General features: G+C 42.9%; 4 protein-coding genes across 6 annotated transcripts; 2 read left to right on the forward strand and 2 right to left on the reverse strand.

Moving 5' to 3' along the window:
• Positions 1-2,552: 2,552 nt before the first annotated feature.
• On the forward strand, positions 2,553-15,808 carry LOC308335766 (acidic leucine-rich nuclear phosphoprotein 32 family member D-like). Its single transcript, XM_080792950.1, has 7 exons — positions 2,553-2,690; positions 6,348-6,497; positions 7,090-7,212; positions 7,489-7,666; positions 10,341-10,441; positions 12,046-12,112; positions 13,219-15,808. Exons 1-7 carry the CDS (start codon positions 2,637-2,639, stop codon positions 13,317-13,319), a joined length of 774 nt encoding a protein of 257 aa, XP_080649076.1. The 5' UTR covers positions 2,553-2,636; the 3' UTR covers positions 13,320-15,808.
• Positions 15,809-17,260: 1,452 nt separating this feature from the next.
• Positions 17,261-33,037, reverse strand: LOC308335749 (coronin-2A-like). The gene is made up of 14 exons (XM_080792922.1): positions 32,946-33,037; positions 28,483-28,683; positions 27,598-27,714; positions 26,889-27,038; positions 25,465-25,668; positions 24,850-24,966; positions 23,833-23,937; positions 23,574-23,670; positions 23,333-23,448; positions 22,122-22,212; positions 21,738-21,868; positions 18,572-18,733; positions 17,772-17,840; positions 17,261-17,646 (listed from the first exon to the last, which is right to left on the reverse strand). The coding sequence occupies exons 2-14, from the start codon at positions 28,681-28,683 to the stop codon at positions 17,581-17,583; spliced, it is 1,626 nt and encodes a 541-aa protein (XP_080649048.1). The 5' UTR covers positions 32,946-33,037; the 3' UTR covers positions 17,261-17,580.
• Positions 33,038-38,670: 5,633 nt separating this feature from the next.
• tec (tec protein tyrosine kinase) lies at positions 38,671-49,995 on the reverse strand. Its single transcript, XM_080792917.1, has 17 exons — positions 49,879-49,995; positions 49,335-49,439; positions 49,080-49,161; positions 48,628-48,756; positions 48,159-48,199; positions 45,554-45,768; positions 45,302-45,367; positions 45,108-45,162; positions 44,710-44,792; positions 43,832-43,965; positions 43,553-43,627; positions 42,865-43,036; positions 41,481-41,697; positions 40,180-40,244; positions 39,547-39,668; positions 39,273-39,430; positions 38,671-39,065 (listed from the first exon to the last, which is right to left on the reverse strand). The coding sequence occupies exons 1-17, from the start codon at positions 49,945-49,947 to the stop codon at positions 38,979-38,981; spliced, it is 1,875 nt and encodes a 624-aa protein (XP_080649043.1). The 5' UTR covers positions 49,948-49,995; the 3' UTR covers positions 38,671-38,978.
• Positions 49,996-56,101: 6,106 nt separating this feature from the next.
• Positions 56,102-68,589, forward strand: txk (TXK tyrosine kinase). 3 transcript variants are annotated; one of them, XM_080792927.1, is made up of 16 exons: positions 56,102-56,258; positions 57,176-57,221; positions 57,391-57,487; positions 58,328-58,465; positions 58,684-58,748; positions 59,536-59,595; positions 59,771-59,825; positions 60,584-60,663; positions 61,333-61,457; positions 61,823-61,897; positions 62,138-62,309; positions 65,299-65,515; positions 66,284-66,348; positions 66,661-66,779; positions 67,602-67,759; positions 68,488-68,589. In XM_080792927.1, exons 1-16 carry the CDS (start codon positions 56,246-56,248, stop codon positions 68,557-68,559), a joined length of 1,557 nt encoding a protein of 518 aa, XP_080649053.1. In that variant the 5' UTR covers positions 56,102-56,245; the 3' UTR covers positions 68,560-68,589. The 3 variants fall into 3 exon arrangements, with proteins under 3 accessions (XP_080649053.1, XP_080649055.1, XP_080649054.1); XM_080792929.1 differs by having other exon boundaries at positions 57,391-57,475; XM_080792928.1 differs by having other exon boundaries at positions 57,179-57,221.
• The last annotated feature ends 3,245 nt before the right edge of the window (positions 68,590-71,834 follow it).

A 71,834-nucleotide genomic window follows, 5' to 3' on the forward strand; every position in this document is an offset into this window, starting at 1 on the left:
ACCGGGCCTGGCGGCGCAAGCCAACTTAAAGTCTCTTCAAGGGTGAAATAAACATAACACGGGCCTGTCTTCTTTCACAGGGTGTACGTGACACTTTATCTAGAGCCGGCTAGCTTCCATTAGTCTCTACGGGGGTATCTTCATTCAACCATCTTCAGTGTACAACACCACGGTGACACTCTTCATTCACAGTCTTCATTTAGCATCAACAGGGTGACTTCCTTCATTCACAATCTTCGTTATTATCCTTAGCTGCTCATTTGCCACTATGAGTGCCTCTTCTTAATAACACGGGTGATAGATAGTGAACGGTTTGTCTTACTGCGACCTTATGGAGCTGTGGGGCTGCCGTTTCCATACGGGGGTCCCGTCTTCCGCACTCGTCCCCGATACGAGCCAGGTGGGTCTCCAGTATGCATGCGGCTCTCCGTGTATACTTGTCTATGGGGGGCACACGCTCCTGCGTGTGCTTCCAGCCCCACTCCTACAAGCCTGGTGATGTGAGAATATAAGAGAGCAATTGAGTGGTGATACAAACGATCAAACAATAAACATAGTCCATACGTGAGAGTCCATAAGTGAGAGGAGTGTGGACTTACCATCCAACGCCGAGTGGACGGCATATGCTGCGCGAGCGTCTGTGTGTAGCAGGGATCTGATACTGCTAGGTGCGCAGGCTGTTTATAAAGGGCGCGGCTGACAGGCTGCGGCTGTCCTTAATTGCTAACCAGGGCGGCGGCCGGAATGAGGCGCAGCTGATTTAGAATTGCTCTGGGATAATACACTGAGTCTATGACACGGCCGTGGGCGTGCCTGGTTGTCATGGTAACTCGCCCCTCCCCCTGAGGTGAGACCTGACAGACTCCACAATGTGTACAGTAACCAACTCGGGTGGGGGCCTGGGTGATAAAAATAGGTATTACGCATAACAACATTTAAAAGTAGGAACCATGCATCACCGCATCATTCGCAATGATAGTATGTGTCTATTAGCCTGGAATCTCATCTGGAATACCTATATGAAACTTTCACTTTTTAAATTATATTACAGAAGAAAATTAACTTTTCCACAATGTTCTATATTTTTTTTTTGATTGATCTCAGGCTAACAAACATATAGATGGTTCATCTCAAGGGATTGTTCCTAATAAAGAATTTCAGACACACACACACACACACACACACACACACACACACACACATCCTGCAATGCTATAAAACGCCACTGGAGGGCGGGTTTGACCCTTTATTTCCATCTGCTGTTTCCCTCCGTTTACAACCAAACCACCCAACAGACGCGGTGTGACCTACTTTCCCACAATTTGCCACACGCGAGTGCACACACGCACACGCGCACACACGCACACGCGCACACACACACACACACACACACACACACACACACACACACACACACGGGGTGAAATTCTTGTAATAACCACATCTTCAACATGAACGTTGTTGATAAAAAAAATCACACCCGTGTGAAGTGAGTGGTGCAACTTCGTGTGGGGGTCCACGGGGGGTCCCTGGAACATCCAGACCGCCAGGAACGTGCCCAGGGGGCTGGCCCGGTTTCCGGCGAGCCGAAACGGTCGAGAAATGACAGTTACCGTGTGGGGGTCCCCGGGGGTCCCTGGAACATCCAGACCCCCAGGAATGCGGCCAGGGGGTCCGAAACGGTCGAGAAAGGACAGAGTAATACCGTGTGGTGGTCCCCAGAGTCCCTGGGGGGTCCCTGGAACATTCAGACCCCCAGGAATGCGCCCAGGGGGCCGGGCCATTTCCGCATCTTGCCGGTTGAGAAATGGTGAAAACCAACCAAGCTATTTCGTGCTTGGACAGACAGACCCAGGGACACACATAGCTGTGTAATGTAGTGGTTGCACCAGTAAAAAATACAATTCTCACAAAATAGTATAGCGGAGCGGTAATATATTGTATGCATCTATCAACTTCAAGTCAACAATGATGCACGTTCTAATATTTATCACTTTATTATTGATGAACAAAATTAATAAATAATTATTTATGTATATCGCTATTTTATAAATGGCCAACTTTAAAGAGTGTCAAATAGGTCGTCCAATCATGTCAAGGATGTCTATAATAATGAATGAATAATGATGAATATAATATACTAGGCCTGCTCTAGGCTTTTTGTATTCCAAAAAATAACTGATGCAGTTTTTGGCAGTGGTCATGGTGTACACTGTACATACATACCGGTAGTACATTTACTCAAGTACTGTACTTAAGTGCAATTTTGAGGTATTTGTACTTTTTACCAATTTCCAGACCTACAGGCTACACTTTATACATTTTGGCAATGATTTTTATCCATTTTATGCCAATACTGTTGTGCTTTTAATAAAGTTTATTTTTTATGAATGGCTGAATGGCTTCCGGCCATTTACTACTTTTACTTAAGAAAAGAAAAGTACTTTTCCCACCACTGCATGACGCTAGTGAGCGTTTTATTTTGAAGCGGACGACCGGAAGCGCCCACATATGGTATTTGTGGTGTGGATTGACGCACACGCGCAGTGCGAAGCAAGGCAAGCAGCAGATACAGAAACAAGTTGATAAGAAGAACGAGGCGGAGGAGAAGAAGAGAAAAAAGAAACAAAAACAAAATGGACATGAAGAAAAGAGTCTCCTTGGAGCTGCGACACCGCAGCCCCAGCGACGTGAGTTTAATTAAGCAATTAAATTCGTCGATACATTTGTTTTTTTACTTTGAATTGGCGGAAAGTTGTTGTGTTTCTTGTGGTGTTGTGGCCGGGCGGGCTGTTTGCCCTCCGTCGTACGGGCGGTGCCGCGCGCGCGCCTGGAAATAAAGCAGATCTGCAAGCCCACGGCGCGTTGCGTCCGCCGTGCGTTTAGGTCTTGTGGATCTGCTATTTCCCTGATTTATATTCTTAGTACGGCGAAGTATGTTGTTGGCGCTTCGAAGGCAAAACGACCACATGGACGCTGCCGAACGAACACACACACGCACGCCACACGCACGACACGCACACACTGTGTGGAGATGGCTAATAGCTGGCGCCAAATGGGTTTTATATGAGCATATATGCACGAATTGTGGCTTTATAGCTTAATTTGCCGCTGTTTGGACAGAACGTGTCGAGAATCGGACAGAAAACGTGTCGAGAATGAATTAACGTTTTGTTTTAAATGCTTATTATATTCCGTCTCCTATACCAGAAGATGATACAGAGCAGAACTGAAGTCTGTTATAAATAAATTATAAATTCAGTTCTGTGTCCTCTGCTGTAATCGGAGAGACTGAATCTAAAAGAGCAAGTCACTCGACTAAAGTGACGCGTTTTTCTGAGCACACATCACGCATATTCCGTGATAAAAGCTGTCAACACGACGCGTTACTACAATGTTCCGTTTTTAATTACGCAGTCAGTCCGTGTCACTTTTAAGACCGACTAAACGGATTATGAATCCATCGTTTTGCATCATTGCGGCCTAAGCAAATGACCAATAGGCCTATTTTGGTCGTAATAATATTGTAATTACGAGAAAAGTAACGTATCCACGTGGTAGTGACGGTTAATAACCGTATTATTCGTAGTAACGTTAGTTTGTCCAGACGTTAGACGGAGCCCGGCTGGCTCCATGTGAAGGGCGGGCAGGCGGCATGCTAACACGCTAGCATGCTAACCCAACAACAACACCATGTTAATGCATCCAGTTATTAATCCCGTATTGATTATAAATGCACAGCCCGTTAACAAACCAAGCGGTTTCATGGTACACTTGTGTGTGGGTTTTTGTACGTCCACCGTATGTGTCAATGCGTAATAATGGCGCGCTGCCTGCAACATGTGGAGGTTAGCTTTACGAGCTAACGACGTTAGCACTTAGCAGCAGAAAGAAGCGTGGTGTCACGTGCGTTCAGAGTTTACAAACACAAAGGACCAGTTCCAACATGATGAGACGGCATGACCTACTTTTTAGTACTTTATGCACTCTTTCAAGTCTGAATACGGTCCTCGTCTCCTCCCTCCACCTGAGCTGATGTCGAGGAATGATGATAATGGCCTGTGTAAAAAAAGCAAAACAACAATCTTATATGCAACGTGACTCCTTGAATTTTGATCACCCTAAATCAGTAGTTTGTTTTCAACACTTTTCATGCCAAGGTCTATTATTTATTCCCACGGACCACCATTTGACAAGATTATGCCCCTCAGACCCAAAACGTAGAATAATTTGTTGTTGGATAAGACTTTTCCCACAATTCCATGCTGTATTATTGATGTGGTACAGTCAGTGGTACCATAGGAGAGATAACAGGCAAACGTTGATCAAAATAACAATGCGTCTACATTCTGTAATTGTGTAGACTTCTTTCAAATTAAGTAATGCAGTATTTTTAACAATCTCTTGAAAGAGTTAATAATCTAATAGGTGGATGCTGGCAAATAAAAAAAAAAAAAGGCCCTCCGCTCCGACTTGGTAGAATTTGCACCTGGCTCGCTGATAACAAACTATCTTTACACCTGGGGAAAAACTGAATCCATTCTCTTTGGATCAAATGGTAATCAAGCAAGGCAGATGGCTTCTTGGTTAGAGTGGGACAGTGGGTGCCAATATTATGACACGAAAAGATGAAATGACCTACCTAGGTTCCATCCTGGAGGCAAATCTTTCCGGTGATAAAATGGCCACCAACGTAATCAAAAAAGTCAAAAACAAGAGTCCTATACAGGATCTCCTCACTGGTCGACAAAAACACCTTTAAGACTAGGGATGCTCCGATCAGGTTTCTTGGGACCGATACCGATCACTGATTGTTTTTATCATCGGATGATACAGATTGGTCTGATACTGATCTTGTGAAATGTTGCAAATTTTAATATTTCCAAAATGATTATGTCAAAACTGTTCCTGTGTGTGGGGGAGGAAGGGGAGAATGTTTTGGCCTGTCACAAAAATGGAAAATTATATTATTGACATTTATACCTAATACTTAAATGGTGTAAAATATCATTTCTCCAGATAATAGATATGGTAAATTGCCGATCACAGATAGGGTAAATGCCGGTTACCGATCAGAGTGAATATCAGTCGATATGGCCGATCGCTGGCCGATTATCCGAGCTCTATTGAAGACCCTATAACAGGAGCCCTCGTACAATGTTTCTTTGACTGTGCATGCACCTCTAGTCTTGGTAGTACCACAGCACCTCAAAGGCCCTTAAAACAAGGCTCCAGACCTCCCAAAACAAACTGGTCAGGCTCTTACTTGGTCTCAGTCCCCGAACCCATCTCACCCCGGCCCACTTTGACAGGCTAGAATGGGTTAGAGAAGTTGACGACAGAGTAGAGCATCTTGCAATGTGTCTGGTCCACAAGATTCGATACACCACCAAGATACCCATGTACCTGTCTAAATTCTTCCTTAATGTTGACTAAGTCCACACCCACAACACCAGAGGGAGTTTAACAAACCATGTGCAAACCCGATTTGGCACAAACGAGGGACTAAATGTTACCAATTTGAGTTTACAGATTGGGGCCTGGAATGCAATATGGGATCAGTTCCAATATGAAAAATGTTTAAACACTACATTTGAAGCTAATAAATGGTTCCTCTCATTTGGATGAAAGTACAGTAAACGGTTAAAAAAAAAACGTATTAAACTTGATTGTCAGTCTCCTCTCCTTCCCTCCGTATTTTTTTTATCTAAACTATTGTTTTCGCATGGTACTGGAATGCTGTGAGCTTGTAGATCGGCTATTTTCTGTGGTACAAAAGACTCCTCCGTCACTAGGCCCATTGCTTAATCGTAATTCTTGAGAGAATTTAATTTATTGAAAAAGGTTCATACATTTTGAATTGATCAAATTAAATATATGGACAGTTTTTTCCATGGTAGCCTACATTAGCAATTTCTTTGTATTTTTAACAGGTTTTTTACGGCCGTCTTTCAGGCTAGACTGCCTATGTTTAAAGTTACCTTTGAACAGCCACTGCAAAATCCACTTTAAAACTGTAATCGCTTTTCGTAGTGTTGAAAAATATTCCATACTGGTGATCATAACGGATCATAACGGATGAATTTATCAATGAAAACATAACTCGCGAACCGCAGGGAAAGTGTTCTACAATGAATTAACTTTAGCTTTAGAAGTCAAAGTGTTTACTAATTTGTCACACCTGTGCAATTTCTGTTTACAAAGCCCGAAAGTTATACGGAAATGTTATTTTAATGGTCGATGCCGAGAACTCACAATTATTTATACGACAATAAATCCTCGACTAGACAGACGTATCCTTTCCCCTCTCTCTTTACGTGAATAACCCCTTCCTTCTCCTCCTTCAGGTTCAAGAGTTGGTCCTTGACAACTGTCGTTCCAGTGAGGGAAAGATGGAGGGAATAACAGACGAGTTTAACAACCTGGAGCACCTCAGTCTCATAAACGTCGGCCTGGTCAGCGTCTCAAACATACCCAAGCTGGAAAAGCTCAAGAAGGTACAGGAAAACAAACGCACCCGGACTCACCCTGGTAGTCCGGCAGCCAACAGGCCTTTTTTTCTTTCAAAGTGTGAAATTTGCTCTATAGTTTTGTTTTATTGGCCTAAAATATTGACTATATACTACGGTACATACATTCATGAATCCACCTGCTGACCGGCTGTCAGTATTGAGCAATTTCTTTTATGTTGCTATAGGAGACACCTCTGTGTCTCATACAGTATGTCTCATATATACTATATACGAATTTGAAGGTTTTCAGAAAACCTTAGGTTAGGTTTTAGGAGGCGTTTTTAGACTCTGCCTCAAGTCAATAAAAAAAAAATCAAACAAATTAAGAAATTCAATGAATAAAAAAATAATGATTAAGAATGAGTGAAAATTGCTGATCTACATGATCGCAATGCGGTGCAAACCGATGCACCGTGCGCTTGTAGATCTGCTATTTTCAATAGTTTGGGTCCCGGGCAAACGACTACTTTTTTTATTTTATGTCGCAGGCTAAGACGTTTGGGAACCACCACTGTAGAATGTAGATGACACCCTCCCTTCTCTCTCTTGCTCTCCCCCAATCCGTTTGTCCCTCTAGTTGGAGTTGAGTGACAACAGGATATCAGGCGGTCTGGAGGTCCTGGCAGAGAGGCTGGTGAACCTAACGCACCTCAACCTCAGTGGGAACAAGTTCAAAGACATCAGCACCCTGGAGCCCCTGGTGGGTGGAGCTTAACACGTGACCTTGTTTGAGGTCCCATGCTATTATAGCCTTAGAGCAGCAGTTACCAAACTATTTTGGCCATGCACCCCCTGTTGCCTCCCGAACAAGCTGACGCACCCCCCCCAAAAAAAATTGTCCGCCTGCAAATGTCGCATATAGAGCATAATATATATATATATATATGTGTCTAGCTATATAGAGACTATGCAGACGTTCCGCTTTTAAAATGGTTCAAACTGAAGTTGTGACCTCCCTCCCCTCCCCCACCAACAGAAGAAACTCCCGCAGCTCAAATCTCTGGACCTGTTCAACTGCGAGGTGACCAACCTGACCGACTACAGAGAGTCAATCTTCAAGCTCCTCCCACAGCTCACCTACCTGGACGGCTACGACATAGACGACTGCGAGGCGTCCGACTCCGATGGAGAGGCTGACTTAGTTGACGATGAAGGTGAGAGTGGATGGAATTAGGACGGTCACCGGTACTTTTAAATTGACGATTAATTGTCACAAATAATTGCGATTATTATTATTTTTTCTTCATTGAACATTGGAACGTTACTAGTTGTATTTCAGTTCGTAATCACAAAATGCACAGGGCAGATATGACAAATAGTTTAAAGGACCACTTCACCACTTTTCAATCTATCTTCATGTATTTGGTCCTCACTATAATCATGATAAAATGCCACCATTTTCTTCTACTTGATCTGTGTCTCATAGGAGGGTTGTGGGCAGTTCAGGTCTTTTTTTAACGATATTTAAAAAATAATATTTAGAATTAGTATTATCGTGAGAATGGAATTGGGATTAGCGATCGAAGACACGCAGTAAAAATCTGTCGGGATTGGGACTCGAACCCACGACACACTGTCCAGCTGGATTACCAGCCAAAGTGCCTGGACCGTTAAGCCGCCCCCAGGCCGATTATGCTATTATGTAATACTACTGACAGGCCTAGAGAGGGAATGGAATGAGAGATGAAGCCTAATCCATATGTCATCATATTGTTATTGACCACTATTTGATGACTGTAGGCTTTAAAAAGAGTCTACCTGTAGAAACGTTTTTGTTTGACCTATGTTGTGAATATTCTTTCTGCATCCAGAATCACAGTTGGGACTACTCTATAACACAGGGGTGTCCAACCTTTTTTCAAAAGGGGACATATTAGAAAATGTTAAAACACCCAAAGGGCCAACTGCATAATTTAGCTTCGGATTTAAACGATTCTATTTAAAGGTGATATAGGCAGGTTTTCAGCCAAAAATCAAAATATTTATCTATCTATATTTGTGGCCTTATTCCCTCTATCTTCCCCTATATTTTGATGCTGAGCTGCTGCCCTGTAGACATACACTCTCCCTTTGTCTCCCTCTATGTGTTTGTATCTGTTTATAGCCACTGTTGTTTATGTGTCGGGACGGAATAAAGTGTGTTGGGAGGAGGGTCTGTGTGGGGGGTGACGCGGAGTCTTAGCCAATCACAGCGCGAGGGTGTGACTGTGTGTTCGACCCAGCAGTATTATAATGAAAACGCAATGCGATTTCATTGCAAGTATAATATTATCCCCATATCTTAGTTTCACCATTGTTCATGTGAAATAGTATGTTTATGATGTAATATGTAAGCCTGTTGAAATTATGAGAATCGCTATGTATAGCGCATGGTTGGGTGGTCCGGCCGGCTTGAAGCTTGCATTCAACCCGTGCTCGCCAACGGTGACAAGCCGTCGCTGATCATAGCGATTTTTCTTCATTGCAATGAATAACCGTGGACAAAGTAGTTCACATGAACGATGCTGTAGTGGCTGGGGCATTTGAGGGGCAATATGTTTTATATGCACGATTACAAATGAAAGATAATTGAATTGAGAGCCAGTGAGTCTGCTCCACTACTTCCTACTTCCTCATTTGCGGGACTCGTCGTGTCAGTCTTGTGATATTGTGATTACGCTACAGTTACCCTTAAAAAAACATGTCAACTCAATGTCATTGTTGTAACTATGATATCGATAGAAATTCATATTTTTTTAATGTCATATTTAGCCATACGAGCGCAATATCCATAGCGTCCCTCCCAGCAGCAACAACAACCCCATAGCCCGAAGTGACCTGGCTCAGCCAATAGAATGACGGGGGGAGGGGGGTGGAGCTAGATTTTAATTTGTTTGGAAACACTCGATCAATTCTGTGTACAAACACTGGAAACTTGTCTACAATACCTTTAACTATCATCAATATTTAATATCAATGGTCTTTTGTCAGGTGTGTGCTGTGAACAAAAAGTGTATCTCAGCCTTTTTTCAGCCTTAAGGTAAAAATAATAATTATTATTAAAAAGTACAAGGAGGTAAGTTCTATAAAAAGTGGGAAAAGTGGGATCTCTTCTTTAGTGATAATGTAGGAGGATTTCAATGAATGTATCTTGTAATCTGAAAAATGCAGCCTTGTTTTTGTTTTTTTCTTTCTTTTTTCGTATTGTCTTTTTTTTGTTGTCAAAAAAAAGAAGGAACACTGAAAAATTATACTCCTGGAAATGTCCAGGTTAAAAAAACGTAAATGTAAAAATGCCCCATACTGTTGAGCCGTTCATAATGCAACATGAATAAAAATCCGCCGCATTTGGCCCATGGGCTGCACTTTAACCCATTCTGACCTGAGATCAGATTCATACGAGGTTTCCACTGGACACACACTGGTCTGATGAACCCATTCTGACCTGAGATCAGATTCTAAAAAATGTCAGTCGTTCTTCGATTTTTCAAAAATAGCAGACCTACAAGCTCGTAGCGCGCCACTCGGTGGCGCGCTATGAGCTTGTAGATCTGCTATTTTTCAATAGCTAAAGCATGACATGATGCTGACACCAAAACGGGTTCCCGTTCAGAATGGGTTAAACACAGCTGCTTTAACGGGTGAAAGGTAAACCCTACTGGAGACTGTTTGCATTGCAATATCGGTATTGATCGATTGTTGCCATGCTCTGTTTATCGGCCAAATAATGTCAATATGGTGCATCCCTGGCTGAGTCCTCCACGGAGCTGGTTCTACTTTGTATTTTTTATTTATCTTTCTGTTGGATGTTCTGACGTTCCTTGTTGTTGGGCACCTTCTGTGTTCCAGAGGGAGAGGAGGGCGAGTCTGAGGACTTTGACGAGGAAGAGGAGGACGAGGAAGAGGTGGTGGCCGAGGAGGACGACGATGACGATAGTGATGTCGAAGAGGTGAGCTAGGAGACGTTAACACTTATTATTGTATTACTCTCAGTCATGCATTTCACATTTGCATTGATATGAATCCAATCCACATGGCCAGACCAATCTCTCCCCAGGGACTTTTTATTTATTTCCCTCTGGTTTCCACTTCCAGACTCTAATTTTGGAAATGGACCTTCTCGTATGACGGCGCATACATGAAGCATTAGTCTTGACGTTAACCCATTGATGCCTGGTGCAACCTATACGTTGTTCTACCCTCCATGCCGGCGCGCTCTCTGTCTCATCGGCTATTGCTATACATGTAGCAACATAACTATTTAACAAAAATAATGAGTCAAAATGTGAAGGTTTTCAGAAACCTCAGGTCAGGCCCTAGAAGGCGTTCCCAGATTCGGCCTTGGGCATCAATGGGTTAAAGTAGAACCAGACAGTCAGCACGGACGGTGCTGTCTTATTTGCCTTTTGGGGTGAGCATTTTCCCCCAACTGCCACTCAAAGTGGCTACTGGCCAATCACAGCGTGTCCTTGCACATCCGGTATAGGTTTTGAAATGACGCGTCAAGCCTACAGCAACCAGAGTTCAAACTAACTTAAATAAAGTATAACAGATTCCAAAAGTGGACAATAACGTGCCACAACCATGGTGGTTAATTTTGTTGAATGGGAGTGTGGGAGATTTAACATTCTGGGGGCCGTCTGTGGGATACATAGGTAATTACATTTACTGTAGTTTACACTGGAATGATCACGAACGCTACTTTATTAATTCACTGGCCAACATATGCTAATGGCATAATGTTATTAACTCTGACTGGTGTTTAGTTCACTGTATATGCTGCTAGGTTAGAACAGTTTTACCATGTTTTGAAATCGCTCTAATGGCACAGCTATATTGGAATATTTGTATCCATGTAATATATTATGTCACATGAAGTAATTTCGAAGGGAAACACGTTTTTTTTCCTCCATTAACTCTGGCATCTTGTAATTTTTTTTTTAAACATTAAACCTTTGATCATGGACGGTCGTATGGCCGACTTCTTTAGGATTAAACCGTGGCACACACTTTCTAGATCCGTTTTGGTCCAACTGGCCATTGGCTGGCCCAGACAACGAGGCCGGACTTCCCCCCCCTTCTTCTTCTCCGTTGGTTTTTATTTTCACTCGAGTGGGAGGGGAATCCCTATCATAGACTGTAACGGTAGCCACGCCCCTCAGAACATACGCGACTTTATGGTCATTTTTTTAATTAATGGGACAATCATTTTCCAAAAAGAATATTATGACATTAGAAATGAGAATTTAAACTAGTGACAGAAAGTATTCATGACCATGTTTATTAAGGTAATACAGTCTAGGTGAAGTTGGGCCCAAATACATGGACTTCTATGGGGCTATGGGTTTTTCTGAGCCCAGTGAGAGCGCCACAACAGGCCATTATATGAAATTTCCTTAGTGGCTTCACAAAATATCTGTCTGACTGCCCCCCTGGGCATGCACCTAGTTGAAAGTGCTGCTTGGTTAACTCTGGTGTGTTGTGTTGTGTCGTGAGCAGCCAGCTGGGGGAGCCAGAGGGACACTGTAATAAGTGGCCTTTTGTTTGTGTTCAGGGTGGAGAGGTGAACGGAGATGTGGACAGTGAGGACAGTGAGGAAGATGACGACGACGAAGATGATGGTAAGACAATTTATTTTTTACCTCTTCTGTATACAAAGTCTCAATGTTTTATTTTTATTTTAGAGTATTACATTTACATTACAATATTGATACTTTTTACTTTCAAGTAAAAGATGTGAGTGCTTTTTCCACTGCTGTACTGCTCCGTGCTGTTCTATTCTCTTCTCATGGATTAACCCATTTTCGACGGGAACCCCTTTTGGTGTCAGCATTATGTTGTGCTTTAGCTATTGAAAAATAGCAGATCTACAAGCTCGTAGCGCGCCACCGAGTGGCGCGCTACGAGCTTGTAGGTCTGCTATTTTTGCCAGCGTGTCTTCTGTGAATGCATGCTAGCGGCACCGGAAATAGCCGGTCTACAAACTCGCCACGTGTGAGCTTGTAGATTGGCTATTTTTGGGTCATTAGTTATTTTAAGATGAGTCGTATTTGAAGTGCTCAAACTAGCAATAGAAAAGTTTAAAAGCGTCTTCCAGAAACATGAATGCTCTCAGAAATGTCATAAAAAAGCAAAGCAGGTTAATGCCTCAAATCTGCGATTTCGTCAAATGGTTGTGCTGTTATGTGGAACAGCAGCAACAATGGGTTTAGATTAGAATGAGCATACCTAAAACAAATGTCATCATTACATTTTCAGTCTTGATATTTTATTTTTCCTTTATTCCATGTATTCCGCATGGTGCTGCTCTGTTGTTTTTAAATATATATATTTTTTATCCCACGATTTTGTAACCCATTTTTCACCCCTGTGTCAATCATCTAATGTGATCCTGGGCTCCACCAACCTAGTCCCCATATATGGGGGGACAAGGGGAGAGCAACGGACTTTAACTCATGCTTTCCTTCATGCCTGAGTGTCCAAGTTGCTCCTTTACACCTGACAGTGGGGGGAGTTTCCCTGGTTGGACGTATAGCGCGTGGAAGGAGCACGTTATTCCAACCAGTTCCTTTTCCCTCTCATCAGGCGCCCCGGCTGGCCAGGGCGCCGGGTCCAGTTTAGAGACCAGGATTACTGCATGTTTTTTGTGAGGGTACCTACCCTAGTACCCTAGGGTGCTGATCTGTTGCGATGTTGTCCTAACGAGGTGTTTTATCTCTTCATCCAGACGAGGACTCGTCCCCGGCCAAAGGAGAGAAGAGGAAGAGGGAACCGGAACCCGATGACGACGGGGAAGAAGACGACGACGACGACGAAGAAGATGAATGAGACGGACAAAAAGACTCCTGCAAAACCCCTACCCCCCCCACCTCCCCCCTGACCCTGTCACCTCTGACCCTACTCTGGACTGCCTACACATGCACCCCCAAACCTCCGGTCTGGGGCCACGTTCCATTTCTCTTAACCCGGGACCCTTTGTTCCTATCTTCCCCCCCCCGTCCTGGGACTCTGCTTTGACGGGTTGTGCTGTGGGGTCATTAACTCTTGATGATGATGGCCTAGCGTCTTCTATCCTATAGCGGCAAAATATGCACCCGCCGCCGCGTGTCCCCAAAAATGTATAGATTGTTTGACTTGAATCTCATTTTTTTAAAGCTGCAATCTGTAACTTATGTCCTAACCAAAAAAATTCTAAACCCTGCGCATGATTTGAGCACCCCCGTTGATGCTACAACTTGAAAGCCTGTTTGTTTGTTTGGGGGAGAGGATGATTTCACAAACTGGCGTTTTTTTTCCTTGTCCGATACAAATGTGGGTGTTGCTGCCCTGAGGACTACACAGATTCTTTACGGATGTAGATCTTTCTCGGTGGAGGCCGCACAGTTTGACTTCTCCCTAGTCGTTTGTTACTTCAACAGGTTTTCCTTTCACACAGAGTCCTGTTTCATGGCCGGGGGCCATGCAAAGCGCTGCAGCCGGCAGTATACTGACGGCGATCGCGGTTGGTGTCTGTTGATCACACACTCTCCTGAGCCTCCTGTACGTCGTGTACTACACCACAAGTTCTTACCGACGCTGCGCTTGGAAGAAGCCCCTCGCAGCTCTCACGGCTGGCTGCGCCGTAATGACGCGCCCCCGAGGCCTCGACGCCACACAATATTCCACAACAGACTGAGCCTTCCCATGATGATTTCAGTTTCAACGCAGTACCCGTCGGCAACCAATAGGTGTCCTACCCCGACCACGAGATCTTAATATAATATATATAGCAGGTGTGGGGGACCCAACTATAACCACCGCAGTGTTGCGGTAACGCGCAGAAATAACATTATTCGTTCGGGGCACACAAATGGATAAACAATAGACATGGGTTCAAATCAAAACGACTTATGGATTGCAGCTTTTAAAAACAAAGTTTAATTTTGTTATTGTAATTCCAAGTGGAACTGTCTGAAAGCTTCCCGAATCCCGTCTTTATAGGTTCTGTCTTAAAGGAAAACGGAACAAGGGCTCCTGGGAGGAAAAGCGGCATTAAGTAATGGAGCTTGTCCTTCTCCCTGAACACCCCCCCCCCCTCCCCTCCCCTCCCCCCAGTGCTCCGCTCTCTCCTCTCTTTGCTACGACCAATGTTGTCCTGAGTCAGGGTTGTGTGCGCCGTGTTACTATTTAGTTTGTTGTTGTTTTTTTTGTTTTTGTTTTTTTTTTCAAATGCAGACCCCCCCCCCCCCCCCCCAACCTTTCTATGACATCACCGTGGGGAGGGGGGGGTAACGGAACAGGTATGTGATGACATCGCCGCGTTTCAGTGTTCCTGAATATGGTTGACATGGATTTAAAAAGTTCTCAGTCTTCGCGATTGATTTCGGTAAATTGGGATTCCACGGCATTCGGTCTTCTATCTCTTGTACTGAAAAAAGACGGCTCGTCTATTTTCAGTACAAGTTATTAGTTGTTCCAAGATGAAAGAGTATTTGAAGTGGTCAAAGCTAAGAAAACGTGTTCCTAAAACCGTAATGCTCTCGGATATATATCTTAAAATTAAAGCCTCCGATCTGGAAAAATGGAATGATCTAAACGTGACAGTCCTACATACTATTAGTTAATTTCTTTAGGGAAAACATCAAATCACAGATTCGGCGCTGACACACAAATCCTAATCTGATTTCAGTCGTGGTATTTTATTAAGCTTTAATTCCATGAGTTCAAGCCCACAGTGCGTTGCTGTGTGACTTTGTCGATCAGCCGTGTTCGAACCCACAGGACGCGCGTGGCGATGTTATCCATGGCTGGGCTTTAAAAAAAACTCCCCTCCCAGGGCGCCGCGGTCGACAGTTCGTCTATTTTGCCAACAGAGCTTTTTAAAAGAATATTTTTTCAGGAGTATTTTTGTTTTTGTTGATTTTTGTTTTTTTCTTTTCTTTTGTATGATTTGTTAAAGGGACGGTGCTTCACTCTTTAAAATCTTACGTCTGATTTATACCGTTTGATTGATGCAGCGCGACACAGCTGCTACGTATACATCGGGCCTAATTTCTCACCCCCTTCTCGCTTTTGTCTCCTCGGTTCCTTCCCTTGACCCCCTACCTCTCCCCTCTATCTCTATCTCTCTCTCTCTCTCTCTCCCTTCCTCCCCCCTTTCCTCACTCTTTACTTTTCCTCGCCTCCTACCTCCTCTCTCTCCGTCCTTTTAACATTTACACTGATTAGTTGTGGGCTTTTTTGTTTTTTGTTTTTTACTTTTCTGTAAGTTAAAAGTAAAATTGAAAAAAAAGCACAGAAAAAAAATGTACTTTGTAAATAAAAATCTTAACATTTTCCTCCTGGCTTCTACTGTAGCATTGTTGTTGGTGGGTTTCACACGGTGACGGAAATCGACATGAAGTCACCGCATGGACTTTCTCCGTAGAATTCATGTGATATTTTTACCACACAGAACAGTGGTTCCCAAAGTGTGGTCTGGGGACCTCCAGGGGTCCTTGAGGGAGTTCCAGGGGGTCCCCAGCTAAATGATAGTTTGGAACCAAATGGACCCTTATGGGTCTGTAACTCTGATTTTGTCTGATTTTACGACATACATTGGGGTCCCAGAGATGGAAATGCCATTAAATGGGGGGTCCGTAGACTATTGCATGTCAAACTGGGGGTCCCTTGAAATGAAACGGGTGTGAGAAACGCTGCTAGAGCCGTAATCTTCTCTTATGGGGGGTCCCTGGCGTATATTCTCTAATGGGGGTCCGTGGGCTCAGTCAAGTGTCAATTTAGGGATCCTTGACATGAAAAAGTTTTGTTCTAAATTAAGCGTCTAAAAGAGTGTCTGTGTTTCAAAAGACTTTGAATGGTTGAAGGGCAGTGTTTTCCCATTGTCAATGATCACTTCCCAAGTTCCCATGCTCTGGTGGTCACAGAAGCTAATGAACAGTGGCCAGCCGCAGCCAATTCATATTGTGTGTGTGTGTATATATATATATATATATACAGCCACTTTGTTTTTGCTGTGTCCACTCGGCCAAGTATCCACACGCAAAATTACTTTCTTTTTTTTTTTAATTAAAAGATTTGATGAGGGATGTGGTTTTTTTCACAGATTTACAAATAAAAGAACATTATGTTGAGGTTACTCCCTCATTTTCCTGCTTTGTTTGATGCGACAGAGGCGAACTTGGAGCATATAGCACATACTGTCACTGATGACTTCGTCCAATTTGGCTACTGCAAATGGCAATTAAGCTGTGATGTGTCCCGCCCTGTTTTCAGACTGGTATCCCCAGTCACAATATGACATTTATATGCCAATTATTTCTGATTTATAATCTCAGATCCGACTGATCAGTCTTGCCCAATTATGGAGTTCCATGCTCGTGATAAATATGTCAGATCCACAGAGAAGCCACACATTTTTGCTGTCAGTTCCCCGTTTTTAACGGAAGCCTTTATATTTTTCCTCCTCTGCCACTCCCACACAACAAGCGTTTTTAACATTTCAACATTGTGTAACTTTTTCTAGCTGCTTGTGTGAACGCAGCATTAGAACAAATGGGAAACATTTAAAGACAAGACAACATTTTTCAGTTTCTCATTTATTTGGAATTGCTTGTATGGAGTTTAGCATTAACCCATTCTGAACGGGAACCCCTTTTGGTGTTATAGCATCATGTCGTGCTTTAGCTATTGAAAAATAGCAGATCTACAAGCTCATAGCGCGCCACCGAGTGGCGCGCTACGAGCTTGTAGGTCTGCTATTTTTGAAAAATCGAAGAACGACTGACATTTTTAGAATCTGATCTCGGGTCAGAATGGGTTAATCAGACCCATTGGACCCAGTGTCCAGTGGAAACCTCGTCGTATGAATCTGATCTCAGGTCAGAATGGGTTAACTTTGTCATGACTTGAACCCTGGCCAAACTATTGTTTTGCTGATGTAACCGTGGCTAACAGAAAATCATGCTGATTGGTGGAATCAGACAAAAGCCTTAAAATAATGGAAAATAACGATATGAATGACACCAGCTTAGTCTGTTTAACCAGGAGGTGTTTTCATTGGTCACTGGTCAGAGATGTGATTGGTTGGAGGAAGCGGATTGGTTGATTCTCAGAAGGTAGCTCTGAAGTTCTTCCTGGCGTTTTTAACTTCCAGCTCCAGCTGGTTGATTATGTCCTGGAGAAGATAAGAAACAGAGGCAGACACACAGCTGAGATAATTGCCTAGTCTAATACACAATTAAAAAGGATTTCTCAGGTGTGTGTGTGTGTGTGTGTGACTGTGTGTGTGTGTGCGCGCACCTCTTTCTGTTCCAGTTGCTCCTGTAGTTCTCTGATCTCCTCCTGCTGTCTGTAGAAGGCCTGCAGCAGCTGAAACACAGTGGTGGCAAAAAGTAGGCATGTTTTATACTTACCAAAATAACGAATTGTGCAGAATGTCTCGTTTCAAGTTTTCGAATGTATAAAAAAATATAATTTGAAAATGGTTGCTCTTTTCCAATGTCCTGAAATATATACAGGGCTGAAGTGGTTCACCCATTTTGACCTGAGATCAGATTAAAAAAATTCTAATTCTAAATCCTGACAATCCTGTCAGTCGTTCTCAAACATAGCAGACCTACAAGCTCGCTATGAGCTTGTAGATCTGCTATTTTTCAATAGCTAAAGTACAACATGACGCCAACGCCAAAAGGGGTTCCTGCCCAAAATGGGTTAATGTGGGGTAATAATTGTGCTAATAATCTACAAAGCAACTAGTAACTAAAGTTTTACAATATTTGTATCCGAGATGTAGTGGAGTTAAAGTACCAGTAGCCTATTGGAAATTGGAAATGCTCAAGTAAAGTACACATACCTCAAAATTGTACCGGAACTTAAGTACAGTACCAGATAGTAGCGGCAAGATTCCGCCTAGAGCAGGCGTGCGTCTCTTCCGGGTTTTTAAACGGCTGTTGGATGGAAATGACACTTGCTCGCGCGGCTTCAACTTGCCGACGCAATTGTAATTTCCATCCACCAAACCCGGAAGAGACTCCTGCTCTACGCAGCATCTTCTTGACGCTACTACTGTCTGGGTGGTACACTGGCTGAGTGTGTCTCACCTCGCTCTCTGTCCTGGGCGGGGGTCTCTCGGCAGGTTCACAGCAGTGGGGGGTGCAGTGGTATGTCAGAGCCTGGGTCTCGTCTGGCTGCCAGCCCGACAGGTCGCTCACCTCCCGGGGGTACTTGGCGTCCTGGTAGGACAGCTGCTCCTGCAGGAACGCCTGGCCGAGGTGACGGAGATGGAGTCACACAACCACCACGGTAAAACGCTACACCAATACCTCATCAATTCTATTCAGGTCTTGCGCCACAAGGGGGTGCCAGAGGGGGCCTGGCACCCTCAGTTTCAAATTCTGCACCCTCCGTTTTAAGTTTTATGTACATATTGTTTTACTATATAAAAATGAGATGTGCCCCTGAGATGTGCAGTCATTTCATCCTGGAGCCGAACTTGAATTCCATGCTAGAATGCTTTCTTATCTTTCTTACCTTTCTTTGTAGTCGTTACGTCCCCACTAGGCATGTGAATCTCGTCTCATCTCACGATTCGATACGCATCTCGATGCACTGCCAGCGATACGATACATTAGAGATACATGGAATCCCCTGGCGATACGATGCGATACGATTCTCCCTCTTCCCGATGCGATGCGATGCGATAACCATTTAGTTCAAATCAATGCGATACGATGCGATTCACCCCTCTACCGATACGATGCGATTTGATGGAGATTCATCACAATAGAAAGGATTTATATTAAAGCTCTATTAATTTCCCAAAACATGTAAAAATGCATTACATTTAAATTCAAAGCAATTTATTGTTTTACTGTAGGTTAGTATTATAGCTCTGCATCTCAAACAACCCAAATTATAGAATTATGTAAGTAAACAAAGGGTCTGCTCTCTGCTGGTTATTGTGGAATTGTTAGATTACTAATAATCATAGGCTATAGTATAATAATTATATCTCAAAGGTCAATTTGAGGTTTTGAGTATAGAGGGTTCAAGAGATTAAAATGTAATATCCTATGTAATAGCTCAATTAATGTTACCAACATATAAATAGAAAATAAACAAATAAACAAAACAAAAATGACAGGTCACACTCGTAGTGCTGTCAAACAAGTAGTTTAATCTGCAACACAGTTTAATAATATAATTGCCTATGTATAGTGGGGGTCCCTGCTTGATGTCTCACTCTCAGCTAAGTGGTCCTTGGCTTGACCTAAAAAACATTGAAGACCCTGGCCTGCATGTATTATTAACGTTATAAATACATAGCAGATGTACAAGCTCACAACGCGTCTCATCCACGCCCCGCTGTGAGCTTGTGGATCTGCAATTTTAGGCGTGCGACACCGTCTTGCTGCAGAATATAAATAAGGCTTCTATCCCAGAGAATAGCAGGGGAAAGCTGGACAGTGGAAAGTTGTGGAACGGTTGTAAACGACTTTAAACGCAAGCAGTACACTGACCCAGCTGTGGCGTTGTTGTTGTTGTACACATGTGCAGAAGCAGAAGCTTTCTTTAATTACAAATTGATGATCGCGAGTCGCGACGCAGATTCGCGTCGGAGAATCAGCTAGAACAGCTGTGGGGTGTGGATAATTTGCAGCACGCAGCGCTACAGTGAAAAGTCAACTGATCGACGGACAGCTATTTTATAAAGCTAAAGGTTGTGCTTCCTTTGTGCGTGGGGTTCACTTCTGTTCGTCGCGGGTGCTCTTTATAGTCTGTTGTCTCAACCAGACCCGAATAGTTCTGATGATCCTCATGGGGGCTATCCGCAAAAACAAACTCACAATTATAATAAGAACATAGGCCTACACTTATCTGCATTCTGCACTGTACGAATCCAACGTTGTTTAGTGTTGTTTAGTGAGTCAGTTCTCTGACTGTCGGTGTGTGTGTGTGTGTGTGTGTGGGGGGGGGGCGGACAGCAGCATGCGGCCGCTGAACCGAGTCCAATCTGGGTGAAATTTACATTGGAAAATTAATATAACGGCGTGTATACTCTGCACAGAGTAGCTGCGTGCTCGCAGCGCACAGCCGCACACTGTGCGGAGCTGGCTGCGAGAGACCTTTTTTTTCCTTCCTTTTCTGATGGTACGTTCAATGCGCCTCGGAAACACAGGATAGGGTGAAATTTACCATGAAAAAACAGTGCAACCACGGATTTTACCGGTGCAAGCACTCCGCGAACGATCCATCGAGATTTCACCCGTCAATTTTACCGACACACAGTGAATGAACCGATTCACTCGCATCGCGCACGTCATAATCGATGTATCGATACGTATCGATTATTTTCCACATGCCTAGTCCCCACCAAAGAGGTCCAGGTGTTTTTTTGTGCAAAAACTCCTTATTGGCTATTTTCCCTACCATAAGCCCTCAATGAATTGCATTGCATGGAATGGGAATTGAATGGGGCTATGGGGTGTTATGCTAATTTGCTTATTTCCATCGAAAGAAGTAGTAAAGTGTGCCGCTTGGGATATTATTTACATTATGAAGAGAGTATATAATATATACTTCTAATAATATAATTTCTTTGTATATTATACAAAGAAATTATAATTTTGAGCTATGGAAATAAGCGAATTAGCACAACACCCCATAGCCCCATTCAATTCCCATTCCATTCAATGCAATTAATTTAGGGCTTATGGTAGGGGAAATAGCCAATAAGGAGCTTTTGCACAAAATAACACCTGCACCTCTTTGGTGGGGATGTAACAACTACAAAGAAAAGTAAGAAAGCCTTTTAGTATGGAATTCTCCTTTAAACAGCTACTTGTGATTACTGTATCAAACAATCCTTGTAGGCGACACATTTCCAGCTTTCGTTGCAACATAAACGGAGGCTGCCTTCTGAGAAATGAATTGTAGAAGAATGCCGTTTGTCCAATCGGAATCGAGCATTCAACCAGCCTGTGTAAAAAGTAAAACTGAACGGGGTCCTTAGCTAAATGATTGATATGCACAAGTAAATAAATGCAACTAGAGAATGTACAATAATGCCTACAGTACTCTGTCATGTCTCATTTGGTTGAGAATTAATTTATTGTCAGACCGCAATGGACAAAATCATGACGATAACGATAAGAAATGTTGTTCGAAAATTCTATATCGAATTGGAGTTCCTTGAAGAAATGTAAAGAGGTTGAGAATCACTGATGCTGATAGATGTGTGTGTGTGTGTGTGTGTGTGTACGGCACCTCTTGCACTGATCCCAGACCTGTCCTAGCCGCTCCCGGGCCAAGTGAAGGGCTGATCCCCTTGAAGGGAGGTGTTTCTGGGTAGGGGTTGGTTACTGGAGCCCCAGGCTTCAGGGACATGAGCACGGGACCTGCATGGTGGCAGACGAAATGTGTGTCGAAAAGATACCCTATATGCTTCTGTGTATTTCTTCTATGACATTATTCTCATCCCAACTCGTCGGATATGTCCAAGGGTGTCCCTTAGGGTAGTGGTTCCCAAAGTGGGTTCCAGGGGGTCCCCAGCTAAATGATAGTTGTCAACTTGGGGGACCTTGACATGAAAAAGTTTGGGCATGACTAAAAATGTGTCTGTCTGTGTCTCCTCCTGACAGTGTGACTGACCTCTGTTGACTCCAGAGAGCCACTCCTGAGCCGTCATGGCCGCCTGGTTTCCGATCGTCATGGGATACAAGTCCTCCTGGAAACTGTCCGACTGAAAGCCGGAGAAAGAAGTGCAGGCGCGTGCAAAAGGTAAGAGGAGACAGCAACATTTCTATTTAGCTTAGTCATCTGAAATGTTTTAGTTTTAGTCTAGATTTTAGTTGACGAAATCAACTGTAGATTTAAGTCGACTAAAATCTCATATTTAGTCGACTTAAATCTACAGTTAATTTCGTCAACTAAAATCTATTTTGGCAGTCCTTGATGGCGTTGTAATGGCTGAAAACAGCCGATATACAAGCTCACGTACAACACATCGACGACGCCTTGTGAGCTTGTAGATCTGCTAAGGCCAAACGACCATACAACAATGACTTGCCTTTTAGTTCTACTGGGTCTATTCTCCACTAGTCTCTTCTAACATTTAGTCTTAGTTTTTATTTGTTGACGAAATTTTCATTAGGCTATTTTAGTATATTGGTCGTCATAGCTTTGTTTTCATTTAGTTTTCGTCAGTTAAAAAAGTAAGTCGACGAACATCTTTCGTCATAGTTTTAGTCTACGAAATCAACAGTGATTTACCCGTCGTCTTTCCCTCTCTCTCACCACCGTCACAATCTCTTTCCCTCAAGGTCAAGGTCAAGGTTTCTTTATTTTGTCTCCCAAGAGAGAAATTTGTCTCTCTATCTCCCTCTCTCTTAAAATTTGTCTCTCTATCTCCCTCTCTCTTAATGCTGTGGCTCCCAAACTTTTTAGCTTGTGACCCAAAGAGAAATTAAATGTGTGCCCGTGACCCAAAAACTAGCTTGTAGATCTGCTATTTTCACTACTTCTTACACATTTGTTTCCTAATTCATGTGATTTCTTAGACTTTTCTTTTATTTCGATCTTTCATGAAATCGCTGAAAAGAATCATTGTATTTGTTTTTAATTCGTGGACATTTTTTCATGCTTTTTGGTGTAATGTTTTGAAACTATATTAATTAAAAACAAAATGTAGGAAACAAAAAATAAAGGGACCCATAAAAAAGTGTCCATGAGTCACAACCCACAAATCGGTCCCGACCCACTGTTTGGGAAACAGTTTGCTTAATTTCTGTCCCTCTCTCCCCCTCCACACACACACACACACACACACACACACACACACACACACACACACGTATACATACCTCTTTTCTAGGTACTATCATGGACAGAGGCTCCACCAGGTCCTTATCGGTGATGAGTCTGTAGAACCTGAACACCTCGCAGGCCCTGACATCCAGACCTCGCTTTGGCATCACGCCTGCGCCGCTCCAACACAACACAAAGGTCAGGGGTCAACACAGATGTTGCTGTGATGATTATTTGCAATTTGTTTGTATGCGTGTGCGTGTGAGTGAGAGTGTGAGTGAGTGTTGTGAGTCTTACCCAGGCCTTTGTGGGGCAGCACTGAGCGGTATTCGGTCAGAAAGGTCACGTAAGGTTTCTCCGAACTCACTTCATAATACCTGATGTTTCCGTCTCCCTGAGACACACAAACACGGTAAGTCGGTACGATGATAGGTTCTCAAACGTTTTCATGTCAAGGCCATGGCTTGGCATTGGCCATGGCACGTACCCGCCCCCCCCCCCCCCCCCCATCTCAAATATATTTAGTGCCAGGGACCTGTGTGTGTGTGTGTGTTACCTTCCCAGCCAGGTAGAGCATGTGTGTGTCCGGGTCGTAGAAGGGGAACAGAACTCCGGCCAGTCCGTCCAAGTCTTCCTCATAGAGGGGTTCTGATAGGTCCTCCTGCAACGCACACACGCGAGAGAGAGAGGTTCTGATAGGTCCTCCTGCAACGCACACACGCGAGAGAGAGAGGTTCTGATAGGCCCTCCTGCAACGCACACACGAGAGAGAGAGGTTCTGATAGGCCCTCCTGCATCGCACACGCGAGAGAGAGAGGTTCTGATAGGCCCTCCTGCAACGCACACGCGAGAGAGAGAGGTTCTGATAGGCCCTCCTGCAACGCACACACGCGAGAGAGAGAGGTTCTGATAGGTCCTCCTGCAACGCACACGCGAGAGAGAGAGGTTCTGATAGGCCCTCCTGCAACGCACACGCGAGAGAGAGAGGTTCTGATAGGTCCTCCTGCAACGCACACGCGAGAGAGAGGTTCTGATTCGTCCTCCTGCAACGCACACGCGAGAGAGAGAGGTTCTGATAGGCCCTCCTACAACGCCAATGGTGGCAAGTAACTAAGTACATTTACTTAAGTACTGTACTTAAGTGCAATCTTTAGGTATTTGTACTTTATTTGTACTTTCTATACTTTTCTATACTACACTCGACCTCGGATCAAAATGTTGTACTTCTACTCCACTACATTTATTTGAAAATCTTTCTAGATTTGGAATATTATTACGAAACATACATTAACCACTTCAGCCCCTATACATCTACATTTTGATACCAATACTTTTTGCAACCTTTAAGTACATTTTGAATTCCAGACTTTTACTTCTACTTTTATACTGAGTATTTCTATTTTCTACATATAGTAGTAATTGTGAGTACCGTTTCCACCTCTGCTAAAATGTTGCCGTCCTCACAAGTATATTAATAATAGGAAAGGTGTGTGTATAGCGTACCGGGTCCCAGAGGGCCGTCATCCTGTGTTTCCATGGCGATAATAATAATAGAAAGATGTGTGTAGCGTACCGGGTCCCAGAGGGCCATCATCCTGTGTTTCCATGGCGACGCGCCAGTAGAGAGCAGCATCCTCAGATCCCCAATGAACAGCACCTTACTGGCCCTGTGCTCCTTGTTGCTGGACACCTGACACGCACACACACACACACACACACACACACACACACACACAGACACACACAGACACAGACACACACACACATCATCTTGGGAGTTTCTCCTCCTGGGTTATCGTCCTATAGGCTGAAGGAATGAGCCCTTTCCGAGTACTAGACTAGATGGTTCAAACTTGCGCTGGAATCCAATGCCGGCTCCCTATTGGTTCACCATTAATTTATGTGCACTTACCGTAGCACTTGCCCTGCGTATGCAAAGGTTAGCATTTTCCTAGAAATAGCACTCTATAGTTTATATGCGCATAGTTTAATTATTCCACTGTTAGGTTCTTAGCTTACGTATGATTCTTGATGGCTATTTCAACGTATTTGATGTTTTACCATGTTTTGTTCTTGCATACTGTAACTCGCTCTGGATTAAGAGCGTTTGCTAAATGCCTAAATTGAAAATTGTCCCCTTTAGCAAACCACACACACACACACACATGCATGGCACGCACACTCTTACTTGAAGGATTTGGCCGGTGCGCGGGTCTAGAACTCGTATCCGTCGGTCTCTGGAAGCGACGGCCAGTCTGCTGCCGTCCGTGTTGTAGGAGGCGGAGCCTATCAGCATCTCGGAGGAGGGGGGGTGGAGGGGGGGCGGGGCCAGGACCACGCGCACGGGATACCGGAGCACCGCCCCGCCCTGGGACACGTCCCACAGGAACACCTGCTGGGACACACGCCCCTCATAATCACTACCTCAGTGACACACCTGCTGGGACACACGCCCCCTCATAATCACTACCTCAGTGACACACCTGCTGGGGGACACGCCCCCTCATAATCACTACCTCAGTGACACACCTGCTGGGGGACACGCCCCCTCATAATCACTACCTCAGTGACACACCTGCTGGGGGACACGCCCCCTCATAATCACTACCTCAGTGACACACCTGCTGGGGGACACGCCCCTCAAAATCACTACCTCAGTGACACACCTGCTGGGGGACACGCCCCCTCATAATCACTACCTCAGTGACACACCTGCTGGGGGACACGCCCCTCAAAATCACTACCTCAGTGACAAATCTTCTGGGGGACACACGCCCCTCATAATCACTACCTCAGTGACACACCTGCTGGGACACACGCCCCCTCATAATCACTACCTCAGTGACACACCTGCTGGGACACACGCCCCTCAAAATCACTACCTCAGTGACAGCGGACAGTTATACTCCTGACCTTGTAGTTCATTTGTAGTTTGAGTGAGAGCGACACGGGCCAGTAATACAAATAACTCCCATAATTCCCATATAGACATTTCAAAATGTATTTTTTTTATAGACCTTATAAGCGTACAAAGCCAACTCGAGTCGTGACAAATCCTGACGACAAACACAATATTTTGGACCAAACAAATAATTACAAAGAAGAAGAAAAACAACAAAAAAAAGAGTTATAACCTTTCCGTTTTCTTCGTCTTTCTAATTATTTGTTCGGCCTGAAAAATTGTCTTTGTTGTCATGATTTGTCACAACTCGAGTTGGCTTAAAAGGTCTTTTAAATAAATACTTTTTGAAATGTCTTGAGGAGATTGAACGGGGAATCATTTCCCATGGGCCCTGGTAGGGGGCGGGACTGCGACGCTCTGTACTCCTGACCTTGTAGTTCATTGGTAGTTTGAGTGACAGCGACACCGGCCACTAATACTCCTGACCTTGTAGTTCATTGGTAGTTTGAGTGACAGCGACACCGGCCACTAATACTCCTGACCTTGTAGTTCATTGGTAGTTTGAGTGACAGCGACACCGGCCACTAATACTCCTGACCTTGTAGTTCATTGGTAGTTTGAGTGACAGCGACACCGGCCACTAATACTCCTGACCTTGTAGTTCATTGGTAGTTTGAGTGACAGCGACACCGGCCAGTAATACTCCTGACCTTGTAGTCGTAGGCGGCGCTAAGGAGGAGGTCCTTTGCGGTGGGATGCCACTCGATAAGCCCCACCCTCCTGGAATGGCCAATCAGAGTCTTCCTGGCCTGGGTGAGGTTGTGTTGTACGCCACACACTGGAATGTCCCAGATCTTCACCTGCATGCGCGCACGCACACGCACGCACACACACACACACACACACACACACACACACACACACACACAAATCAATTTAACGGAATATATAAACCTTTAGAATAATTTATTAGGCAAAAATCTTCAAAATATTTCACAAATATTTAACAAACTATGAAAACAACGGATCTAGAGCTTACAGACCTGCTGTATGACAAAGTATAAAACAGCGCCCAAGTTGTTAAGCGATATATATTTATATACATAAAATGGTCTTCTCGGTAATCCGATTTTAACCCATTCTGACCGGGCACCCATTTTGGTGTTAGCATCATGTTATGCTTTACCTATTGAAAAATAGCAGATCTACAAGCTCATATCGCGCCACCGAGTGGCGCGATACGAGCTTGTAGGTCTGCTATTTTTGAAAAATTCGAAGAATGACTGACATTTTTAGAATCTGATCTCAGGTCAGAATGGGTTCATCAGACCAGTGTGTGTCCAGTGGAAACCTCGTATGAATCTGATCTCAGGTCAGAATGGGTTAAGCAGAAATATATACAAACGGATAATAGAGTACAGTGCAGTCTTCGGAACAGGAGGCGATGCTGTAGTCGTTGAACGGATTCCATTTGACGTCCAGAACTCTGCCTCTGTGGCCACACACCCTGGACTGCAGCGGGTCCACTCTACCTGTCTGAGAGAGAGAGAGAGAGAGAGAGAGAGAGCAGGGGGGTCATTTGAGGCAATAGAGCGTCGCAGTCCCACCCCCTTTTCATGACGACGCCAGGCCCAGGAAATGATTCCCAATGCATTTTTCCCCATAGACATTTCAAAAAGGTATTTATTTAAAGACCTTTTAAAGCGTCGTACGAAGCCAACTCGAGTCGTGTCATATCATGACGACACACACAATATTTTCAACCAAACAAATAATTACATAGAAGAAAAACAACAAAAAAAGTGTTGTAACCTGCCGTTTTTTTCTATACTTTCGAATTCTTTGTTTGGCCCGAAAAATTGTGTTTGTTGTCATGATTTGTCACGACAAGAGTTGGCTGTGTCCGCGGCGCGTAAACGTCTTTGAATAAATACTTTTTGAAATGTCTATGAGGGGAAATGTCTAGGGGGTGGGACTGCGACGCTCTATAGGCTCTAACTCTTCCTATACTTGCAGGCCCCTTCCCTTCACAGGTGTTACCGATTATACTAATTATATCTAAGATATCACGTTGAGAGGTGGGAGGATGGGAGGAGGAAGTGAAGAATAGAAAGAAGACGAACTATTTTAAAAACAAGAAAACAAACGGCAAAAGAGGAAGATAAGAGGGCAACGAATGAGGAAAGAGGAGAGAAGGGTAAAAGAAGAAGGAAGAGGGGGAAACTACATAAATGGCGGACTAGTCAAAAACCAAATGAACAAGCCAAACACATTGGACACTAGTGGACAACAACAACAACGTACATGACGGACGGGCAGGACCAGGAACGACCCGCCGCCGGCGCACTCCGTCACCACGGCGATGAAGCAGGGATTGGCCGAGCAGTAGTGGTTGTCGTGGACGCCGCGGGAGATCGGCACCCCGTCGAAGCAGTGGTCCCTGGTGGCGGGCTTGCCGTAGGCGCGGCCGAACTTGGAGACGCGCATGGACGAGCGCCATGGCATCTGGAGAGAGGACGAGAGATATACAAATATACAGAAGACTGTGTTTTCTGTTCGTTTCCCCCAAACAGTGGGTCGGGAGTCGCATTTGTGGATCACAGACAGACCGGTTCCATGGGTCACGACACGAGTAAATGTTTTCTTTTCCTACATTTGAAAAATATATAAGATTATTTTTGAGTGGTGCAACCACTCCTACAACCAGCAATGTCCGTGTACCTGTTTGTGTGTATGTTTGTGTACCTGTATGAGCACGAGTATGGGTGCAACCACTCCTACAACCAGCAATATCCGTGTACCTGTTTGTGTGTATGTTTGTGTACCTGTATGAGTATGTGACGTATTTATACCAGTAGGGGGAGCCAGAAACAGAGTGCTGTGAGAGAGTAGTGCTGTGTCTCTAATGAGAGAGAGAGAGAGAGGGGGGGGGGGGGGATTGCACCACTCGGTTCACACGTGTGTGATTTTATTATATATTTGGGTTTTTTTAATCAAACAAACACATCAAAGAAATCCCATGAATAAAATAAATGTAAATAACTATAGGTAAGACACCTGGGGGCGAGAAGCGTGCACTGGCCATATATGGAGCGTGTCTTGAGTGTACAGGGTTTGATGAGGTTAGATCAACATAATATGAAATGTCAGAACAGGTCAGCTCCATATATGGAGATCTAAGGGTGGCAGCTGGTGACAGTGTCTTGAGTGTACAGGGTTTGATGAGGGCACAGGTATAGGGCCGGGCCTTAATTTTCGGGCCTGTTGAGAACTCTTTTTATTTTCATTAGTTTGGGTCTCGGGCAAATGTCTAATCTCTCTTCATACGCCACATATAACCCATAACCCATTCTGAACGGGAACCCCTTTTGGTGTCAGCATCATGTTATGCTTTAGTTATTGAAAAATAGCAGATCTACAAGCTCATAGCGCGCCACCGAGTGGCGCGCTACGAGCTTGTAGGTCTGCTATTTTTTTTAAATCCAAGAACGACTGACATTTTTAGAATCTGATCTCAGGTCAGAATGGGTTCATCAGACCAGTGTGTGTCCAGTGGAAACCTCGTATGAATCTGATCTCAGGTCAGAATGGGTTAAGTTATCATCCGCTCTCGAACCGGCACAAAAAGATGTAACTATGCGTCTCAGGCTAGTACTCTACTGCACAGTGTTGTTTTTGGCAGCAAATTTCAATTTTAGTTTAGTCATAGTCTTTGGACTGAAACTTCATTTAGTTTTTGTCATATTTTAGTCTCCTGGAATGACTTAGTGTTAGTCTAGTTTTAGTCGACTAAACGTCATAAGATTTTAGTCGACTAAATCTACCGTTGATTTAGTCGACTAAAATGTATTTTGGCGGGCCCTGATGCCGTCTTAATGAGTGTGTTTTACACTTGTTGAAAATAGATGATCTGCATTGTAGATCGCGTTGTGAGCTTGTAGATCGGCTATTTTCAGCATGCAACCAAAGTGTAAAATTACTTATCCTGGATCTCTTGTCCACTATAGTCCCTTCCTAACATTTTAGTCTAGTTTTTATTTGTCGACGAAATTGTCAGTATATTTAGTCTTAGTTTTAGTCATCGTATAGCTTAATTTTCATTTAGTTTCCATTCGTTTTTGTCAGTGAAAAAAGGTATAGTCTACGAACATTTTTAGTCTTAGTTTTAGTCGACGAAAACAACACTGCACGTGGCTTTCAAACAGTGGTCCTTGAGGGGGTTCCAGGTGGTCCCCGCAGCTAAATGATGGAGAGTTGGTATAACCAAATGGACCTTTTTAGAGATCTTTTAACTCCCGAGAGTGTAAAATCAGGTTTCATTTGACCCTCTCAAGAGCTACGTTATTGTTAAACATGCATAGTGCATTTACTCAAGTTTACAAAAGTCTACACAATTAGAGAATGTAGAATAATTATGATTTTGTCATCGTTTGCCTGTTATATCTCTCCTATGGTACCACGTCAGTACAGCATGGAATTGTGTATACAGCGACAACGATATATATTCAAAGTCGCATATAGGACTGAGAGGCTTAAATCAAGTGGTGCTCCGTGGCTCAATTGCTAAATAACCCATTCTGACCTGAGATCAGATTCATACGAGGTTTCCACTGGACACACACTGGTCTGATGAACCCATTCTGACCTGAGATCAGATTAAAAAAAATGTCAGTCGTTCTCACTCGGTGGCGCGCTATGAGCTTGTAGATCTGCTATTTTTCAATAGCTAAAGCATAACATGATGCTAACACCAAAATGGGTTCCCGTTCAGAATGGGATAAATGATTGTCCTTGATATGAAAACAAGTTGAAAACTGCTGCTCTATTGACCACCACATCTGGGTAGTTTTTTCTTTCCGTGTAGGTGTGATGAGCCCTCTGTTGAAGCGGCACGCTCATTATGTCGCGTGATCAATTATTCAATCATCTGTCATTACGGCTTTCTTATTAAGCTCATCAATAATGCATCGATACCTTTTAATAACTCAACATGTTGATCATGTAGACGGCGCACGCGCACACGCGCACACACACACACACACACACACACACTGTAGGGCTGTCACGATTACACGGTGTGCGGGTGTATTCTATTCCTTTCATTGATGTCCACTGGCCTACGCACCTGTGCATAGTTACGCCTGATTTCTAGGTGTGCTAAAGTTTTTTTCCTATACAGACGATTACACATTTAAATTGTAATTGTCACAGAAATAATTGTTTCAATTGTGTTTTTGACATTTGGAAATTGGAGCATTACGAACAGACATTACATTTCTGTTTGGTTTTTATAGGCTTTGTAATAAAAAAAACAGTGCACAGGACATAATTACAAATAACTGAAATACAGTATACCAAGAAATGTATGGAATTTTGATCAATGTTATACATTTTATACACTGTATGTATACACGATTATGACAAAAATAATTGCGATTACCTCAAATAATTGCGATTTGACGATTGTATTGTAATTGTGACAACCCTACACGCGCACACACACACACACACACACACACACACACACACAAGTTCACAACTGTACAGCTATGGACAACCACACACACACACACACACAAACATGCGTCTTGTTGTGTTAAGTATTCACACGCTGTGCAAAAAACCCACTTCCTGCTGTTGCACATGTGACCTGTGACCTTTGAACTATAGTGTGTCCACTGAGGTGAAGACAGTCGGGGTCATCTTACTGGAGAGATTTAGCTCCCATTGTCTTACTGTACCGGAGAGAGTTGTTTTGTCTTATGGCCAGCTGAGCTCTTGAGTCTTCTGCATGTCATGTCATGTCATGTCACTCACTCCTCACTCCTCACTCACTCCACTGCAAAATCCTCAGTGGAAATACTTAATAGAACCCTAACGTTGGACTCTTTTGAGATTGAGATGTTGCCTTGTGTTCTAAATGCACTGATAATCACAGACATGTGTTTTGCTGTCCACAAACTCGAACTATAAGGTTCCATGTGTGCACTCTCAAAGTTACAAACCGATACATTAACACTGAGGATTTGACTGTGTTTGACAATCTTGTCCCAACTCGTCTGTCTTAAGAGAAACAACAGTTAACAGTTTGAAATGTAATTCCCCCTCAGAAACGTTACACTTGACATTTCAACTGGAAAAAAGTCTTGATGTGTCTATAGTTATTATAATAATATCCTACAGTAGACCTGTCTCGCAATCTAATCAATCATCTAATCGCAATAGTTTGAGATAATCACAATTATTTTTTTACATAATCATCAATCCTTACCATGTTGAAAAATGTCCATACATTTTCTAAACATTTTTTTTTAAATAGACCTACAAGCTTACAACACATCACAAAGTGACTATTTTGTAAATCCTTTTGAAAGAATAATATATAAAATTATTAAATATGTCAGTTATTTGTCATATCTGCCCTGTGTAATTTGTGATTACGAAGCCTGAAATCAAACAATGTTCGCAACGTTCCAATGTTCAATTAAAAAAAACACACAACTTTGTAATTTGTAAGTCACCCCAAACCAAAGCATTACAGAAAGACACGGGGAATCACAGAGGGATTGTGGGGAAAAACACTGCTTTAAAACAAGAATGAAAATAGTTTGTATTTGCAGATTTGTTTGCACAATCTGTCTCTGTATTAAGACGAAGTCACAAAATAGCAACATTTCAGTTATTGACAACTATACTCACTCATAACATAATGTGAATAACATGAAAGAAGATAGAAAGTATGACAGAGGTTGTCTTACGTACAGTACCTTGGATAGTCATTCAGATCTCACCTTCTTCTGAGAACACACGCCCAAGTACTACCAAGAGTCCTACTAATACAGAAAGCTAGTCCACTAGTACTTAACTACTGCTATGTTGCCCCCACTAACACCAAACTACTACTACTAATGCTGCTGCTGCAGCTACAATTACTACTACTACTACTATCACTCTTACTCAGTTTACTACCACTATCATAACAAGTACTACAACTAGTGCAATTGTCTCTTACTACCTCCACCACTACCACTCCTATTGTTTCTATTAACACTACTACTACTAGCACTACCTGTACTAGAACTAATATTAACACTATACTACTATTATTAACACTGCTGCTACTACTACGACTATTTTGAGCCTAGTGACTGCATGCTAACATCGGACTTAGAGCACCTCTAGACTCTCACTGTAGTGTGTGTGTGTGTGTGTGTGTGTGGGGGGGGGGGGGGGGGGGGGGGGGGGTATCCAGTGTGGTTGGGTTTTTGTATGCGTGTAACCATGCATAAAATAGTACCATGCTTAATGTCAGAGGGGGCTCTGCCAGACATCATGGATCAAAAGACACGCGCACATGCATACACACGTGCACAGCCACACACACACACACACAGACACACACACGCGCGTCACATGTCACATCGCAAGTTCGAGCTTGTAGATCGATTTACCCAAAAGAATAATAATAATAGTTCATGAAGGCAAAAGTTTGAAATAGTCGTGATATTGAGTTGAAGTCATATTGCCCAGCCCTACCAACAACAAACCTCCAGAACTATAACACCCAGCCAAGCCAGAGAGGATTCAAACCATTAATCTCTGCAGTGTGGTATAGCAATCAGTCTGACTCCCATGAACAGCTGGGCAGTCTTTCTGAAGAATATTAAAGAACATTCTTAGAGGAGCGCACTTCGCCAATTTCCAACCGTATATCTTCATGTGATTGGTTAATGCTTTAATGCTCCTTTATAAGATCCGACCATTTCTGTCTATACTCACTCTGTCTCAGAGGAGGGCTGTGGACAGAAACCGGGAATCTTAACCGGGAATGTGTCTTACTCTTAACCGGCCACGCAGGTTGGACTAACGGGATGTCGGACTTCCCTGGCAGCAGTGTTGTTTTCGTAGACTAAAACTATGACTAAAAAAGGTTCGTCGACTACCTTTTTCCACTGATGAAAACTAAATGGAAACAAAATTAAAACTAAGCCAAGATGACTAAAACGGAGACTAAATATACTCACATTTCGTCAACAAATAAAAACTAGACTAAAATGTTAGGAAGGGACTAGTGGAGAAGAGATCCAGTATATGTCATTTTATACTTTGTTGCATGCTGAAAATAGCTGATCTACAAGCTCACAACGCGTCGCGCTGCGATGCGTTGTGAGCTTGTAGATCGGTTATTTTCAGCAAGTGTGAAATCAGTCATTATGATGGCATCAAGGCCCGCCAAAATACATTTTGTTCGACTGAATCAACTGTAGATTTAGTCGACTAAAATCTAATGATATTTAGTCGACTAAAACTAGACTAAACACTAAAACGTTCCAGGTGACTAAAATGTGGCTAAGACTAAAGGAAAGCTATTCAAGAGACTATGACTAAAACTAAAATCAAAATGTGCCGCCAAAAACAACACTGCCTGGCAGTCTCTGTTTATTTATCAATGCAAGAACAATGACTTTTGTTTCGGCATTAAACTGTCCAGGAAGTGAAAGGCTGTAGCTAATAGCCTGCAACCCCATCGATGATGTCATTGGTGAATAGGCAGGTTTCTTTTTTGTATACATATCCCTTCAATGAGACACATATTGATAGTAGACTGAAATTGTGTCATCATAATATGACCTAGCCTGGTTAACCCCTCCCCCTTGTGATTTCAACGGGGAGTGGTTAACCAGGCTTATAATGACCACGAGTGAGGACCAATTATATGTAGGCCTACAGTATAAGGTTGAGAAGTGCTCCTTTAAGAAGTTGTTGAATGCATTTTCAAGATATATTTGCAGGTGCATCAGAGTATGTTCAAAGTCGTTTCAGGAAAATGAAAAGAAACTGTTTTTAAAATTACACAATACTGATACAATACTTGAATGTGTCATTATATATAATCATCACTTTACTCATATCCAGCTCAAGTGGAGTTATTGACCAGTGAATGTGGAGATACTGTCTTGTCCATCATTGATTATAATGACAAGGAAAAATAAACTGAGTTGAGTTTGACTGACAGGGTTTGAGGACCCAATGGAGTTAGTCAGTCAGAAGCGCTTTTTATTGCTTCTCATTGGTTCGATATTTGTAAAAACAGACAATAAGGATGTATATCAATAGCACTGATTTTATTAAAGAAAATAAAAAGTTTAAATACGGACATAGGTTTGCACCTGACAACGACGATATGCTATGTACAGATTAGTTTGTATTCACTTGTAGCATAATACAGTAGATTTAACCTATAGCTAAACAATGAAACATTGCTTGTTATACATCCAAATACCTTGGTTAAGCACAGCTTGGTTTCATGTGTTGAATATATAGTTTAACCAGATTTTAAGATGCATTTCCCAAGAACAAGTGTGTAAAATCACTCTTAACAGTGACATCATTATTATTTAGGCACAGTAGACATTTGAATTAGTGCTGCACAATTAATAGAAACAAGTCTAATTCATTTTAGATACTCTTATGTTTTTGCTACGAGAGGGACTTTTAAGAGAGGTTTAAGTCAAGCATTTTGATGTTGTGGCTCCCAGGTGTCACATTTTGAATGTAAGTGATGTTCAGCATGAACTACAGACTAAAGACAATAAATATTTTCGTGGAAAAGAATAATGATAACGGTGTGAGAATCGTGATCTCCATTCTTGTGGAGGAAAACCGAGATTGACATTTGAGCAAGAATCGTGCAGCACTCATTTTAATCCAGGGATGGTAAGAGCAGAGATGTCGGCATCAAGTACAGTATAACTGTATTCTATTTGTTGCTTGATTGATTGATTGAAATATTTATTATTATTTATTTGCAGAATACAAAGACTGTTAGCTGTGAGTGGACGACCCAATAAAGCATTACACTTGCAATGATGGTTAACCCATTCTGAACGGGAACCCATTTTTGTTTTAGCACCATGTTATGCTTTAGCTATTGAAAAATAGCAGATCTACAAGCTCATAGCGCGCCACCGAGTGGCGCGCTACGAGCTTGTAGGTCTGCTATTTTTTGAAAAATCGAAGAACAACTGACATTTTTACTAGAATCTGATCTCAGGTCAGAATGGGTTAATCAGACCAGTGTGTGTCCAGTGGAAACCTCGTATGAATCTGATCTCGGGTCAGAATGGGTTAAGTCTATATAACGACGGTGCATGCTCCTGAAGACGTGTTCTGTATCTCATGGTCACATCTGACATCTTGTGGTGACAACAATAAACCAGTGTTTCCCAACCTTTTCTGGATACTAGGAAGAAAAGAAACACTATGCCATTTTCTTTTTTGCATTAATGTTATATTATCAATACAATCGTATAGTATTTTGCCATTGCTAATAGGCTCTATGCACACAAAATACTTCGGTTGTTCGGTTGTTCGGTGTTACCGATGACACGAGGCTAATTAAGGCTCTGTTCAATTTAGAGTACAGTGGTTCTCAAACTTGTGACTCTGAGAGGGTCCATTTGGTTTCATTTGTACACTTGAGACCTGATCTGAGTTATTGAGAGGTGTAGCTAGTTTTCTAGTGTTTCTAGTGAGCAGCACCCTGACTCTGTTCGACCAGAATGGAACGGAGCCTTCATTAGTAGTACCACCAGTAACACCTGTGAAGAAAGTATAGGGAAGGGGCCCGGACGGAAGTACAGGAAGAGTTATTATTCTGTGCGCATAGAGCCAATTATTTGGGCCACACTTGCAGTAGCCTCAACGGTCAGCTGAAGCTCACCGTAGATGGTGACCACAATATGTAAGATGTTACCCATGCATGGCCATAATATGATCCTCATGCTGTGGGCGCTGCATGGGCACGTGTCTGGCATCTAGCAGCGGGCACGTCTGGACACGTTTTCTACGTTGTGACATGATTGAACTGTGCCAGGTTCCTCGTCACCGCTAATCCCTCATTTGGCCCTAATGATTTAATCCTAAAATGCAAGTCGTTAGTAGCGGTGTAGATTACAGCCCTGCCTTGTCATGGTGTCATTATTTGGTAATTGGAGGGGGGAGGTGTGCTTTTTTAAATAATTATGATGTTTCCACACAGGAACAAAACAACAAGTCCGAGAATACAGGGTGAATTAAGTGACTATTTACAGATTTTCTTTTTTTCGGAATAGATACAGTATACAGCGAGTATAGTATGCAATAATTTACAGTGTAGTTTCGGATAAACTTAAACAAAAATAAATAGCAGTGGTTCTCAAACAGTGGGTCCAGGTGTGACAAAGTATTAAAGGGACACTTCACCCTTTTTGCTAAAACATATATGTTAATGATGTTTAGAAGCTTTAGAACACTTTCCTGGGGCTCTTCACGTGTGTAATATGTGGTTTTAGATATTTTAGATCGTAGCAGTGAGCACAGTGTCTCTGATGTCATGGACACTGGTCTCACTATAACCTTCCTGGACTACAATTCCCATAATTCTTTGGTGCACTGCTCCTCCTTGTGGATAGGGGGGGAGAGCTGTCTTACTGAGACAAAATATAGTCCAGGAAGGAAGTGAGCCCCAGTGTCCATGACATCAGAGACAACAGGCTCACTGCTACAATCTAAAATATCTAAAACCACATATTATTACACACATAAAGACCCCCAGGAAAGTGTTCTAAAGCTTCTGCTGGGCGGCGCGCTGGCGCTTTGGCATGGGGGGTCAGACCTACATGGAATGAACAGTATATGGAGATCTAAGGGTGGCAGCGGGGACATTCTCTTGAGTGTACAGGGTTTGATGAGGGCCCTGGTTAGGGCCGGGCCTTAATTTTCGGGCCTGAGTGAGAACTCTAGTATACAGCGATTATAGTTAATTAGTGCAGCCGGACACACCCTTGGCTGGGGTGACCAACCAACCAACCAACCAACCCACACACTGACGTGAAATGCTAGATTCCATAGTTAACTGCGACGTGCGGTCGCAACAACTAAACAAAAACGTTTGTGTGCAGTTTGCTTGTTTCGAAAGTACAGGGGCAAATAATAATAGTGTAAAGTAACTATTAGTATATTCAAGAACTGTACGATTTTGAGTTATTCTTACTTTAATGGAGCATTAACAATCTTCAGTACTTTTACTTCTAATCCACTGCATCTCGGAGGCAAATGTTGTACTTTCACTCCGATACAATTATTTGAAAACTCTAGTTACTTTGTAAGATTTTGATTAATATCTACAAGCTCAGCGTGCTTCTAGATCGGCTAATTTTGACCATGCGACCGAGTCTAAAATGAGTTATCGTCGAGGCCCGCCAAAATACATTTTGGCCAACAAAACCAACTGGATATTTTAGTCGACTAAAACGAAAACATTTCAGGTGACCAAAGTGAAATGGAAATTCACTCAAACTAATGAAATCCTAAATCCTCAAATCCTAAATGTGCTGTCAAAATCAAGACAGCTTGACAAACCGTTTGGGAACCAGTGCTGTGCTGTGCAATATAGCTACATATCTAGTCATATTATAATGTACTGGTTATCTGTATTGTACTGTATATCAGTGATGCAAGACAGAGACCATTAAACTATTGTCTCCTATACACTGTTCACACAGGAGCAATATGGTTCAACTGAATGGCTGGACGACGACATGCGTGAGCGCCACCTATTGGTAAGTGGATTGTGAATATACTGCAATGACCGGGTATTTAGTCTAAATAGGAAGCCAGTTCGAAAAAGAATGGTTATACATCATGAGATGAGCCCAGCAGCCCTCTGAGTCCAGCTTGTTTTTGTTGGTGTCTGTAAAACACTTCGGGCGTCTTTCTATTGGCTGGCGCCGTGGTGGTATAGCATGCATGGTGATTGGTCAAGTTTGTTGACGGGGGGCGTCGTCCTCTAGGGCGCTGGAGATCATGTGACACACCTGAGCGAATGACGGACGCTCCTCTGGTCTCTGGACGGACAGACGGACAGACAGACAGACATGCATTACTGGAGCATTCAGCTGGGTTTGCATGCATGTTTTGCATTAACCCTAATTGACTGACTCTTCAACCAGGGTTGACCGACTTCCTCATAGTTTGACTCGTATAGCCCACGTAACTTTTTTATTTTCGTGAAACAATCTCCTGATTAATTAAAAAAAGGTGTCGTTATATACCTCGTGCCAGCAGAGGTGCATGATGTCATAGATGGCGGGCGTGGCCATCTTGGGCCTGTAGAGGCGGTGACCCTGGCTTACCAGGGCGACCACCTCGTGATTCTGAGACTGCTCGAACGGCATGCGACCCTCGCTGAACACCTCCCACATCAACACACCTGGACGGCCGCGCCCACGCACACACACACACACACACACACACTTTTAACTAACTACTAACAGTCACTGTAGGGGTGCAACAGATGATCAAACTATAACCAATTTAGTACCGTACCGAATGACCAGACATCAGACTTGCTGCTGTATCTGCAGAAGTTGAAGACTTCGGGTGGAGACCATTTCACAGGGAACTTTGTTGATGACGAAGTGATATACAGCTGGTCATCTGACACATACCTAGAGTGCACACACACACACACACACACACACACAGGGTTATTATTATTGCGACAAAATGACCAACGGTATTGTGAACTACAATTTGATGCGATGTGATATGCCCCATATACCGGACAAACTAAAATTAACACTAAAACTAAAAACAACGGGAAATTAAGCCTTTAAATTAATAATATATAAATAAGTGTTTTTATTGATTAGCCAATCCAGGTTCAATTAAAACTAAACCGAGATTGAAAACATAAAGACAAAAAAAATAGTGTAAAGGGCCCTTAAAAATCAGTGGTGGAAAAAGTACTCACATTTTTTACCTAAGTAAAAGTATCAATACTGCAAAAAAGAGGTCCGGAATTCAAAATGTAGGCTACAAAAGTATTGTACGTACATACTAAAGTGAGAAATACTGAAGTAAAGTACAAACACCTCAAATTGAATTGTACTGAAAAGTACAGTAACCTAACATTATTGGAATTAGAACATTAACACTAAAATTGCTAAAATGGTTTACCTGGCCATGCCAAAATCTGACACCTTAACCACCAAGGCATCATTCACCAGGCAGTTTCTGGCTGCCTGGAGAGAGAGAGAGAGAGAGAGAGAGAGACTGAGAGAGAGAGTACAAATAAACTGGTCGTGGCTTTGCCATGTGCGACCGCTCACAATGCATCACATTGTGACGCATTTTTTGAGCATGTATAGATCAGCTATTTTCAAATGGCCGAAATATAATATAGGGCTGAAGTGCATGCTTGTTTAATAAAAAAATAAAAAAAATCCAAATCTACAAAGTAACTAAAGTTTTCAAATAAATGTAGTGAGTTAAAGTATAACATTGCCTCTGAGATGTAGTGGAGTAGAAGTTGTAAAAATACAAACGCCTCAAAATTATACACTTGCGCGAAAGCATGAAAGTGCCCGTTATCACTGCTTGCAGCTATATTTATTTTGTATTTTCTTTAAACAAATGTTCACGTACAAACTTCTCTTCAAACGGCATTTCAGATAATGGTCCATAGATTGTGTGTAGTAGAACACAAATTTCTCACAAAATCCTGGCAGAGAATCACGTGTAAGCGTTTTTCAAAGTGCTCAAAATGGTGAAAAAGGTTAGAGGCGTTCAGTATATGCAAAGGCTAAACTTGTGTAACTTAGCGCTCTATAGTAGTGTATACGCATCGTTTCATTTAATTCATTATAGATATTCCACTGTTAGTTTCTTAGCTTACGTATGATTCATATTATATATGTATATATATGTAGACGTACTGCGGCGCGATAGCTAAGCTAACAACACTACACAGAGCTCAAGAACCTGATGTTTAGAGGGCAGCGATCCAGGAATCCCGCGTTGGTGTTAGCTAGACTTCTCTCAGTAACTAACTAACTAACTTAACCCATTCTGGGCGGGAACCTCTTTTGGTGTTTTATAGCATTATGTTATTATGCTTTAGCTGTTGAAAAATAGCAGATCTACAAGCTCATAGCGAGCTATATAGGTCTGCTATTTTTGAAAAGTCGTGAAAAAGGGGCCGCAAATCTTTGAATATATATTTCAGAGCGAACATTTTTAACTAAAATATTGGCTTCTGGGGGGTATATATTTTGAGATAGGGGTCCGTGGCCCAATAGAGATAATTCTGGGGGTCCTTGACATGAAAAAGGTTGAGCACCACTGACACAGAAACATGGGTTTTTCAGAAAAAATATTTTTTATCGACCTCAGTTCAAAATAGGTTAACTAGTACTGTATACTCGAGGAAATGCACAAAACGACGACGTTTACTCCGTCGCCGCACGGCCACACTGTACCAGGTCTCGGTGTATGAAGTGGTGCGTCTCCAGGTGCTCCATGCCCAGCGCCACGTCCAGACAGACGCTCAGGGCGTGGTCCTGGGTGAGGCCGCCGCGGTTCTTCTGGACGAAGCCCAGCAGGCTGCCCAGCTCCATGAACTCCGTCACGATGTAGATGGGCCGCTGCTGCGTGCACACGCCGTACAGCTGCACCAGGTTGGGGTGCGACATCTTCCTATACAGCAGCACACGGGGAGGAGGAACACGTTAACGTTACGTTTACTGCTGCCTGGTGGACGGTGGTGACGTAAAAGCATCAATACTGCACGTGTAGAACTACTCCGTCACAAGTGAAAGTTTCCAGAATTCAAAATTTAAGTTGCAGATGATTTTTGAGTGGTGCAATGTCTGTGTCCGTGTCCCGTGTCGTCCGCCTACACTATAAATCCCTGGAACATGTGACGCGTTTAACACCATGTGTGTAATAATAAAATACCAAATGTTTATTAATGGTCATAAAATACAGTATAGAACACGAGTTCACTCAAACACCTCACGAGAACACCTAGTGTTCTAAACACCTATATGACTGACTTTGATTTTAAAAACTAAACACGTTTATGTGTTTAAAAAGTGTTACAGGCGATTAATAAACAAGTTCTTCTGTTCTTCTAAACACTGTGACACGTTTAAAAAGTGTTACAAATATGTGTTTAAAACAGTTTATAACATAAACGCTTGGGTTTAGTGTGTATGTATGTGTCGTCCGCCTATGTATGTGGCGTTAATGAGCATGAGTATGACTATTAGTACCAGTAGGGGCGCTGTTTGCCAGAAACAGAGAGATAGTATTAGTGCTGCACTGTTGCCTGCTAATGAGAGAGAGAGGAGAGGAGGGGGGGGATAGAGGGGAGTTGCACCACTCAGTTCACACGGGTGTAATTTTTTCCCTAAGTGCTGGAGTTTGGAAGCGCTCGTTGACTATCACTCAACGGCCCAGGCGTACCACCTGTTTTGAATGTGCACATAATGCAGGAGGCAGCAGGAGGTTGCTTTACTGATAATAACGAGCGCTTCCATACTCTGATACTGATATTTATTGACAGGAAGTCAATAAGGAATAAAATGTCTACGGTGGCTTTTATTAAACAAAAACTTTACAGATTGAAAGAGGATCAAATTCAAGCTTTCCCTGCAGCTGCAATGTTGGTGATTTTGACAGTGTTTTAATATAATTAGAGAGAGGACTTTTCTGTTTGGATGAATGGGCTCTCTATGGCAAGTGTCACCTAGGTTACTAGGTGTCACCTTGCTGGCAAGATGGCAGCCGTGTGAATATCATCAATTGTCCTTCGTATAGAAGCGGCATTTGAATGCCCTGCATCCATGCTTGCTTACGTACATCATGACTTTGGCCTCCTCTATGAAGTCCTCCGGCAGCATGGCTCCCTCTCTGATGACCTTGATGGCCACTTTGTGCTGAGCTCTCCACTTCCCCAGGCGCACCAGACCAAACTGACCACTGCCCAGCTCCTTCATGAACGTCAGCTCACTGGGGTTGATCTCCCACTTCTCTGGAGGGGGGGGAGAGAGAGAGAGAGAGAGAGAGAGAGTGTGTGTGTGTGTGTGAGTGAGTTCTGTCATTTTGTAGTGTATATAGTGTAGTAAGGCCTATTCATACTGGTGAAGAGGTGACCAGCGAAACGGCGGTTAGTAAAAGCAGAGAGATGTGTTGTTGTTGTGTGAGCGGTGACCACCACAGCGTGCACGTCTCGTCGTAGTTTTCGGTGGGTCACCTCTTCTTCTGGACTATGAATAGGCCTGTTATAGTCAGAGGTGGTGTGGTTGTTTAGTTTCGTTTTTAAGTGGTGCAACCACTTCTACAACCAGCTTGCAATGTCCGTGTGTGTACATGTTTGTCTGTTTGTGTACGTCAATGAGCAAGAAGTATGTGACTTATTCATAGCAGTAGGGGGTGCCAGAAACAGAGAGAGGGGTAGTGCTGTGTCTCTAATGAGAGAGAGAGAGAGAGAGAGAGAGAGAGAGAGGGGAGTTGCACCACTTGGTTCACACAGGTGTGATTTTTTTACCATAGCTGAATCCTGCAGTGGACGGAGCACTGTGGTTCTGGTTGCCAACCGCATAGCGTAGCCTAGCTGCTAGACCTGTACAGTGAGTACACACGATAGAAACAATATGAATATACAGTATCTGTATATGCAAATGAGTACAGTGTACAATTTGTGCAGGTGTGACATCCCGTCCGACTACGTGTCCGCTGAGCAGTCGGAACAGTGACATGTTGCCGTGTGTGTGTGCGTGTGTGTGTGTGTGTGTGTGCGTGCGTGCGTTCGTGTGGTGTACCTTACCTGCAGCGTTATGTTTATGGTACTCTATTAGTTCAGGTATGGAGTTGAAGATGTATTTCTCTGCCAGGTAGAACTGTGGCGGACAGCTGCTTGTCTCCTTGATGTGGTAATGTTTGATCGAGGGTCCTGCTTCACTGTACAGTACAACACACACAACCAGAGGTGGACGGTAATGAAGGAACTGTTCTCGAGTACTACACACAAGTGCATTATTGACTTGACAGAGCAATGTTTACTTGTAAGTAAGTATTGGGTCCCATTTTTACAGTCTTTGGTATGACCCGGGGATTGAACCCCAACCTCCCAGTCTCAGGGCGGACACTCTAACCACAAGGCCACTGAGCTGGTATGTGTACTTGTAGTAGACTAATATTTGACCAGGGGTATCTATACATTGACGCAAGTACTGGGGTTGAGTACTTTGCCTGTGTTGAAGTGTATTACTGTGTTCCACTGCGCAACACATGACAACATTCAGCCAGTAGGTGTCACTTTCGCAACACTTCTGTCACACACGGTTCACTTATTTCCCCATCAATTCCCTTGTTCCACCTTTTTAAAAGCTCTGTCGATGTGTTGCTTTCTTTGCGTTAATACAAAATGTCACGTATGACATTATAATACATTAGTTAAGATCACATTAATGTAGATTACATAAAGATTATGGCTATAAGGCTATTCTAATCAAATCAAATAGTCTAGGCGGGGCCCCAGCTTTTTTCCACCAAAATAAAACTGGTTCTAGAACTGGTTCAGTTCTAGATTCTTGGAACCTTGGTGCGTTCATGGAACCGGTGGTCGTTTTTTGTTTCCAGTTCTGAACCAATTCATTTCCAGTGTAAACACTCTGAATTGGTGCAATAGACAGACGGACGTACCCAGCGCCTGTCTTGGAGTACAGTGAGACAACGTAAACTCCCTGACTGCTGGAATCTCGGACGATGAACGCTCCCTCTTTGTCCTGCCGGTTACACAATAATAATAGTAATAATAATAGTAACTTTATTTATATAGCACTTTTTAAACAAAGTTACAAAGTGCTTGAACAATCAAAACGGCAATGAACGACAATAATGCAATAATGAAATAACGGTAGATTCTGTAAAAGTTGGTCTTTAGGAAGTACTCTGACGGATATGATTTTAACAGTACAACAATACTGTGATGAATATGATTATAACAGTAGAACAATACTGTGATGAATACGACTATTGATACTACATGCAGGGGAATATAAATGTATTACGTTTTAGGGTACAGACAATGAGAATCTCACCTCCTTCCTAAGCAGCTCCTCTGCCTTGTTCCTGTTGACATGTTTGCTGTACCAGCTACGACACAATACATACACAAACAAATAATAACACAGTTACTTCATGTTTACATTACTTTACTGTACATATGACATTAACGTTATAATTAGATCAGATAACATTGCATCGAAGCAGATTACATTGGGCGTTCACTCACCCATACTGCTGGAGGTTGCCAGACACCTTCTCTGTGATGTAGTTACTGGGAATATAACCCTCTTCTCTGTGAAACACACACACACACACACACACACACACACACACACAGAGAGAGAGAGATTGATGTCAATGTATTATCCATAGTGCATACTGCACATACAGTACATGCGTCACTAGTCTGTTTCTCATCTCAACATGAGGTTTGCGACCACCAGAGGTCTGAATTTACCGTCAATGTTTGGTCACTCACCCGTACTGGTTGCGCGCGTGGTACCAGTTGACGTCACACCTGTCCAGGAGGACGTACTCTCGGCCCTGGACCAGGGGCAGGTGATGAGGTTCCAGAACGGTGAAGTCGTACAGCGCTACCACCACCAACTCTTCGTCCTCCTCGCTCGCCTCCTCCTCCTCGTCATCCTCGTCTCCTCCGTCCTCGGGGGTTGACCGAGGGACGGGAGGAGGGGGCTGACGACACACAGAGAGAGAGAGAGATAGTTTAGTTTAGTTTTTTTTTTAATACAATTTTGTTTAGTTTTAGTCATATTTTAGTCACCTGAAGTGTTTTAGTGTTAGTCTGGTTTTAGTCGACTAAATATCATACGATTTTAGTCAACTATATCGACAGTTGATTTTGTCGTTGTTGAAATGCATTTTGGTGTAATGACAGATTTTACACTTGGTTGCAGGCTGAACATAGCCGATCTACAAGCTCACGGGTAACGATGTGTTGCTAGCTTCTAGACCTGCTATTTTCAGAGCGCAACACCCAAACACAACCAAACATAAAATGATCTCTTCTCCACACATAGTCCCTCTCTAGCATTTCGAAGTTATTCATCACTATATTTAGTCATTTTCGTCTGTGGAAAAAATGGTTGTAGGCCGTCTCCTCTAACTCTGCACACCACTTCTTTCTCTGGTAGTCGGGCGGTTTCCAGGAGAGAGTTTTGCTGAGTTGCACTGTAACGCAGCTCTGTTCATACACTTCGCCATTCCCTTTCAGTTCCAGTACATGCATTTTCTTGGAATGTCCGTTATTTTGGTCCGCATTTGATTTGGCAATGAAATGCATGTTTTCTCATGACTTCAATGGGATATATGCACACACACACACGCCATTTTGGAAAGAACTTGGGCCCTTCCCTATACTTCCGTCACCGGTGTGGGGTGGCTCCGTTCCATTCTGGCCAAACCGAGTCTGCTATTGTGCATGTTGGCTCACTGGAAACACTCTGCTACACCAGTGGGTCTGGTTCCAAATGGTCCCGTATATGGGTGTGGTTCCATTTGTACACATAACAGAGTTATGGGTGTCCTTGGAACAGAGCCTTAATTAGTATCATCAGTAACACCTGTGAAGGAAGTAGGGAAGCGGCGGGAAGTAGGACGAGTTTTTCTGTGTGCATATATATAGCCAATTGAATCACAGATCTGGAGGGAGAGAAAAATAACCTTCGAGCCCAGTTCTGCGTCTTTCTTTTAAATACGAGCAATAGATAGATATAGCAATAGATAACTGCACTTAGAGCTGTTCTCATTGTTTCCGTGGAAACGTTTAAAATTGTCGCGTCGAGGGCAGCCGTTGTTGGTCTGAAAGTACCGCAGCATGTATCACCATATACAGATGGACCAATCAGAGGCTGCTTTTCACTGTTGCACGGACAGCAGTTGAAACGCAGTCGCTGATTGGCTCCGATTTCTCCAGCTTCCGCCATATACTCTGCTTATGGGCCGAAGTCCAGACTCGTACCGGGGAGGAGGCGTGAGTGAATCCACATTATGTGTCTGGCCAAAAGCCAGGCTAGCTACATGTCCCCAATCCCCACCCACTTTCACCGAAGTGAGTGGGGCAGGGACTTTCTGTGCCTTCTCGAGATATGATAGCAAAGCAAAGCAAAGTTCTTTGTTTACCCAGGGAAGTGGACTAAGCCAAGGACTTGTTTACAGCCAGCCACACCCTGCTCATAGAACATTTCATGGTAGGGCCGGTTCAATGCCTTGCTCAAGGGCACTTCAGCGGTGGTAATTTTAAGGTGCCCGGTCCGGGGATGCGAACTGGCGACCTTCCGGTATCAAGACCGCTCCGCAAACCGTTCGGCCACCACTGCTTATAGCCCTATACTGTAGCTCTATGGATTAAATGGTTAGATCTATGTAAAGCGCCTTGGATAAAGGCGCTATATAAATGCACCATTTACCATTTACCATTTTAGAGAAACACTTCACCGCATGCATGACTGTCGCTTCCTTTGTAATGTCATTGCAGCCTTATGCCAACAACCTGCATGGAGCGTCCATTCTCAAGCGAGCTGTCACTTACAAGCTGCATTGTTTTGCCGCTTGTGTTGCAGAAACACTAGCAGGATTAACCAGTCCAGTAGGGTACACAAGTTATTATTATTATTATATTTGACAACATTCAAATCCAGGTACACATATCGTGTACACAAAAGGAAAATAATGGGCTGCTCTGCAATACTTTGCAGTTGTCGACTGCGACCTGTTCAAAGTCAAAAGTCTGAGGCGTGAAAGTAATTCATTATTTGGCTGTCAAAAACGCGATATCAAAAAAAGAATGTATTAACGCTATATGCCGACGCTTTTAATCGCTTCATAGCGATATGAAACGGACTCGTTAAAAATCTACTTTTAGCCCTGGGCCCGGTCGCTAGGCAACGCCTTGCTCATCCCCGCCGCCCGCACGAAACGTGCACGCGCATATAAAGTACTGGTTTAACGGCCGATCTTTGAACGCTCTATATGGCGCTGTCCGTGGCGATGGAAAGCCATCCGAGTTTGTGTGTGTGTGTGTGTGTGTGTCTGTGTGTGTGTGTGTGGGGGGGGGGGGGGGTTACCCTCTGTTCTCCAGGGATCGGGGGCAGAGGTTTCCTGGAAACTAAACAAATGAGGAACAGAAAAAAGACAGAGAAAGAAAAATAAGAACATGTGACGTTTTAACTTCTCCATTTTCCTCACAACTGTAACGTGCTCATTGTGAGTTTCTAGTGTGCGTGTGTTTGTGCGTACCGTCCTGTACATGCGTGTGCAATCATACATACATGCATGAGGGGTTGAGGGCAGGGCATATGCTTGCAGGAATGCGTGCCTGTACTTGGATTTTCTATACTTGTAAGGACCAAATGTCCCCACAAGTTTTTTTGAATTTGAGAAAATGTCTGTCTGTCTGTCTGTCTGTCTGTCTGTCTGTCTGTCTGCGAACGCGTGTGCATGTGTGTGTGTGTGCCTTGCATGTTTTCCTCTGCCGTCGGTGTATGAGTGTGCGTGCATGCGTGTGTGCGTGCGTGGCATGCGTGCGTGTCTTACTATCTCCAAACAGGTTGTACTCTCCGCAGCCCATGGCCCGTTTCTCTGTCTGTCGGCAGCACAGCCACACCCCCTCCAGCCAGAACTGGGGGTGGAACTTTGTGGCGACCAGAGAGTTGTGTTTGATCTCTGATTGGACACACACAGATGGCATAATTATGATTGGAACAAAAACAGGAACGTGGGCGGAGCTTAGTTCATTACTCATCAAACGGCAATGAAACACACGCATTATGCAGTGGTGGAAAAAATACTCACATTCTTTACCTAAGTAAAAGTATCAATACTGCAATGTAGAATTCAATCAATATTACACTTAAAGTACCAAAAGTAAAACTACTCATTGTGCAGAATGTCCAATTTCACACGGTCAAAATATATAATATAAATATATATTAAGTCATTTGAAAATTGAAAAATATAAGTTATTTGAAAATAGCAGAACTTCTGACCTTCTTTGAGAGTCTGTACCCACACACTCCTGCTGTCATGAGTGGGAGCGAACACGTAGAGGAGGCCTGAGTTGTACACCACCTACAAACACACACACACACACACACACACACACACACACACACACACACACGTGTGCATACATAAGTGAAATGATGCATCACCTAAATACTCACGAGGTGTGTGTGTGTGTGTGTGTGTGTGTGTGTGTGTGTGTGTGTGTGTGTGTGTGTGTGTGTGTGTGTGTTAATTACCTGGAAGGGGTATTTGTTATGACATGGGATGATTTCACCTCCATTCTTAACGATCTCCACACACCTCACTCTGCTCAGATCGATGGAACCCCGCCTACTGCGCTTCTACACACACACACACACACACACACACACACACACACACACACACACACACCTTCATCAGTATACCCATGGGCATAAAAAAGGGACTCTCCAGTCTCCATATACTGACGACAACAGGGATCTCTATCTCTACACGTGAGGTTCCCAGTTCAATCCCAGGCTCCCCCAGATTTACTGTCGAAGTGTCCTTGAGCAAGACACTGAACCCCTAATTGCTCCTGATGAGCAGGTTGGGGCCTTGCATGTTTTCCTCTGCCGTCGGGGTGTGTGTGTGTGCATGTGTGTGTGTACCTCTCCTCTCTCTTCATAGTAGCTCAGTGTGTGTGTGTGTGTGTGTGTGTGTGTGTGTGTGTGTGTGTGTGTGTGTGTGTGTGTGTGTGTGTGTACCTCTCCTCTCTCTTCATAGTAGCTCAGTGTGTGTGTGTGTGTGTGTGTATACCTCTCCTCTCTCTTCATAGTAGCTCAGTGTGTGTGCCGTCAGGAAGAACAGTCGTTTCTTGTAGTTCATGGGAGAGGTCCTCTTCTTCTGCTGTGAGCGCTTAATCAGCGTCTCCTCCAATAGTACTTTTTGGCCAAAAGGGGATTTTGTTTCCACCGGGGAAAAAAATATTTTTAGTTACTCCGCTGCGCCCTCTACTGATATTGCCCAGAGAACTGCCTCATAGAGAATATTTTTCCTCCGGTGAAAACAAATCCCTTTCTGGCCAAAAAGTACCGTTTATACGTGTGGTGGGGGGCTCAGAGTGCGTCCACTAAGGAAAGTAGGCTTTCTAATGACACAACCCGCCTTTGTTTTGGTGAGTATATTAGCAAAAACGTTATTTTTATTTACGCCAAAGAGGAGAGGCTGGTCTGATTTCGATTTGAGATTTAAAACGGAAAGTCCCATAGGGCCTTACTGCGCAGGGCAGAATCGTAGAAGCAGTAGAAGGCTATGGACCAGAGCTAGCATTCAGATGAACCCCTGGGTGACGTGTGAGTTCCACATAGAGGAAGTGAACCAACAGTTGAGAGAGAATTAATGAGTATGGCCTATAGCTAGAAAATAGAAGGATGTGGCATTGTGGTTTGACCTTGTGAGAGTGAGACCCATACCCTGAAGAAGGCATTTTGTTGGTCATCTTTAAAATAAAAGTTTTTTTGCATCGTAAGAGTAGCCTACTGTAGTCAGTACTATAGTCACACATTGTGAGAATAATAATTATAGGCCATCTACTAATATATATATATCCTTAGGATGTTTTATGATTTTTCTTAACTGCTTCTTCTTAACAAATTTCAGTTATTCATTGCGCTTTGCTTGTTGTTATGCATGTTTAAAGGAGTCACACGATTATTGATCACGTGTTCAATACATATGCTACCATGGGCAGTCCCGAATTCCAGAACGCATGCGCGGCGCTTTAATGGACTGCATGGTGTTTTAGGTGTCATACTATCCGTTGTGAACTTACACTTACATTATTTGATACGCCACCGCCACCGGTAGTAAAACATGACTGTCTACAATACATACAAAATACGAGCGTCATGATGTGAACCATCAACCATTCCCATGGCTATCCTCGACCCTCTTACAAACTTAGCAAGGACAAAACGCCATGAGGACTGGTCGACGCAACTGGACAACACGCTCGCACCTTTACGCGCACGTCGGTCGTCTTCAACGACAAAGTCTACACGCACGATCGACGCACCTCTCTACTCTACTACTCTATACTCTACTTAAAATTAAAAAGATGCGCACGCAGTCACGCACCGTGACGCACGTCTTGAAGGTAAACTTTAGACCTAACAGCGCAGAAATTAGAATACAGTCCCGAACAGGGACCCAAACATGCAGTGGTGTATTAAGTAACTTTATACATTTAGCTACTGTACGTCCTACTTTACTTGAAAACCTTAAATGGGATCTCCATGCATATACGCTGGTAGCCAGCTCTGCTATATAGGCCTACTTTACATTTTGATGCCGATACAAATTACAATAATGTGTACTTTAATACTCAAGTAAATGTTGAATTCACGGCTTTTACTTGTAACAGAGTATTTCTACATTGCAGTATAGTCTATTGATATACTTTTACTTAAGTTAAAAAATTATGAGAGTAGGCCTATACTTTTCCCACCACCGAGTAAATAAACAAACGTGACAATCGTGCCTGCTAAAGTGACAGTTGAATTGCTTACCTTCTGCCATTTGTTGTCCCCATGCAGAGAGACACACAGCGTGTCATATAGGAACAGAAGTCAGGATTCAGTAGAAATGACTGACTGACACTAACATAGATGATATAGACTGATTACTGATAGCAGACTATGGCACAATAAACTGAGTGACAATAGAATAGAGAAGGAAGTCCGAGACCGCAGCAAGGGGGGGGGTTGTCTAGAGAGAATGAGAAGAGAATTAAGCCACACATCGACCATAAGGAAGTGAAGAATCGTATGGTTTAAGTGACGTCCCGACCCGACTCATAAGGATAAGGAAGTGTGTCATGACTCATGTATGATGTTATGTATGTCAGTATGTGAGCTCCCTGCAGAGCAGAGGCTCAGACAACTCCAAACAATGAATACGTTCATATTTTATTGATGTCACAGCTGGTAGTGACCCCTAGAGGCCATGTTGCTCAAAATAAAATAATGTGTGAACTGACACATGCTGTGCATTAGAGACTGACACGGGAGTGGATTTCCACTCCTGTCCTGTCCCACTCCCACAGAAAAAATCCTGTCCTGTCCCAATCCTGGACCAGTGTAAAAATAAAAATCCTGTCCTGTCCCACTCCTGTAGAATGACTCCTGATCCCATCCCGCTCCCACTCGAGTTGACTCCCACTCCCATCCCGCTCCTGTTTTTTTTTTTTTTTTTTAAATACCGCATTGTGCCGATTATAGACCACTCCAATAATAAGATGACCCCCATTTTTAAAGACTAATTAGTGAAAAAAGTACATTGAAATTCAATTAGTCTAGTCCCCGTCCCCGATAACATATATACTATATATAAATATAAATAAATATAAATAGTCTTATATTCAGCACAATATGGTAAGTTAGTCATTAAGGCAATGGATGGCGTTCTTATTTTTTTAAAGAGTATTGTTTCATGCCATTAAACAATGTGCATGGCACCAGGAACAGTTAACGTGGTAAATGTAATGGTATATTATATACGTATATACCATACGGCATATAATTCCTTAATCCAGTTTAAACAACAATCTTCAAAGGCCCCAACACATAATACCTTATACCATACCTTGCTATGGTGGAATGTATGTCAGTTAAAAAACAAAACATTGGTCAGTCACACCACGCCTATGGTAACAGTACCTTAGTTGAATAAACCCAAACATGGTATTTAATGTTTTATTTTATTAAGACATTGTTTCCTTGTCTCAGTCCCTGTCGCAGGGTAAACAAAACGTCATATAGCACATGGCTAATTGTACCGTGCCAGGGAGGAGGAGGAGGAGGCGGAGCGGCTGTAACTTTCTCCAGGCCAATAATGGATTTAATCATTCCAAAAAGGTCTCTCCATTCATTGCTACGGTCGACATGCTCGTCTCACTGTCACTCGCTTTTAGTTTTGACTAACGCAAGCGCAAAGCAAAGCTACTGCTGCGCTGTGCAGAAGAGGCATTGAAGTTGAAGTGAATGCGCAAGATTTGCGATATTGAGGGGGCAGAAAACTGAGCGCTCGAGCACTGTTCATGCAGCCTGGAGTTCAGAGGAGTGGGACTAGCTGGAGTTTGATAGTTGAGATTGTAGAGCTTGTAGATCTGTCTGTTTTTGCAGCTCCGGTGTCAGGGTAACAATAAGAAATTATAGGCAGAGATGAAGTGAAGTTGAACAGCCAAGCAGCAGCAAGCTACGCTACGCTAAGCTAACATCACCACCACCATGGCTGGTGTTGTGTTAGCTTAGCAGCTAAGCCTTAGCTTCTTGCAATGCCATAGCGTTCTCACTGCGGTCTCACGGTTATGTGGGCTGCTGCTTGGAGAGGAGAGGGGTTTCTACAGGCGGCTCAGCGGCTGCTATGACCAAATTGATTGTGTGCAACATGACAACTGTTTTAAAGTATTGTACAGTGACAACTATTGAAACTTCATTGTAAACAAACACTGCGGTCCACCCAGCTCCACCCGCCTGCCCCCATTCACTCATTTGAAACCTGACACCTGGTGTGTGTGTGTGTGTGTGTGCTGGGCTCCTGGCCGCTCTGCAGGCTACAGCAGGCAGGCAGTGACGGCGCCAGGGGGGGGCTGGGGGGGGCTTTAGCCCCCCCTGCTGGAGGCTCAGCCCCCCCTAAGCCCCCCCTGCCCACAAACCTAACTGTGATGAAAAATATTCATGGAATAAATAAAATATATGAAAGACAGAATTGACTTACTTTTATATAAATCATTACTATAAAATAATACTTTTTATTTTGGAATGCTGAAATAATCCATATCCTGACTTTTAGTGCCGCTCCGTTCTACCATTAAGACATGCTCCTGCCCAGCGCACAGTACAGTCAAACAGCCCCCTCCCTCCTGAGCCTTGGAAGCGGAGGGGGGAGTACTCTCAGCCCGCAGTGCTCACGGCACGCTCAGTACAAGTCTGTCTCGTTCTGTCACTGTGACTTCTGTCCCCATGCTGTGTTCTTAACTTCTTTAACAGGTCGCTCGTATTTCTTTATGTAAGATAAAGAATCCGATGAACACGGAGAGCCAAAGAGGACTTGTTGTTGCTGTTCCTCATGTTAGCGATAGCTGCTAAAGCTATCAACAGTAAACACAACCTTGCTAGGCTAGCAAGCTAACGTTGCAACAGGATCGTTGCGGTGTGTGTGTGTGTGTGTGTGTGTGTGTGCGTGCGTGCGGGGGGATTCCGGATATTAAAATAATAATAGTAGTTTGAGTATGCTGGCCATGATGCATTGAATAATATCTGAATAGAACATTAACTAGAGTTATAAATGAGGAATAGAAACCAAGATGATGTGGTTGACATCATCCATAGTTACTATGTATAATAATAATAATATTATACATGGATATACTATGGATTATAAACATATAATAATAATAATTAAAATAATTATAGGCATAATAATATTATTATACATAGTAACTATGGATTATAAACCTAAAATAATAATTATAATTATAATTATAGGCATAATAATAATAAAAATAATAAACATTTTAAAAACAATGAAAGTGCACAATACTGCACAGCTTTTATTTGTAGGCCTACTTGTGTTGTTAAACCCTAGGAAATCGCCGTGGTTGCGTGGTATCGAAAATGGTATTGAAATATCTATATATATTCATATTTTTTGCCAAAATCCAGTAGCCCCTGCTAAAAAAAAACCAGCCCCCCCATAGCTCCCCCATGCACAAATGTCTGGAGCCGTCGCTGGCAGGCAGCCAGCAGTGAGCCTGAGCACCGCGGCGAGCTTTGCGAGCGTTGTTTCCTTCCTGAAAATGATCATTATGATTCTAGATAGATGTCATTCCCGCTCCTGTACGCTCCCGTTGACTTTCATTCCCGTCCCGTCCCGATCACGGGATTAATAAAAAAAATAATCCCATCCCACGGGATTCCCGCGGGAATCACGTGACCCACGGGAATCCCGACAAAATGTCACTCTCTACTGTGCATGTACATGGGAAGACCTGTGGAAGACAGACTGACATGATTTATTACGTGATTTATTAGTATGTGTTCAAGAGGGGACTCTAGGGGAGTAGGCCTATATTGAATAAATAAATGTATTACAGTTGGGTGGCTCAGGGGTATAATATACCCCTTATTTGATCCATTATTTGATCCTTTTGTACTAAGCTGCTCCCCCCCCTCTCTCTGTTTCTCTCTCTTGACTAACTTTGACTAACACTAACACAGTTTGTAATATAGCTAAACATGTTGTTGTTTTTCCTGATTTTTGAGTTGATTTGAATAGTTATGTTTTATTTATTTTTATTTTTTGTTTCAATGAATGGTCATTTCTTGAAAAATGATATGCTTTATATAACATAAAGTTTATATAAGCACATCTTTAGCCAGACCGCATCAATGAAGCTATATAGTCTCAACTCCTTGCAACAGAACAGTTTAAAGGCCATTCCACACCAATGCAACTCATTGCAACTGCCATTATTATTATTGGGGATAATGGTTGCAAGAAGTTGCATGTTGCACAGAGTATGCATTGGTGTTGACTTGAGTCGACTGGCCTTTAGGCTTTAGATATAGTTTAGTCAGGGCTTTATACTATATAGGCCACCTCCTGTTTTCACTATACAATAAATATCTTCTGTTATATTTTGGGGGTGTCATGTCACGCCTGAAAAGGTTGAGAACCACAGGTGTATACAGTACTACAGTATAGGGCTACGTGTTTTCCTCTTGTGCACTCAGTCACTATGAGGCTCGGATGTGGTTTATTCACGTCGTAACTTCCTTTCTTCTCTCTCACCCCCTCCCTCTCTCTGTTTCTCTCTCTGTCTCTCTCTCATTCTACACTTCCTTTACCCACACTCTTCTTGCTCTTCTCGCAGGTGTCATGATTGAACTCCTCCTCCAACTCCTAGCTTTCTTCTCTGTTGTATCGTATGTGTCAATTCCCACCTCCTTCTGCACCCACTCTTCTCGCTCTCCTCTCCACTGACCTGGCTGTACAATCTCCATCTCTCTCTCTCTCTCTCTCTCTCTCTCTGGCCCTGGATGGATGGAACGGTAGAGCAGGGGAGGATGTGAGGAGGAAGACCTGAAGGAGAAGAACAGAAAAGACGAGAGGAGAGACAGCCATGATTCATTCAGGTAAGATTGCACGCACGGACGCACACACACACACACACACACACACACACACACACACACACACACACACGCACACGCACGCACGCACGTATATTTGTGTATAGACACATTAAGGCTAAAAGGGACATTTGAAAATAAGTTAATATAAAACAGAAGTCAAATGAGGTTAACATAATGGCCTCACTTGTGGCATGTATGTGTGTATGTGTAGATGCAGATTCCCTAGCTTGTGTATATCCATGCGTTTGTAACAAAGTGTGTCAGACTCAGAAACGAACGGAGCTGCACACACGCGCGCACGCACGCGTGCACACACGCAGGCACGCATGCACACACACACACACACACGCACGCACGCACGCACGCATGCACACACGCAGCGTCACATGCTCCAAAAATCATGAACGCGGGTATAAAATACCCATATAACATAAAATAACAACTGACATGAAATGTATTTAAAACTATACAGCACGACTAAGATCATAGAGAATGTATCTGTGACAGATGGCCGATCTACAAGCTCACAACATTGTAGATCGGCTATTTTTGATATTTTTCTGACCTTGTTGAATTGAGCCCCAGACTAATCCGTATTACAATACAACACTAAAAAAATAATAAAAACTAAACTAGACTAGCAAAAGACCGTCACCTTCGTGGGCTCCTCTGTTGGTTGAGAACAGGTGTTACCTGTAATTTATATTATGTATTTTTTATTTATGTTTTTATGTAGGAAAATAAATTGGAATTTTTATACTCAAGTCGTGACTCATAAAAATTTATCCATGACCAGTGCCCTATAGGCCTAGCACAGTATAGTTCTCAAACGTTTAGCGCGCCAAAGATCCCCAAATTGATTTTTTTGTCCTCCAAAATATCTGATCTTGCTGACTTCTCGTTTGTCTTCCATTCAGAAGATCACTCCACACTCTGCTGCTGCTGCTGTGCATTCCAAAGCAGGTACGCGAGCGTGCGCGCGCACACACACACACACACACACACACACACACACACACACACACACACACACACACACACACACACACAGATTTATTGATTGATAGTTAATCAATAATTGTATAGTCATTGATCCATATATTGACTGATTGGTGGATGTACGTGTTTCCAGGGACATCAATGCCCGTGTGAACGTAGAGAGAAACGCCTCCTCTCTGTGCTTTCGTAGCAGGAGACGTCCCGGACACGCCCACAGGGTACCACACAAGGTGTGTGTGTGTGTGTGTGTGTGTGTGTGTGTGTGTGTGTGTGTGTGTGTGTTTACATTGAACTGCACACACTCTCTCTCTCTGTGTGTCTCTCTCTCAACATAGTATAAAGGTTTAAATCTTCTAAATCCTCCAGTTTTCTGAAATAAATATTTTCACGATTTTTCTAAAATAGCAGACCTATACAAGCAACCGAGTGGCGTGCTATACGAGCTTGTATAGATCTGCTGTTTTTCAATAGCTAAATTATGACATAATGTTTAAAACATCAAAAGGGGGTTCCCGGCCCAGAATGTGTTAAAGGAGAATTATTCCAGACTATATGTAGGCGTTTTCTGACCTTAATCTGATGTTATATAATGAAGTGAACATTTTCATAACTCCATCCCGCAAGTCCAGCGCAACTCGGAGCATGAGCATGGCGTTTTAATGTTGTTTGACCATGTGTGATGTGTACAGGCCTACTGTATGTTGTTGTTTGGCTTCATTTATTTATATATATTTTTTGCTTTAGCTTAATTAATTTTTTGCTAATTTACGTCATTCATATGTTCTTGTTCAGCACTTTGGATTCGACCTCGGTACATTGTAAATGTGCTACTGTATATAAATAACTTTGATTTGTGGGATTTTGCAGTAAATCACTTATTTTTATTGCTTTTCTTTTTTCTTTTCTTTCATATCTGTTGTTCACAATACTCAAACTCTCCACAAATCACGGGTGAAATCTCATCTTCATCTTGCAAGACTTCTGGGCGGGCATCTGCTCAAACACTCAATTGTGTGTGTGTGTGTGTGTGTGTGTGTGTGTGTGTGTGTGTGTGTGTGTGTGTGTGTCAGACTAACAAGTACAACAGGAGAGCACCCCCCCCTCCCCCTCCACCGGATTACGAAAATGATGATGGTGAAGGCTTGCTAAGGGTGGTTGCTATGTACGACTTCACAGCCAAAGAGAATACAGACCTGACACTGAAACGGGTACGCAGCATGCACACACACACACACACACGCACACACACACACACACACACACACACACACACACACACACACACACACACACACACACACACACACACACACACACACACTGCTTTGTTTTAACCTGTACTGCACTTTGACCTGTTCAAGTTAAACGTGCTCACACTGTAACTGCAATGCAGTAGATAAAGTGTGTGCGTGCGTGCGTTCCACAGGGTGAAGAGTACATCATTCTACACAAACAAGACCAGCTGTGGTGGAATGCTCAGGACACACATGGGTAGGCTGATCTAAGATCCGTTTATTTTTTCACATCTGCCTGTTATAGCGCCACCATGAGGCAGATTTTTAGAAAAACACATCTCTTTATTTTAGGGGGTCCGACCCCTCGGGGGGCCAAGTGGTTCGGACGCATAATACTACTGTACATGGGCCTATATGTATGAATGAGGCATCAATGCAGTTTGACGCAAAATATTTGCCAGTGGATTTTTGGATTGTACTTTCGTCACGCATCCAGCATGTCAAACTTTAGTCTGGCCCAACATCTGTCCATCACCTTAGAGATATAAATAAACTAAAAGGTTCATAAAACAGAAATATACGTTGAAATAATGTGTTCCGTGCACAGTAAAATCCTGAGGGTTTAAAGGTGGTCTAAGTGATGGTTAAAACAAAACAAAGATATTGTTAAAATTGTATGTAAAGCTCTATATTCTGATATAAATCATTGCTATAGTCAGTGTGTCTGTGCAGTAACCGGAATCTCCCAGTCTCTACAGCTTTTTAGTAATCAGCAAATACATTTCAGGTGGGAAAGAAATTTCATCCAGTCGATCCAGTCAGAAAGTTCCCTCTCCTGGTTGGATGAAATTGTTACCCAGCTGTTCTGTAAATGGGGACAGAATTAACAGAGTTAACACTTAATTTAACAAAGAATATGAGTGCACACATGTAACCAAACTGACCATGGGTGCATTTGGTTGCACTTGTATATTGTCAGAGAGTTACACGTGGATAAACAAATAAGTGATTTGAGTGCGTTCTGTGTTACTGTCTCCTCCCAGGAATAGAGGTTTCATTCCCAGTAACCATGTGACAGAGAAGAACCAGATAGAAGTGAATGGGTGAGTAGAACCACACTAGCTGTTCAAAATGTCAAAGTGCAAGACATCTGGTGTAAATATTACTGGAGAGATGAAATAGTACGGTATAGGTCAAATATACAACGGTGTTGACATAATGTGTATTAAATAATATGTTTTTTTTTGTTTATTGAAGTTGCTGTTTTAATCTCTTCAGGTGGTACTGCAAGAACATCACCAGAACAGTGGCAGAGCAGCTACTGAGACAAGAGGTGTCTGTCTGTCTGTCTGTCTGTCTGTCTGTCTGTCTGTCTGTCTGTCTGTCTGTCTGTCTGTTGGGGGCAATTTGACTTTTTACTGTGGCCAGTTTCGAATTGCAGCCACGTGTAAGTGCTCTTTGAGAGGAGTGTAGAATTAAGCAATATTACACCTCTCGTGTAATATTGCAATTCTACCACAGTTACCCTTAAAACTATTAAAATTGCTGAAAGAATATATATTTTTAATGACAGATGTAGTCACTACGACCACAACCTTCCCAAGAAACTAGCTAGCCTAGCCAGCGAGTTTGCTAGCGCTCTGGGAGAACAGAGCAGCTGAATTCTTTGTTTTGATTAGGTGGTGAACAGTGCTGGTTTAACCCACGGCTAGAAGGCTGTTTCAACCAATCAGATTGCTTCCTCGAAACGACCTGTGGTAGAATTCCTTTATGACTATTGGTAGAGCAATACAGTTCACATTGGTTTGGTTTTGAATGGAAGGTTAAGTGCACACACTACACAGTGGACCTTCATTCACTTGAGTTAGTGGCCTGTCAGCGTTGAATAGCTATAATTATGCTTACATCATGTTTAAATATTTTCACTTAAGCTATCGCTGTAAAGTATTAAGGACTTTGCAGCATGACCGTCCTGAGGATAACGATAAAGTCCTGTGTTGGGAACAGAGCCGGCATTCCCACAGGCTAGTGTGTATTAATGCCTAGGCCTATCACAGCTGTGTTGAATTAGTGGCGGGTTGTGTGTTCCAGGATAAAGACGGGGGTTTCATCGTGAGAGATTCCAGTCAGCATGGCGTTTACACCGTCTCCGTCTATGCAAAAACCCTGGGGTGAGAGAACAACTTTGAGTATCCTGAAGGTTGCCCGCTTTCACACAATTCCCCAACAATTTCATGTCTCAATTAAAGTAATGATAGTAAGGACAAGAAGCAGTGAAACATAAAGATTATAGACCTTCAACCTTGTCAGTATACAAATGTACACACTTTACAGCTGTAGCTTTGTGGCTACATGGCTAGCCCATTGTCATAATTTAGACCTTCTATCCAGAAGACAATTAAGAGCTTAACTTTTGACTACTTGCGTTATTTTTCCTTGTCCACACAACAGAAGGTTGTGTGGACAAGGAAAGGTAATAATTTAGACCTTCTATCCAGAAGACAAGAGCTTAACTTTTGACTACTTGCATTCTTTTTCCTTGTCCACACAACAGACGGTTGTGTGGACAAGGAAAGGTCATAATTTAGACCTTCTATCCAGAAGACAAGAGCTTATAACTTTTGACTACTTGCATTATTTTTCTTGTCCGCACAACAATAACACACACAACAATAACCGTTCATCAAGCTCACAACCATCTGCTAGTTTTGGTGAATGTTCCCCCCCCCCCCCCATGTGATACGACTGCTGGGCAATTGAAGTGATTAAATGGCGTGATTTGTTGTGCATGCGTGTCTTTGTCTCTGTATGTGTCGATAAGCAAGTAAGTGTGTTTACAGCATTACAGGAGGGATCAGACACTACCAGATCAAGCAGAATGAGAGTGATCAGTTCTACCTGGCTGAGAAACACCTCCACAAGTCTATACCTGACCTCATACACTACCACACACACAATGCTGGAGGTACGTGCACACACACACACACACACACACACACACACACACACACACACACACACACACACACACACACACACACACACACACAAACACACGCCCACGAACACAAATTGTTCCACGTCTACTTTCATGCATGCACACACGACTATATTTGTCATTATATTGTTATTGTTCGTATGGGGGTACAACATGAATGTTTGTAGGCGACATGAATGTACTGAAAGAGAAGAGGAATAGAACCTGCACACTCTCAGTCATGCGTCGTCGTCATGTGTGTGTGTGTGTGTGTGTGTGTGTGTGTGTGTGTGTGTGTGTGTGTGTGTGTGTGTGCGCACGTGTGTGCGTGTGTGTGTGTGCGTGCGCATCAGGTCTAGTCAACAGGTTAAGATATCCAGTAGGATCCATGGGAAGGTGTGTTCCTGCTACTGCAGGGTTCAGTTCAGGTAACGCACGCACACACACACACACACACACACACACACACACACACACACACACACACACACACACACACACACACACACACACACACACACACACTTGTATGTTTACAGTATATCCTACTGCTGTCCTTAGGACCCCCTCGAAAACGAGATCCTGTATCTCAAGGGGTTATTCCTAGAAGAATTTTAATCTCAATCTCTCTCTCTCTCTCTCTCTCTCCCTCTCTCCCCCCCCTCCAGAGAAGTGGGAGATCAACCCCAGTGAGCTGACGTTCATGAAGGAGCTGGGCAGTGGTCAGTTTGGTCTGGTGCGCCTGGGGAAGTGGAGAGCTCAGCACAAAGTGGCCATCAAGGTCATCAGAGAGGGAGCCATGCTGGAGGAGGACTTCATAGAGGAGGCCAAAATCATGATGTAAGGCAAGGCAAGGAAGTATTAGCCCCGTTGATGATCCCAAAAGAGACATTTGACATTTTGCCTGGCTGGGACCCAAACTATAGTGAAAATATCAAACAAGCTCACAACAACGCACAGCGCACATTTCCAAAGATGTTTATACATTTGAAAACGTTGTGAAATTAGATACTCTGCACAATGAGTAATTTATACTTTTGTGGTACTTTAACCCATTCTGGACAACCTTTTGGCGTTTTTAAAGGACAACTTTAGTTTTTTTCAACCAAGGTTCATGTTTTAGGTTGTTAACTTGTTATTAGAGAAAGTAAAATATGAGTGATCACAGGATCTACTGAATATGAAGGAGGCCTACTGGGGGGGAAGCCATACTGTGTGTGTCATAGGCTCAATATGTTAGTAGATCCTGTGATCTTTTGTGGCCAGATGTAATTTCTTGGGGTCTAGTAGGACTATGGTAAATAATAAATAAATAAAATCGCTATAAGATTCTGTAAAGAAATACATGCCCCGTGCTCGAATGCCCCCGCCCCCCTGTCAAAAACATCTAAAATCCCTAAAACAAAAGCAAACAGCACATGAAAAAAAATGAACACTCATATTTTACTTTCTCTAAAACATGAACCGTGGTTGAAAATAACTAAAGTTGTCCTTTAACTAAGCATTATGTTATACTTTAGCTATTGAAATATAGCAGATCTACAAGCTCATAGCCTGCCACTCGAGCTTGTAGGTCTGCTATTTATTTAAAATCGTGAAAATGCGGCACAAATCTTTGAATATATATTCTTTCAGAAGACTTTTTTTTAAATTTCAACGTCAGTACATTTTGATACCAATACTTTTGTACAGTTACCAAGTAAATTTCCACATTGCAGTACTTGATACTTTTACCAAAGTAAAACATTTGAGTTCTTTTTTTCCACCACTGGAAAATACATTGTTCATCCAATCTTTTGATGATCGGCAATGCAGTGGATGAGGACGTTCAACTACTAGACTGACTGGCAGAAAGACATAGAACATAGAACTGTATGAAATGTGTTGCTGTGTGGCCTGTGGGGGTGGGAGGACTGGGCCTGACAGGAAGAGAGAACAGGGGGCTTGTTTCACCACAAAGACACGTATCTAGGTCATTTAACTTTAACATTGTACACCTGCGTGCGTTTGTGTGTTTGTGTTTGTGTACGTGTGTTCCCACACTTCTTGTAACCGCACTTTCCATTCTTCACAAAGGGGTCGTTAACCATGACACGCATGCGCGCCTACGCACACACGTACTGTACGTGTGTGTGTGTGTGTGTGTGTCCCCGTCTGCGCACAAGAATCGTTTTCCTGGTCCTCACAAGAGAAATGGATGTTTTCTCTTTAAAAAACTCAATTGTCTTTCAAAACAATGATACGCTGCAATAAGGCATGACTATATATATCGAAAATGTACCTTCCCTTCATCGCGGTATTGAGGTAGCGAGGTATACGTATTACGTATTACGTACATATCGCGAGAAACAGCATTTTTCGAGGTAAATAAATATTATTATGTATATTTGCCAATTGAGCAAACCACCGTGGAGTGTAGATCGAAGTATAAATCAAGTTGATTTCTCTCAACTGAATATTTTCTAAATATTATTATTGCGTTTAGGCAATAATGCAACGTAAAGTCAAAGTTCAGAGGCATTATATTAAAGAGACTTCTGTCTCAATGTGTTTTCACTGGTTAAATAAAGATATTGCCATCTAGATATTTGTTTTACATGTCTTTAGGCTTTTGTTTGCTCAACATAACATGAAGCAAAAAGACGTTAAAACTAGATATCACTTTTTTTTCTGTACTTATCGTGAGTCATATAGTTATCGAGGTATTCAACAACGTTATATAGAGCGTCGCAGTCCCTCCACCTTTCAGAACAACGAGTGGCCCAGGAAATGAATCCCAATGCATGTTTCCCCATAGGCATTTCTTAAATTATTTATTCAAAGACCTTTTAAGCGTTGTACGTGTCGTGACAAATCATGGCAACACACACAATATTTTGGACCAAACAAATAATTACAAAGAAGAAAAACAACAAAAAAAGTGTTGTATAACCTGCCGTTTTCTTCTACTCTCTAATTCTTTGTTTGGCCCGAAAAAATTGTGTTTGTTGTCATGATTTGTCACGACAAGAGTTGGCTTCGTACGACGCTTAAAAGGTCTTTAAATAAAATATTTAAAGAAATGCCTATATGGGAAAAATGCATTGGGTTTCATTTCCTGGGCCACTCGTTGTTCTGAAAGGGGGAGGGACTGCGACGCTCTATAGCATGCTTTTTTTAGTATCACGCAGCCTTACACCCCATCCGCACTGCCAGCTAGTTTACTTGTCGACGAGTAAATCCACTAGTCGACCTTGCTGGTACTAGTTGACTAGTTGATAAGAAAAGTTCTTTTTTTTTTACATAATAGGTGGTTAAACAACTAGTCGACTAGTCTACTAGTAAACTAGTCAACTAGTAAAATCACACACGTGTGAACTGAGTGGTGCAATTCCCCCCCCCCTCTCTCTCTCTCTCTCTCTCTCTCTCATTAGACACACAGCACTACCCCTCTCTCTGTTTCTGGCGCCCCCTACTCGTATAAATAAGTAACATACTCGTGCTCATAGACACACACAGGTACCTACACAGGTACCTACACAGGTACACAGGTACACGGACATTGCTGGTTGTAGGAGTGGTTGCACCACTCAAAAATGACTAGAAGTGAATGCCCTATACTACACGCTACTATTTATTGGTTATTTGATTTGGTTCAGGCTATACGTCGCAACGCAACGGCCGACAATCTACATCGGCACAGTTTTTCGTGCGACATCGCTGTCGGGAAACGCTCGCTCCTCGCCTGTGCAGATGAGGTATTACGCTGCAACTCATTGCCAGTATATATCGTATACTACAGTAGTGTGTGTGTGCGTGTGTGCGCGTGTGTGTGTGTCTGTGTCTCCAGGAAGCTGTGTCACCGTAAGCTGGTGCAGCTGTACGGCGTGTGCCTGCGCTCGCGGCCGCTCCTCATCGTGTGCGAGTTCATGGAGAACGGCTGCCTGCTCAACTTCCTGAGGAAGAAGGGGCGGGGCCTGAAGGGGGCGTGGCTCATCTCCATGACCCAGGACGCGTGCGAGGGGATGGAGTACCTGGAGACGCACCGGTTCCTCCACAGAGACCTGGTGAGAGACATAAAGGTTATAGACAGACGCCTCTTCCGCGCTCTGGGGGGGGGGGCGTCTGTATCTTTGAGGGAAGGCAACATGGAGGCAAAGCTTTCCCCGAGATTCCTTTGCGAAGCATGGGCTTCCAGGTTCGTAACAGAAAGGGGATGTTTGGTAGGCCAATCAGAGGCTGCGACTCCCTCTTTTTCCCAGCGGCACTTAATTGCTTTGGCAACGTAAAAGGGAAGTCCCGGAAAAAGACGTCCTGTGATTGGCCGGTAGTTCGCTTGAGTGGCAGCGTGCATGCCTTCAGCACATTTTTATTTAGTTTTAGTCATAGTCTTTTGAATGAAATGTAATGTAAGTTTTAGTCATATATTTTACCTGAAATGTTTTAGTGTTATAGTCTAGTCTTAGTCGGCTAAATATCATACCTCCCTCCGATGTTGGTCGACTACATTTACAGTTGATATTGTTAAAAATACTACGGAAAAAAAGGTCACACAGCTCGTAGTCACGATGCAAAAAACCTTTATTATGCCAACGTTTCGGCAACAGAATGCCTTCTTCAGGGTATGATAAAAATACTACGTACCATATACTATGATATCCTTAGCCATTTCTATAGCTAAAGAGTGTATTGTCTCCAAAATATTAATGTCTCTCTCTCTCTCTCTCTCTCTCTCTCTCTCTCTCTCTCTCTCTCTCTCTCTCACACACACACACACACACACACACACACACACACACACACACACACACACACACACACATGCACGCTTGCAGGCAGCCAGGAACTGTCTGGTCAATGAACACAACGTGGTCAAAGTCTGCGACTTTGGAATGACCAGGTATGAAAGAGAGACACAGAGACACACACACACACACACACACACACACACACACACACCACATATCAGTATATTGTTGCATATATACCGGTATGTTGAGCTTCTATGCTATTTTCATTTTTTTTATACATTTTATTTACCGTATTTGAATACTTTAAATACATTTTGCATAATGAGTACTTTCCACTGTACTTTTACTCAAGTCAATTTTGAATTCCGGACTTTTCACTTGTGACAGAGCATTTTTTACATAAGTAAAACATTTGAGTGCATATGATTTTCCCCATAGCTGACATGTTGTCCATCGTATAGGTACGTGTTAGATGACCAGTACACCAGCTCTAATGGATCCAAGTTCCCTGTCAAATGGTCACCGCCTGAAGTTCTCCACTACTGTAAATACAGCAGCAAGTCTGATGTCTGGTCGTACGGTAAGTGGGACCCCAAAATTGACACTCATTTATTAGCCCACGGACCCCCCATTTGAAAATACTTAGACCCCCATAAGAGAGGAGTTTTACGGCCCTAGCAGTGATTCTCAACCATTTTATTTTCAAGGACCCCCCCCAGTTTGACCTGAATTAGGATACGTACGGTGCCCCATTTAATGGTATTTCTATCTCTGGGACACCCAATGTCTATTGTAAAATTCAAAAGTTAATTTAACTCTGAGAGTGTACAAATGTACACTCTCAGAGTTACAGACCCATAAGGGTCCATTTGGTTCCTAACTATTGTTTAGCTGGGGACCCTCTGGAACTCCCTCAAGGACCCCTAGGGGTCCCCGGACCCCACTTTGGGTACCACTGATCTACAGCAGTGCGTGGTTCCCAAACTTTTCAGCCCGTGACCCAAAACAGAAATGAAATATTCGCCTGGGACTCAAACTAGTGAAAATAGCCGATCTACAAGCGCTGTGAGCTTAAGTTGTAGATCGGCTATTTTCACTACTTCTTAAACATTTTGTTTTCTAATTCATGGAATTTCTTCGATTTTTCGTTGATTTCTTCATGAAATTACTGATAAAAATCTTTGAACTTGTTTTGAATTCATGAAAAATGTAGCTTTTTTAATGTTTTTTGAAAATGTTTTGAAATAATAATAATTAAAAACTAGTAAACAAAAAATAATAAAGGGACCCATACAAATGTGTCTTTTGGAGTTAGGTGGTTTCTCCCCGACAGCAGAGATATTTATAAATATACGTGTGTGTGTGTGTGTGTGTGTGTGTGTGTGTGCGTGCGTGTGTAAAGGGGTGTTGATGTGGGAGATCTTCTCCGAGGGAAGCGTTCCGTTCGGCTGCAAAACCAACAAGGAGGTGGTTGAGGAGATTACCAGAGGAGTGCGTCTTTACCGGCCTCACCGAGCCTCACAACAAGTCTACGGTGTCATGTACAAGTGTTGGCACGAGGTAACACATGCACACACGCACGGCGCATTATTATTAAGGCCAATTCATAGTTTTAGGTGATAAGGTGAGTAAAAACAGAGCGATGTGTCGGGGGGTGAGCGGTGAGTGGCTTATCAACCACGGCGTAATGTCATGTCACACGTTGTAGTTTTCGGTGGTTATTATAGCAGAATGGCGTGTGAAACTGTGAAGTGTTGCGCAACACAGTGACACAAGCGGTTACTCAATTAGCATTGAGTCATGAGCGCGGCGGCCGCAGTCTTCTTGCTTTTCTGACACGCCTCGTGTAGTGAAATGCCCAGACTAGTGACTGACTAACTTCAGTTCACTTCTAAATGTTTCCCAAACAGTGGGTCGGGACCCATTTGTGGGTCGAGGACACATTTCCTAAATTAGTTTTGAATTTTTATTATTTCAAAATATTTTCAAAAAACATTCCCAAAAAAGCAAAGAAAATCATGAATTATAATGATTTTTTTCCAGTAATTTCATGAAGAAATAAAAGAAAAGAAATCTAAGAAATTCCATAAATAGTAGTGATAATTGTCAATCTCCAATCTCACTTGCGCCACGTTGTGAGATTGTAGATCTGCTGTTTTCACTAGTTTGTGTCCCGAGCAAATGTCACACATTTTAGAGCAACAGACAATGGACACATCGCCGCTGTTGTAATAAAAGATGTCCTCAGTCTTCTCTCTGCTCCGTTTCCTTCTTTCTGTGTTGTGTAGAAGGCAGAGGGGCGGCCATCTTTCTCAGAGCTGCTGGCGGAAGTCAGACGACTCGCAGAACAACAAGACTGACTGACACACACACACGCACACGCGCATGTACTGTATGCACGCACGCACGCACACACACACACACACACACACACACACACACACACACACACACACACACACACACACACACATACACACAAGGTCACGCTGTGCCTCAAACTCACGATACATTATGTATCGTCTTGATTTAAACATTGTGATAATGTACATAATACGTTTTTTCATGGCAACATTGTAAAGACATTTCCTAATAAAACAAATCCTTTTGATAAGAGAGTAATTTATTTGTATTTGTTTTTTGTAAATATCTTTTTTTATTCTTTTTTTTTTTTATCCCACAATTTTGTAACCCAAGCCAATTTCCTAAACCCTAAGCTGTAGTCCTGGGCGCACCTCTCCCTCTGCCAACCTGGGGAGAGCTCCGAACTGAGCTTCCTTCAATGCATGAGGAGTGAGCAGGCCGCTTCTTATATCACCTGACAGGGGGTGAGTTTCCCCCGTAGGACGTAGCGCGTGGAAGGAACACGTTATTCCAACCAGTTCCTTTACCCTCCATCAGACGCCCATGGCTGACTAGGGGGAGGCAGTATAGAGACCAATCCTGTTTTTTTACTTATTTACGTGTTTTTTGTGAGGGTACCTGCCCTAGGGGACACGGGCAGAACATGCAAACTCACACCACCTAGGGTATGGGCGCTGATGACGTGTGAATCCTTGCTAGTTCATCACGGAATACTTCGTTTTAAACCAATTGCTGTAAGCTTCTGTAAGGCTGATGCCACCTAGGCAACTATGGCATTCCATACTATTATTATACTTATCAAATTATAACTGGCAATAATTCAAATGGCATTGTTCCGATGATGAAGAGAACACGTTTGTTACAGTACTTCCAAAATCCTGTATGTGGAAATCTATACTGAACACCTTGTAATGTCAGAATGTTTTCCCTTTTCTGTCACGGATATGATCACTGCAGAGGTAAATGCAACGTGATTGACATCTGCTGGTGACATAGGTGTAGTGCAGTCCCATAAAACCCTTAAAGCATATTGTATTTACTTAAAAGCGATACTATACAGTATGTACTGTATCATGCTACATGGTTGATTGGTTTATTCATGGCGATAGGATACAGTATGATTCAATGATTCAAAATTCAAAATTGACACAGTAACAATTTAGCAAATAAATTAAATCTCTTTGAAACATGTGAATATAGTGCTGGTCTTTTAAGGGAATATTTATGAATATTGATATAAATAAGTAAACACAGTGATTCTCCGGCAAATACATGGTCAATATATTTGAACACACAACGGACAAACCCGCGTGCGATTAATGTTGCATCGCAAAATGATTCGAAAGCCGATTGTTTGGCATCGCAAAACGACACGATACACAAAGTCAAACGATATACAATATCGTGCCGTTTACATTTCGGTATATACTTTGATTCTTGAAATTGAAATAGATCTTTCGATTGCAGTTATCATAATCGTTACACCCCCTATAGTATGTAATGTACATCCAAGGCTGTTATACAAACGACAGACACTCACAACCTGGCGTATACTGTAGCCTACCTACTTTGACCATGCGATTTGTAAAGCAAAGCAAAGTAACTATGTTTACCCAGGGTAACTGGACTATAAGCTCAATAACTTGTTTACAGCCAGGCCCAGCTCATAGAACATTTCATGGTAGACAAGTGCCGGTCCGGGGATACGAACTAGCGAGTCGCGACCTTCCGGTATCAAGACCGCTCCGCAAACCGTTCGGCCACCGCTGTAGGTTTGGGTCAGCTATATTTAAAGTGCTCTTCTTTCTCTCAAGTGCATTCAAGATTCATGTTCAGTATTCCCATGGCTTATTGTGCATATTTGCATATCATGTCTTACTGCTGCATTCCTTGGCCCCTGTTATCGCTGCCTGCATGCAGCTAAATGTATTATTATTATTATTGTTGTTGTTATTACTCATGTGTGCATTGTCAACATGCCAGTAGACTATTGCTCAACCCTGGCTGTTTACAGTAAACTTGTGTGGAAAAAGTACAAAATGTCAACTAATTAAGAGATTATACTTGAATTAAACTATCATCATGGTCCCAAATAGTATAGCAACCGAACGTGTTGTTTGTGTTGTTGAGCCGTTGCCATGGGCAACGTCTCCGTTGACACACAGGCCTACAACGAGAGTGGGCGGGGGCACGCATGCACACACGCATGGACACACACACACACACACACACACACACACACTAACGTACACACACACACACACACAGCGTGTTAACGGACACCGTGTTTATGTTCACGGTTGTTGGATGAAAGGACAGCAGATGTCTGATACCGAACCGAACCTACTCCAGATAAACATCTAAAACGGCACAGAATTCTGTCTGTCTGTCTGTCTGTCTGTCTGTCTAGACAGTCTGTCTGTCTGTCTGCACCATAGGTCTGCGCGTGCGTGTGTGCACGTGTGTGTGTGCGTGCGTGTGTGTGTGAGTGAAGGCTGCAGGATCAGGATGCGTTCCAGTTTCTTCCGCAGGAATGGGATGCAAGGACGCTGTTAACAGGTTTGTGATTGTGAACGATTCTGTACTGCTGTTGTTGTCACTATCGGTTGATTGGTTGATTGATTGATTGATTGATTGATTGATTGACTGATTGAAAATTGCATTAACAGTTTGCAGAATAAGCACAGTTCCAGGAAAGCACAGTTCCACACAAAGGTCTGCTATTAGGAGGATTTGAGATAGCCTGCCCAGAAAAGCACTATATGGCTTGTTTACTCCATTTTAAATTAATCAGAAAGTGATTATCAGTGCTTTTTGTTAAAGCATTAATTGTGTTTATTGTGTGTTCATTTAACTCTGAGAGTGTAGCCTACAACATAACCACGTACACAATATGCTACACTCTCAGAGTTAGAATGGATTCATTGACATTTGACACATAGACACCGATTAGGCTACCATGCACTGATTTGTAACATTTTATGTTAAAGTACACATCACCAGTAACTAGTTTGTTCTTTTATAAATTATGAGCATGTATAAATATGAGCAGATTTGACACTATATTAGTCATATAAGTGCTGATTGCAGTGGCCTTATATATGAGCTATAGGTTTATTTTAATTGTTTATGAGAATAGGTTCTCGTTTTGTGACAAACCTCTAGTGAATAATTAGTTATGAGCAACACCTGGGTCCCAAACTAGTGAAAATATCAGATCTACAACACTACGCTTCGCACCTATATATATGTGTGTGTGTGTGTGTGTGTG

This window comes from Protomyctophum bolini (assembly GCF_963924005.1).
Source record: "Protomyctophum bolini genome assembly, chromosome: 20".
NCBI lineage: Eukaryota > Metazoa > Chordata > Actinopteri > Myctophiformes > Myctophidae > Protomyctophum > Protomyctophum bolini.

What these genes read in the sequence shown, in the direction of transcription:
- txk (XM_080792927.1), top strand. An exon ending in TGCTGTGCATTCCAAAGCAG is followed by an intron (nt 57,222 to 57,390) that starts GTACGCGAGCGT and finishes ACGTGTTTCCAG; the next exon opens with GGACATCAATGCCCGTGTGA. An exon ending in GTCTGATGTCTGGTCGTACG is followed by an intron (nt 66,780 to 67,601) that starts GTAAGTGGGACC and finishes GCGTGTGTAAAG; the next exon opens with GGGTGTTGATGTGGGAGATC.
- LOC308335766 (XM_080792950.1), top strand. Translation starts at nt 2,637, where the DNA reads ATGGACATGAAGAAAAGAGTCTCCTTGGAGCTGCGACACCGCAGCCCC. An exon ending in ACGATAGTGATGTCGAAGAG is followed by an intron (nt 10,442 to 12,045) that starts GTGAGCTAGGAG and finishes GTTTGTGTTCAG; the next exon opens with GGTGGAGAGGTGAACGGAGA. An exon ending in TGACGACGACGAAGATGATG is followed by an intron (nt 12,113 to 13,218) that starts GTAAGACAATTT and finishes CTCTTCATCCAG; the next exon opens with ACGAGGACTCGTCCCCGGCC.
- LOC308335749 (XM_080792922.1), bottom strand. Translation starts at nt 28,683, where the DNA reads ATGCCATGGCGCTCGTCCATGCGCGTCTCCAAGTTCGGCCGCGCCTAC. An exon ending in GCACCGGCCAAATCCTTCAA is followed by an intron (nt 24,967 to 25,464) that starts GTAAGAGTGTGC and finishes TGTGCGTGTCAG; the next exon opens with GTGTCCAGCAACAAGGAGCA. An exon ending in AGCAACTGGAACAGAAAGAG is followed by an intron (nt 17,647 to 17,771) that starts GTGCGCGCACAC and finishes TATCTTCTCCAG; the next exon opens with GACATAATCAACCAGCTGGA.
- tec (XM_080792917.1), bottom strand. Translation starts at nt 49,947, where the DNA reads ATGAACTACAAGAAACGACTGTTCTTCCTGACGGCACACACACTGAGC. An exon ending in CACTGCAGGATTCAGCTATG is followed by an intron (nt 43,037 to 43,552) that starts GTAAAAAAATCA and finishes CCCCCCCTCCAG; the next exon opens with AGAAGTGGGAGATCAACCCC. An exon ending in TGCACCTCTGCTGGCACGAG is followed by an intron (nt 39,066 to 39,272) that starts GTATATAACGAC and finishes CTGTCCGTCCAG; the next exon opens with AGACCAGAGGAGCGTCCGTC.